This window comes from Carya illinoinensis, chromosome 9 (genome assembly GCF_018687715.1).
Source record: "Carya illinoinensis cultivar Pawnee chromosome 9, C.illinoinensisPawnee_v1, whole genome shotgun sequence".
Classification (NCBI taxonomy): Eukaryota; Viridiplantae; Streptophyta; class Magnoliopsida; order Fagales; family Juglandaceae; genus Carya; species Carya illinoinensis.
This window is the reverse complement of record NC_056760.1, coordinates 43,620,694-43,692,782: the sequence shown is the minus strand read 5'-3', so window position 1 is coordinate 43,692,782 and position 72,089 is coordinate 43,620,694. Positions and strand designations below refer to the sequence as shown.

Here is a 72,089-nt window from a genome sequence, read left to right as displayed (position 1 = left end):
ATAGTTGTTGGAATTAAGTTATAAACCATTAACAAAAGGATAACCATTTATAAAGATTGAGAGAGTAAATCACTTCCAGGCCGCTATAGACTAACACACGGGCTATCAATCATTGAAGTTCAAAATGGGTAAAATGGAGGTGGGAGAAGTTTTTAATAAAGGGGGGTATTTTGAAAAAAGCTTGTGCTGATTTAGGCTGGGAAGTGGCACCTCTGGTGGGGGCCACAACACCATTAATGTGCAGAGTTGTACTGAAGAAGTTGACAGCTGGATCTGTGGTAGATATGAGAAGACCTCTGGTGACTATTGGGGTTAAACTACGCGTACAAGCAGCCTCAGTTCACTCCCATGCACAGATAGGTCCATTCGTATTTCCTTTGAAGGAGCTGAAAGGTCTGCTTCATCTTTTGGCATGAAATATAGAAGATGTAAGGTTATTTTCGAAGAACACTGGTTTCCTCTTCTTTTTGAAACCACTCACGGATGATCAAAGGTTTGCTTCATCTACTCTTCACCTCTGCTGACCAACCCAGAGCGACAAGTAGGTACACCACGTCTATTTCCATCGTGTGTTATGTGATTCTCCCCCTGATAACCAAGCATCTTAAGCAGTCTGAGGCACCAATCTAGAGGGTGAATATATGCTGCATTAATGGGTAGGTCTAATACAACCTGATGGGTTTTTCACACAAGAACACAAACGCTTGGTTAAGGCGCTTGGTTTAGGCAGCCTTAACCAAGATCCAAATTTTTGTATATCTAAGTGGAGGTTTTCAAATTAGGTGTAGAAATGTGCATGCTGGATGAGATTGTAACATCATGAAGTTAAATTTGGACTGTGTCTTGTTATCATATAATTTTTTGAATTGTATACTGAAAAATGACTGTTTAAGTTACATATGTTGTACTCACTCAAAACAGTCTGTTAAATGTTTGTTATGAACTCCTCCCTCTGCCATTGGTAAAGAACATATATATGTTTGGTTAGAGATAAACACCCTTAGGAAATGGTTGTGAAATCCGTTAATTTGGACAGCAGTTAGTATGCATTGTTTGAATCTTTTCAGGGGTAGTGAACTGGTTCATCGGCCTAAAGTATTTCAAGGTAACATAATGCTAAGTCTAACGGCAAACTCCCTAAGATGTGTTATTTTAAATCCATGGGATATTTATTTGCTAGATTTTTGATATTGGCTAGTTTGAATTAGGGAAAGCCCTACGTGATGGGGTTAAAAATAGGACAATAAGGTCCAAGGTTCTGATGTGATTTATCTGGCCAGAAATCACATAGGTGTAAATTATAATGTCACCAGTATTGATTTTTGTCAACCTGGCTCTACCAGGAACATGCTTGAGAGAGGTAAAAATAAGGTCAATTTTGTTTCACATTCCAATGATATAATTTCCTGTTTGCGGGTAGAAGAAGCAGTAGGAATTCCCAGCCACCAACACAGCCAAAGATGAGGAGATCAATAAAGTTTCGCCGGGGGGGGGGGGGGGGGCGAGTCAGACATGGAAGGGCTGAGATATGCCGCAGCCAAGAGCGAGAACCAGAGGCACCAGATCCAAGAACCATGTTGCGGGACGAGCCGTTACCAGATGATTCAACTGAGGATGTAGGAGGGGCGGGGATAGAAGGGGCATTGGTTGCTCCAGAAGTTGAAGAGGTTGTTGTCCCTAACACAGGTAAGGCACACAAATATCTATGTTATGTGCTTGAGCAGAATAACGTATTGGATACTACAATCAGCATGTGTAGATACAAGGTTGTTAGTGTGCACTTGGGCAGCAATAATTGAGTTCATATTTTTTTTTTTGATTGAATTTACACTCAAATTGATGTCTTCATGTAGAAACCACCTACTAAGAAAAGAGGTAGAGGGCCAGCAAAGGGCACGCTATTTGAAAGAATGAGGAAAGTGGGTAAGATACCTCTGGTTATACAACATGGTCATCAGGGGCCATTATGTGAGAATGCATGCTTATTCACTGGACGACTAACGGAGATAATTAAAGTACATGCCGACATGAGGCATGCTAGTTGGAGTCGTGTACCTGAAGACGAGAAGATAGAGCTGATAGACCATGTTAGGGTAGGCCTTTTTACCTAGTGATAACAAACTTAAAAAGCTGGTATATTTAGAAGGGTTGGCGTAAATACACTGTGTAGAGTTCTATATATAACGCAAGTCTATTTTTGTATATCTCGCATGCTGATTTTGTTCTTGACTGGAGTAGAGACAACCATCGTGAGATGGTTTCCAACCATTTGGCAGATAAGTACAATACTTATCATTATGTACTACATAAAATTTATTTAAAATATGCATCACATCAAGAGGCCCTACGTGGTGGGACGGACAAGGTGGAGAAGAACGTATGGGAAAAGCTATGTGAATACTGGGCAAGTGCAGTATTCAAGGTAGACCAGTTTGGGAATTTATAGAGATGCATTTATTGTCCTTAAAATGACTCTTAGTCAGATGAATGATCTTACATATATCCTGTTGACCATTAGGTTTGAACCCTAATGGTGTTTGCCTAATATTTGAATTTGAGTAAGGTAGTATTTATAAATTAAATACTAAGCCTTAATTGTTTCTCATGCAGGAGAAGTCCATGCGAAACAGCTCAAATAGATCTAAATTGAAGGTCAAGCATACTGGTGGCCGCAAATCCTTTATACGCATTTTAGAGGAGAAGGTTTGTAATTAAGCAAGGGGTATAAAATAATCAGTTAATGAGTCAAATATGTATCTAACTTTTGAGCTCAATTGTGTGTTTCAACGAGAGGCAACACTGAACATAGTTGCCTTCTATAGGCAAACACATTGGTCAACCCGGAAGGGTAAATGGATCAATGCAGCCACTGAATATAATTATGTAAGAGAGTTCCTAATTTCAGTTTATTTTTAAATGGTTTGGTGTGGGTGTTTAACCTGGGCAGTCATTTTCCCCTTGTGAATTTTCTAGAATCTTATGATGGAAAGGTTAGCTGAAAAGGAATTTGAGGAGGATATTGAAGAGGCAGCTAAGAGTGTGTTCAAAGAGGTATTGGGAAACAGGCCTGGATATGCAGTAGGGAGGGGTCACATGGTGATTCCAGACCCATCTCCTTCAATGAAGAATAGTAGGGCATATATTCGTCTGTCGGAGGAGAATACACGGAACAAGATTGAGGCAGAAATGTACAAGGCAAAACTAGACTCCATGCTGGGTGATATTGCAGAGTTGAGAAGGAATTTCTCAGAGCATGAGAAGCTCTTAATGAGCTATCGGAACACAGACTTACCCGATGGTAGTGAGGCTCATAGAGAGACTTAGAGAGATGATTAGTTTTCTAAGTGACATTGAGAACTTTTTTGGTGGATGGCTAACATTTGGGAATTTTGATTTTTGTGGAGGGCCAGTTTGACATGGCCATTTTTGGGTGGAATGTATCTAAATGACTTAGCTTGTAGATATGTGTTGGCCATGGACTTATGTCATTACTTTTTTTTTATTTTGGTAACGTATGCAACTCTAGTTAGGGTAGATATGAGTTAATGACTGCAGCAGGAAAAGTAAAATGATGGCCTATTTTTTTGATGGGTTGTTACCAAGAGAATGGAGGGTAAGTATTGAAATAGATTCGAGTTATGATGGATGATGTTTAGTTTCGGATTATGTGTGTAAGTATGCAAATACTTAATCATAAATGCTGATTAAACTCATTTGAAAAATACAGGTTAGCAGAATGAGAAGACTGAAATCAGTGCACATGGATGGAGGATGTTGGTTGCAGTGAACACGATTTCATGATAAAGCAGCTTACCAGGGAAATAGGTACTTTCTAGGGATGTATTTCTTCAATAGTAAGTTCAATAAATAAAAGTAGTGAAAAAATCTAAATTTGCAACAAAACTACCAGATTAATATCCACAAGTCAATATGCATACTCACACACACCCTCAATTGCCTAAACCTCTGATTCAGGTTTTAATAAACTAAACAGAGGGTATTTGTTAAGGTTCATTGTAGGAATTCACACTAAGACTAGTTAGAAGATAAGGAACTTCACATGTTATTTTATATGTTAAGTAAGAAACCGGGGCTCTCTAACTCTAATGCACTTAGGTCAGGACACTCGTCTGAGTATGTACTTGGAATATATCACAGCTATATGTTCTGCTTAGTGCTTCCTAAATGTGTCTAACCTTTTTAGGAAATAGTTGTGTAACACAAATATAGTATCCATGCTTTAGATGTGGTAACGATAGTTAATAACGATTGGATAATCAGCAGTCATAAGTATTGATACATGTAAATAATTAGATATAAAGGCCCAATTGGACAGTGGGTCAATGATAGGAAAAAAATATTGGGTTCCCCGGTAGTATGAGTGTTTATACTAGCCCCAAATATAATTGGTATGGTAGATGGTAAGTCCTAGTATAGAGCTCTCTGAGGGTTTTTATTGGATGCATATTGGATGTGGCAGATTTTGATTGGGCTCCTCCTTTTGGGAATTGGTTCACGAATTACAATCTAAAGGCTTTAGATTGTAATTCAACTATAGCAAACACTATAAACACAGCAGCCAACCTCCTACACGATTTGCAATAGCATGGACTACAGAAAGTTAGGTATATAGTAATAATTCCATGTGAATACAGAAATACAACATGATGGCATTTTCCTTCCAAGCCTACCAACGTATAGATATTTATTTTAAAATGTATAATAGACAATATGCTCTTGGTCTAATTAATTATGTACAAGATTGCTGGTACCAATTAGTATAGAAGCAAGCTACCATTTAATGAAATTCATACCAAGGTCAAGAATTCTGTTATTTGCTGACATAGTTTTTATTGTCTAATTATCAGGTCATCATTTACCAACATGCTGTGTGGAATCAGGGACTGGAATCAAACACCTGTCAAACAGAGATCTTCAGCAAGAAGCCCTTTTATTTTTTTAGTAAACTGTCATATATGGACCTCTTGGTTATCATTGATGCTGAAGAATTTGCGAATATGTGTTTCATCATGTCTTTATGTAAGGGTATTTGATTTGCAAACATATATACGGTTCATGGCCTTTAACTATTATTTTTGATATAGTGTGTTGGAAGATGCATTATATATATAATGCTGAATCATTGAGTGTCCAAGGATTATATAATCGTTTTCACCGGATGTCATTGGCGGGAGACAATTGTTGTATAGTACGCCTCATGAAAACTAGTAGCGTTGGTGAGGAAACCGGAGGGGATTGCATTACAATTTAGTTTAATGCAGTACATGCATGGTGGCAAACGTAGATTTCCCGTAAATAAAATGGCCATGTTCTGTGGGTAAAATGCATCTTCCCACCACGTCAATGATGGTGAGAAATCGGATTGGAAATCAGGATATTTTAAGTAATGGCCACCAAACAGAATCATGCTATATCTTCGATTTCTCACATCGACTTCTGGTAGCTAAACTTGTTTATATGTGTTGAGGTACCATGATAATGCCGCGTGAAGTTGTGGTCGCAAATTTCGATTTCCCCACAAAAAAATCCTTCTGGTGGCAATTTATATCTATACCCATCGATTATATGCCACCACGGTGTCACCAACAAAAATGATGGCAAAACGTGTATTGTCACAAGACGAGAACTATTTGTGGGAATTAGTTCCCATGGATATTATACAAATTGCCACCAGACGGTATAAAGGTAAAACCAATTTTTGTCACATCTACGACAACTGCCTAATAAATTTTGCAACAACATTGGATCATCTCTAATACTTAGTTCCAACCATGACATCCGGTGGCGTATAACTTATTACGACAAGTATTGAGGTTGATAAAATTAAATAACTAACCAGATCCGGTCATCCCAAAAATTATGAAGTCACGACACTTAGAGTGGGTAATGACTTTATACGACTAACCCTGCCACCAGATGGCTAATGGCTAATAAATATTGCGGACTATTAGTGTGGTGACAAATGAGGTATCTTTTAGCATTTCTGCTAAGTTGTTCATCGAGTTTGCCACGGAGGGCTGAGATTTTTGACACCACCTGATACGGTGACTAAAATGGATTTTTCCCACCAACTAATTGTATTGGTGGATAAAGTAGTATTATCCATGAATTATATGCCACCAACATGTCACCAGAAAAAATGGTGACAAAAATGTTGTTCCCACATAACATCTGGTTTTAGTCACGAAAGTGCTTCACAGAAAAAGCCAGTATTTGTTGTAGTGCGTTGGCAATTTAATTAACAGATCTCATGGACTTCAACGAGTAATTTCAAAACAACTAGCTAGCTTTGTTATATTAGTTTGTCTTGATGAACAAATCAAGCTATATATGTACAAATTGATTAGCTTTCCACGATCATGAGTCGAAATTCTGATCATCACGAGCCAAGCTTCTAAGCCAAATTAATTACATGCATGATCTTGATCTATACCCACTCAAACATATATAACGTCTAGCAAGGAAACGTGATTTGCCTAATTTTTGGGGGGCCAAAAGTACCCCTTCCTCATGTATATTGATTTAGCGCATGAAAGTTTAAACATTTTGGAAGACAAATACGTACGTACATCATGACTAGTACTGATCAGATCGTTTAAATTAACTAGGCTTCATTTCGTTGATCTTCTTCTTGCTGAATATACATATATATGTATGTGTATATATATATATATATATATATATATATAATTGGTCAAGCATAAATTTTTATCACAAATTTTGGTTTTTGTCGCATGCAATATGAATATAGTTTTTTCAACAAAACTACGTACGACGCGCGGCGAACAACATTTGTCACAAAAAAACAGCGTTGAACATGCACGCGACTAAAAACTTTCCAAGTTAACTCTTTACGTACGTACGACAAAAACGGTGAGGATTTGGGGCTTAGCTAGCTTGATGCCAATATTAATTAGTTCCAGTGGCTTTTCCATAAACCAATTAAAGGACCGTCTTTATAATTTCGAAAACCTTGTAAGAGACGCAGACTCCAAATGTAAATACACTAAAAAAAAATGACATTTTATGACTAATTTATAGTAACGAAAAGATTATTAACAACTAAAATTGATTCTTAATAGTCTTTTCGTTACTATAAATTGGTCGTAAAATACTATTTTTCTTGTAGCGACATATATTACTCAGTGAAATTAATTAGTACTGTTCATGCGAGGAGTGGGTATATTACTCCCTAGCAGCTAGAGATCGCTATTCTAGAATGGACTAGATAAAAAGTGACGCGTGCACTGAAAAAAGAAGTAACTTGCATTTTCAACGTCGATCTTAGAGTACTCGTACTGGGCCGGTACGTAAAATTCTCATCAAGAGAATGCCACAAATTAAGATTATCCATGTATGTTGAAGCAGTAGACTAGTAGTACTACTATCTATTTAGGACGGTGACACAAATCATTGTTAGTGGTATTAGAGCATATAAAGATATCGAACCTGTAAGAATGAAAACGTAATTTTCTAGGTGGCCAAAGGATTTTGCCTTATGAAAGGGTTCAAATCATTGTTAGTTTACTTGATTGAACAAGAAGAAAATCCATCACTATCAGAGTTGGCCACTGTACAAATTTTCCTATTGGAATTTATCATACCGATGCCATCAAACTTGAGTGGTATTGCAGATATATAGAGGGGCGTACAAGCTAGCATCACCTTCAATTCCATGGTAAATACATTGTACATGTGAGGTTGGGAATGGAAAAGGTTGCTGGGACTGCAGTAGAAAGAGCAGCAGAGGGAGGAAGCATATGCTGAAGGTTAGGAGGGCCTAAAGAAATCTCCATGGTCATGTGAGGAGAGAGAGAGAGAGAGAGAGAGAGAGAGAGAGAGAGAGAGAGAGAGAGAGAGAGAGAGAGAGATGCAACCAGTTAGTGTTATTGTCATTGCTGTTATAGTTAATATCATAATTTTCTAGGATTTAATCCTCTCTCAATGTACTAATTTTCCCACTAAGTAGAGATTTTGGGCAAGTTTCTTTCGCGGGGAGGCAACTCAATCATTGGGAAAGAAATAAACTAATCATACTATCATGTATATACTTCTTGGCCTCCGTGTTGAAATTGGGTCTTTTGTTTGTTACCTTCAGCATTGATTGGTATATATCTAAGCACTCATCTAAACACTCGCAAATGGAATTATGCTCTCTCTTTATGAAAAGATTTCTAAAGAGAACACGTCAATTTCCTTTAAACTACTTGCTCAAAAAAAAGTTCCTTCAAACAAAACGAAAGGAACGAGTTGTAGAAAGCAATGCTGGGCATCCTTTATGCAAGAAATACTAAAACATGCTGGGTAATTAGATGAGTGCTTAGATGGCTTAGGAATTTCCAATCACTACAGCAAAAATCGATTCTTTTCGTTTTTGTTTTTTTAAAATTGAGTTTTGTTGGCCTGGGAGTTCCTAACAAGACTCGGCATTTCTTGATAAGTGCAAGGAACTCAGTTTTTGTCAAGAAATACAAAGCCGAGTGCAAGGTACTCAGCTTTTGTTGTTGGCTTAAAACTCAAAGAAAAACTCGTCTGAGTGCTGGCTTAGGAAATTCTTTGTGGCAAGAAATACTTAAAAAGCAACCAATGTTGGGTATTGATCTACACTCAAAAGTGTAATCTTCACACACTGGTTATCATATTCAAACTAAACCTATGGGTTTAGTTGGAATATGATAAGTATGATATCACGATAAGTATAATATCACACACTGGTTATCATATTCACACACTGGCCACCACCATTAATGTCTCATCGTAAATATCATGATAAGTATAATATATGTTACCATGGGGTCCCATGACTTTAGAACCTCCACTACAACCATATTTATCAAGTCCAACACTACCCAATGACCAAAAACCCCCTAATCACTCCTCAAACTTACACACGCTTGCCCATTAAGCTTGGCTTTCCTTCTTCATATATATGAAACAAAGAAATTCAAATAAGAATTTAAGAAAAATAAATGGCCATCACTGTAAACCACAATAATCTTCCATTTTCAAAAATAAAAACAAAAAAATGAAAACACTAGCACTGAATAAAAATAAAAATAAATAAGATCATTAGATCAGATTGAACGAGAACACAATCAATCGAAAAGAATTTGATCTTTCACAATAAGCCTTCTGTCTCTCCATCTGTCCCTCTCTCTCTCTCTCTCTCTCTCTCTCTCTCTCTCTCTCTCTAAGGTCGAGAGAAATTCCCCATCTCTGTGAGATATCAAACAACATTAAATTCTAACATCTTGTAACCAATACCCAAATTACTTGCCCCATCCTAACATACCGATTCTAAAAATAAAAACAACTCCAATTTTTATATTTTTCGCTAAACAAATGATCACCACAAAATAAACGACACCACCACCACCACCACCACCAACAACAATAGAAATAAAGGAGCACAACAGAAATAATCTATTTTAAACTAAAATCTAAAATGAAAATCCGAGGCCAGAAATATGCGGGACCCAATCCAACCCAATTGTGAAAATTCAAAAATGAAAATCAAACAACATCAAAAAATGGAAATTAATTATCTAACATAGGCTCTCCGAAGTAAATAGAATCAGAAATTAAGAAAAAAGAACGAAAGTGTGTACCAGCAACTAGAACAAAGAAGAACAACTGAGAAACACTGTGAACGAGAGAAATGTTTTCTTGGCACCCCATTCTAAAATCTCTGTGATCGATGCTAAAGAGCCACGACAGAGGACTTTGTCCTCCACCCCTCCCATCAACCGGCCAAAACATCCACTCAATTGACAACGTCACACAACGAAACTATAGAACCAACCAGATGCATGGAAACCAACGAACAAGAACACAATTCGGCACCCAAACAACCAAATAAAAAATGGAAGCAAAGGAGGAACATAAAAAAAACAGATTCATATTCGGTCAAGCAAGGATGAGACTACACTATAGGTACAAAAAAAGAACAAAACATGACTCGGTCACAGAGGGCGTAAACGTAAGAGATAAGACAACTTGGTCAGGCAACACATGGTAGGGACCAAACAAAGAACATAAGACTCAAGGGCACAACTATAATAAGAGTCGATCACATAGGGGCATCAACAAAACAAAAAGTGTCAAAACAAAAATACCATTCATTCCTGTTCATATGTCGATAGCGGCTTTTATGGTATAAGAGATATATACACATAAACATATACACACACGAGATGTTGCAACTAAATTAGGTTTCTAGCTACTCATGTCATCATGATAGATAGGGTTGTGCATACGGATAGGGATCCAAGAATACGTACTCAGATTTTTATAACCGGATGGATATCCGGTTGGATAAAACTGGTTAATTACAACTTGGATAAGTATATAGTTTTACAACCGGATACCCGGATTGTAATTGGTATCCATTTTTAACTCAAACCTTTTTTTAACTCTAGTTTTTGTACATACAAAACGACATTGTTTTGCATGTACATGTCATTTTGTATGTACAAAAGCGACATCATTTTGAAACTTAAAAACTCCCGGTAATGAATAATTGGTTAAATAACTAGATTCAGGCGTGTCCAATCCGAGCAATTATTTCCAAATTTCGGACTGGATTGGAAAAAAATCGGATTTGGATGCACAACCCTAATGATAGAGACCGTGTGAAATAATATGATTATTTTTTATTTAAAAAAATTAATTTTGTTTTTTGCCAACTTGCAGTGAAATCGGATAATCATTGTATTTCTGTTAATGATAGTACTATATATATAACGTGGGAAAATGAATTCTAATCCCACTTCAAGTACGTTGATCGAAGCCGTCAGCGTCCCAATTAAGAGTAGTCCTTGCAAAGAGTACTTGGCAAAAGATGAGGCTGATGATGTTGATCGGAAAGCAAAAAACGTTAAAGTTCGGAAAGGTCACGTAATGTTGTACGTGGGCAAAGAGAAGAGGAGGTATGAGGTTCCATTGAAATGCCTGTCGCTTCCATCTTTCAGGCCAAAAAATGATGTTCCAGTCACTAACTATTGATCTTGATATTAACATCGACGGGCCAATCCTGCTTTCATGCGGTACCGACGTGTTCGATCGGTTTCTGAGCATGGCCAAGGCCTCCACTCATCCAAGTCCTGCATGTCGATTTGTAAATTTGGGTTTTTGATTTCTTTTGTTTCTTCTGGATTTTCAAGATCCTTTCATGATTTAATTAATGTTAGTTTCGATTCTTAGCTAGCATTGATTAATTTTGTTCTTTTATTTGTATAAACTTATCGCTTTTTCCAAAAGTTTTTTAAACTAAGGAGAAGATACAGATACAATTATTTGTATTATATTTAAAACAGATTAATTCAGTTGTTAATTATTTGGGGGTCTCGACAGGGGTCCTATATATATATATATACATATATGTAACTTATAATCGAATTCCAGTTCAGAGAAGTAGCGTACGTTATTTGATTTCAATTTGTGTATGAGATAATGGAAGGTACTTGATTCTGTACGTAGTTTATTCTGTCGTTGTTGGGAAGTTTCAATTTTGTTCTTTTCGTTTTCCCTCTCCTATGCTTGACCATTTTTCCTTTTTCCTGGCTGATCACGACAATGTCAGAGAACAAGCGCTAATTTACATATATTGATTCTGTCATTGTTTGAGAGGGAAAATTCAATTGTAAGGAGTAATTAGCATGGAAATAGGATAATTAAATTAAAATGAGAGACTCTCGAGGAAATATGTTCTCTGCCTTCTAAAATTACTTTGATCACCCCTCGACATAAACTATCATACTCAGATTGAAATCTAAAAAAAAACAAAAGCAACTGCTGCGTGCTTTTAAAAAACCCTTGACTTGAGATCTGTGAAAAGAGTACGAAGCGAATACAATCACCTAGGCCAGTTTAAAATTAGTTGTACAAAAAGTTAATCTCACTGCTTAATTTGTAACTACTTACCAACCATTGGGGGACTTCAATTTCGCTCACCAGCTTTGATGGATTAGATTGATCCTCGAGGAGAAAGATATACTATGCATGGAAATAAGTGTACTTGTGCTTGCTGGCTATATCTTCCTCAATAAATCCCTCTTTACTTCTTTAAGATGATTAATTTGAACTTATGGATGCTGCATCGGCACTTTTAGGGTTTGCATTATTCAACCTTTGCCACTTCTCCTCCGGGTATGCTGCTTTCTGCAACAGTTTCCCTTACAAACCTGGAAAGAATAGAAAATCCCATTCTTAAGAAGACTGAAAATAACAATAATCACATTGACACTACAATGCTAATACAACGTCTTTATAGGATAGCCCAAATTTAAGTCCTTATGTTCATATTTGATAAATAGGTGAGTGACTTAAGGTTTGCCATGGTAAGTAGAGCAAAAGGAATACCTTGCTAGTTTGTCCCGTGATGATTGCAAGATGTAGATTGACAGAATAAACGACAGCACAAGCCCTGGTTTATGCATTTGGATTTTTATTAGCAATTCTGAGAATAAAGTGCATACATTTTTACAACTTGCCAACTCATGAAGATTGTGCTGTTTGAAAGTTGGTCCAAATTTCTAATTGAGTTAAATCCCTCAACCAGAAATCATATATACTGGCATTTATTTTAGGGTTTGATCGCATGCAGGCTTGTATACTAAAGAATCTGGAAAGACAAGCTTGTAGACCACCAAAAACATCTAATCATATCAAATAGAATCTGGAGAGGCAAGCTTGTAGACCACCAAAAACATCTAATCATATCAAATAACCAGTGTATAGAAAAAGAAAAACATATTAGTAGCAATGCATCGCACACTCTAAACAACTGATCTAGTTCCTAATTCAAAATAAATTTTACCTGACCCAAGCAAAGCATAGAATCCAGAAGTAACATCTATATCTGATTCCTCCTTCCTGTAATATGTCAGAATAAAGACTTAAGAGAAACCTTTTATAATCTGCAGGAAACTGACAGCTAGACTTCCAAGATGTTCATCATTTTTTTTTTTTTTTCAGTAAATAAGAGCTTTATTAAAAATAGGCATAGCCAAGTACACGGAATATATACAAGAGCAACACCTATACATGAGTTTCTAAAGATACAAGGAAATCATGTACGTTCATGCCATTAAAGTCTATTGCAATCAACCAAAGGAATAAAGTCTATTACAATCGGCCAAGATCTTCATCATACACTGGCTTCAATCGTGAACAAGCAATTATATGCCCTTTTGTTTCAGAAAAGAAGAAAATACAATTTGACCAAGCCTTGAAACATATTGCACAGCTCCAATAATTTGTGAATATGGCAAATACAAAGTCTCAAAATTTTTAAATATAACACTCATATATAAGTAACACTGGCTAAAGCAGATTCGACCAAGATTACTAAGATCTTATCCAACAATTTTTTCTTTCAGATAGCAGCACTTTATACACTAACATTTTCAAAAACAGCATTTACGCTGATTTGAGTAATTCACCACTACCAAAAAGAAAAGAAAAGAAAAAACAGAACAACTCGCCAAAAGAAAATGCCATGAGTGATTCAGCTCAGTTCTCCCACAATTGGCGGGGATTCATGACCAATACCAACTCATTGGAAAGATCCACTAAACACAAGAAATAATATATGGTACATTTTACCCAAATGCTCAACTTAAGTCCAGAGAAACTGAGGAAAGCAAACAATTCCAAGTTTAATGGCACAAGAGCCAAAAACATCGCAAACCTAGTGACCAATAAATAAAACGGTAATACATGTAATGTTGGTATACTAACCATGTGTATCTAACAAGCACATGCTTTGGCCAATGTTGAGGATCCCAGAACTGTTTAGGAATGTGTGGATGGGTTTCAACATCTGTTAAAGACACAGATATTTAAACCCAATATTAAACTCCACAAAGATGAGCAAAATGAACCCTTAGGATGTACTCAAACACAGCATGATATTCTTGCGTCAGGCAGGATAATTTTATATTAGAATTCACAAGTTTGAGGACGCTACAGTACACAATTAAGTATTTGAAAATCAATCTTTTGGCAGCATTTCTTCTACCTCATATGATGCATATCCTTTGCTAATTCTTAAGACTTGACCTAAATGTTATAAGTTCGAGATTCTCTCTTACCCATTAAAGCATAAAAGAATAGAAAAGGGCAATAACAAACATGGGAGACAGTGATCCAAAATAGTACCAGACAATGTTTCATGGATCACATTTGGGAGTACTCATACAAAATTATTCAACATAAAAATGGTCATCTTGAAGACAGGGTCACTAGAATTTCATCCCAACATAATTCTAAGGCAAATCAAAAGGTACAAGACAACTTTCAGCAAGATATAACAAATCAAAGTGTACTTTGAAATTTAAATAAGAAACATTCAAAATTATTAGCAGAAAGATGTCCAAAAACTGCTCTCTTTTTCAGTCTAGGTAGTTTTTGACTTAACCTGGGCCCTAAAGGCACAGCAGAATAGTGAATCATAATGCCAAGTAAAAAATATTCACCCAAAGCTTGTATTGGGTACCAAGCTCTATAAAAAAAACCAACAATAACGTCTTGTTATTTTCAAAGCACTGACTTATTTATAAGACAATAGCCACCACTGGCCCACCAGACTTATTCAACCTCAGAAATCATAAAGACATAATCAAAAAAGATAGTCAGGCTATAGAACACAACACTTTGAGAAACAACTAATTATATGCACATTTTTAATAGAAACAATCAAAATTATTAGGATTCAATCATAAATGAGAAATAAAAATTTTTTCACGAGTTTTTGTTAGTTAGCAAACTTAAATAGAGGAAGACACAATAACTAGGGACATCTCATTTGTTTTTATAAGTAATATATAACGAAATCTCATGATAAGTAACTATGCCTAAATCCATACAATGGTGAGGCATATCCACAACTTTGGCCGTGATGCCATGCAAATCGCTTCCTGAGTACCTCTGCATTAGATACAAGTTGATAAGTAGCAGGAATTTGTTAGAGTTCGTACAAATCCTAAACATTAAGTTTTATAAAACGGTTTAAATTCTTCTATATCAGCATACAACTTCTTGAGGTACAATGAAATATTCTCTAAACCAGTAAATAGCTAGAATGGAAAAACCTGATCTATTTTATTAAATTTTGATTAGTGATGTCTCAGAATTCTACCTTAAAGTTATCGATAAAAACAAAAAACAATTCTACCGTAAAGTTGTCATGAAAAATCTAGAGGATCTTGATCTTATTTCCATTACAGCTTCTTAAACAGTCACCATCTATAAGATGCTCAAAAAGACGTCATAGTAAAAAAGTGCTGATTTAACTAGAGTAAATTCTCACCAGATGCACATCGATCATAGGAACCTCAGAACTCTTACGATTTACCACAAGAAGCCATGGAATCAGAAACTTTTCTCTTCCAACTTGAAATGATCTGCACGCGAAATTATACTTTTATGAACGTAAATTCCCGCATCGGTTAAGAATAACAAAAACCAAAAAATAAAAACCCAGAAAGCCTATTAATTTTCTCACATTTTGTACGGATCAGCTCCAGTGTAACCAACCGGCTTCTGTAACGGAATCAAAACCTACGCAGCATACAAGACAACGTAACATTTCAAAATACCGAATTATGAGTCCAACAATAAAATAGGAAACCCTAAATGAAAAAAATTCGAACGGTACCTCACGATTAACAGCGAAGGTTGGGCAATGTCGACCAATCACATCTTGCCACACGGTCCTCGACTGAAATCAGAAATACGTGGATGCATTGAGCATTAAATTGGATAAAAAAACCATATATAACATATATATGATCATAAGGATGTATTGATGGGGTGGGGGGCTAAGAGTACTTACAGAGTGGTATTGACCCATCTTGTTCATGGGAACGATGTCTCCGGGCCTGTACGCAACGGAGATCGATGACAGTGACAGTGAAAGTAACAAAAACAACGACAATACCAGTGCTTTTCGTCCATTTCCGGCCATTCTGCAACTTCTCCACTAACACCTACCGAGGTTCCCCACTCGATTTTCTCGAATTGTCTTGCAAACGTAGCCTACTAGTTTTGGGTCGCGTGACCCGTGGACAGTCTCGGGATCTAATAGTCTTCCTATCCAAGCGGGCCAGCCCAGACCTTGCTCATCACTTCTCAGCCCTAAAACTTCCCATTTTCCTAATCTCTTCTTTTTATTTTATTTTTTAGGAAGTGAATTTATTTGGTTGGTCCTTTTATGTATGGCTACTCATTGTCCCTTTTAAAATTATCTCCTTATCATTTTATAATATAATATTAAATGATTAAAAATTATTTATCATATTTCATTTATGAGTCTACTATTTAATATCACATCAGGAGTTATTGAGATGATAATAAATAGATTTTCCGACTCAAAATCACCTACATGAGTTATAGGTTCTTGAGATATTATATATATATATATATATAATATAAACTCATTTATGATAAGATTTATAAAACCAAATTAATCTATTATGGTGTCTACATCTTGAATATTGTTACCGAAGGAAAATGAGGAACTCATCCTTATACTTAAAAAAAACTCTTTCATTCTGGCATTATTTCTTGATACTATGATTACATTTATACTTGGGTCAAATTCATGTTACTCCAAACCTCAGAGATGACACACTCTTGGTTTTTTCATTTTGACAAGAAATTCAAGACTAGTTTCCCTCTTTAAAATGGATTTGATTGCTTTATATAATGAATATACTTCTATTAAAAATCATGATAAAAAAAAAAAAAAAATCCTATCATACTACTTTTTCTGATTAAAAAAATTATGTGTTAAATGAAAATAGAAAGACAAAATGTATGCCTTACAAAAGCTTATATTATTCTTTGACTTCTTTGAAAATTATTATGTTTCAAAAAATAGTTTGAATGTTGTTAAAATAAATTTTGTCAAATAAAAATGAGAAACAGTGGTAAGATCTAGTCACCCCCTTTAGAGACAATTATTATTTTCCATGAAGGAGTAGATAACTGAAATTAATAAAAGCATGACCAGATAACTGGAATCTAATGGAAATAATGATAAATGAAAGATGAATGCAAGTAGATATTATAGTCGTTTATTCAAAATAACTTACAAAATATTATCAGGAAGGTTGGACAAGAAACAAGTGGTATCATTAAGAGATGAGAGAAGAAAGTGTTTGTTTCAAAATCCCTTCTACGCTTGTTAAAAATATGATTGATAAAACCATATTAGGAATTCATTTTATTTCTTCTTTACATCCATTCCTTTTAGAAAAGGATGGTATCATTACTATCTATTTTGGTTAGAAAGTAAAGTTTAAATTTGCTTCAAAATTTGATATTGATGCAAATGATTATTTGAAATCTTTGGTTTCTATTAAAATAAAACATTTGAATTTGCTATAACAGAAAATCAAAATTAAAAATAATTTCTAAACAATTATATGGTAAATTGTTATAGTAAAAAATTAGTGATTTCAATAGAAGACTGGTTGATGATGTTTGTTTTGATTTTCCAAATACATTTTGGCATAGAAAGAAGCATGTTATTACTTTACCTTATATTAAAGATTTTTTTGAGAAACTTTAGAAATTTGTAAAATAAATATTTAAGATCTGCTTGCCAATAAGATTATTAAGCATAGTAGGTCTCATTGGTCTTCTGCTGCTTTTTATATCTAGAAAAATGCTGAGATTGAGAGAGAAACACATTGCCTAGTTATTAATTTCAAACCATTGAATAAAGTCTTAGAGTAGATTAAATACCCTATCCCCAATAAGAATGACTTGATTCATAGGCTTAGTGATTTAGTAGTATTCTCCAAGTTTGACATAAAGTCAAAATTTTAACAAATCCAGGTCAGTGAGTCAAATAGATATAAGACTGTTTTTACTACCCTAGTGTGTTTCAAAACATTATAAATGATAGTTCCAATTCATTCACTCATTTTACCATTGTTTATATTGATGATGTTCTCATTTACTCTAAACCTATTGATGAACATTGGAAGCATTTACATTCGTTTCTCGACATCATCAGACGCAATGGTCTTGTTGTTTATGCTAAAAAAAAAAAAATTATTCCAAACCAATATTAGATTCATTGGTTATGATATTTCTGAAGGCAAAAATCGACCAATCAGTCGTGCTATTGAATTTGATGATAAGTTCCTTTATGTCATTTTTGATAAAACTCAGTTGCAAAGATTCCTCAGTTCTCTCAACCAACTGCTGAATTCTACAAGGACATGAAAAAACAATGTCGCCCACTCTTTGAGCGACTAAATTCCAACCCTCCTTGAACTGAAATTCATACGACTCTTATTAAGCCAATCAAGATACATGTTAAAACTCTACCTTGTCTTGGAATTTCTACTACTATTTCTTTCAAAAAATTTGGCATTCTAAAACAGATTATTTCACCAGGCTCGTATGAACAAATTGTTTGCTTCTATTCTAGAGTTTAGAATATTGAACAAATTAATTATAGTACTATTAAGAAATAAATTTTATCTATAGTACTATGTATTTCAAAGCTGCAAAGTGACTTATTAAATAAAAAAATCTTATTACGTATTGATTGTAAAAGTGCTAAATATGTTTTAGAAAAAGGTGTTGAAAACATTGGTTCTAAACACATTTTTGCTAGATGACAACCTATTTTAAGTGTATTTGATTTTGATATTGAATATTAAAGGATCTCAAAATTCTATTCTTGATTTTCTTACTCGTGAACTCTTGCAACAACCATGAGTGAGAAAAAAGACAATAGGAAGAAGATTGTCACTCTTCCCCCAATTCCTGATATTAAACTTATTAAAAATGAGCTTGTTGTTCCATTAGATATTGCTAATAGGTTTACTACTCTTGTTAGTATTCCTACTATTAAACCTGCTTCATTTTTATATGCTTTTAGCACACTTTATAATTCTTATGCTAAGGCTATTACCTCTACCCAATATTACCATGCATCAAGAACTGAATATATTAAAAAACTTTATGCCCAGAATCTATTTTACGTTGAACCAAATAGGTCTATCTATACAGATCCTTTCAAAACTGCTTCTAGTTATTTTCCCCTAGGTTTTTACTAGATTCCTGAGAATCCTGCTAAAAACCCTCAATACTACTCTGCTATTTTGTTCCAAATAGAATCTCTTATTATTAAACCTATTTCTGATAAGATTGATAAAACCAAATTGATTTATCATAATGCCTACATCTTGAATATTGTTACTGAAGAAAAATGGGTAACCTATCCCTATACTTCAAAAAAACTCTCTCATTCTGATATTGTTTACTGTTACTATGATTAAATCAATAAGAAATTCATGCTATTCCAAACCCTAGAGATGACACACTCTTGATTTCTTAATTTTGATAAAAAATTCAAGATTGATTTCCCTCTTTGGTTCCTGAGATTGTAGCATCAATTTGGCTTTATTTCTGAAGTCTTTTTTGATAAACTTTAAAAGGACATTAAGTGTTTGGCTATTGTTTTAAAAATGGATCGACATAATCAGAAATTTCCATACTTCCTCCATTTTTGAAAAGAAATACAAAGTTCCTTAAATCTTTAAATGGAGTTATGAATGAAATGGAGATATATTGGTTCATTATTGATGCATCAAGTGGTGGGACATATATCCCCAAACAGATGATGTCATTGATAATGTTGCCAGAGATTTTCCTCAAACTGTTTCAGATCTCAAAAGCATTGAGGAATTCTCTACAGTTAAACAATTAACCTTGCCTAAATACCCAATTACTCAGGCCACTGCCTCTACTAAACAGATTGCTAAATCTACTACTTCCTCTACTAGATCTGATAAATTAAGTAAATCTTCTAAGTCCAAGAAGAAGTCTGTTCTCCAAGGACTCAAGAAAAAATATTTGATTTTTTTTATTGAAGAAGTCCATCTAGGACGACAATGGTAATTCTAAAGATGAGTCTAAGACATCCTCTGAAGCCTCTATTGATAATATTGATCCTCACGATAACATATTTGGGCATGATCTAGAAACCATCCTAAGGCTATCCAGTGATTGATCTCCCATCCAGAAATGATAAAATTATTGATGTTGGTACAAGCCAACAAAAAATGCTGAAAACCTCTGATAAAGACCCATTGATTCTCACTACTGGTTCTTGTAAAGACAGAGGCTCCTTCTGATTGGACTCTTGGTTTTTAGTAACTTTCCAATTGTCAAATGAATAGTAAAAAAAGTCAAATTTATTATTCACTATTGTTCATTGTATTTGTATTTACTATTCACTACTATTGAAATAATTGTAAATGCGCCTCCTTGATCTATAAAAGGAGAACCTGGCTTCAGAAGCAACAACACTTTCTTCTCTCATATCTTCTTGATACTACATTTTTCTTGTCCAACCTTTCTAATAATATTTTGTAAGTTATTTTGAATAAACAACTATAATTTCTACTTGCATTCATCTTTCATTTATCATTATTTCTATTATTTTCTTTTGATTCAAGTTATCTGGTCATGTTTTCATTAATTCTAGTTATTTGGTCCTGCTTTCCTTATTATTATTATTAGTCCAAATTTTATTTTCTTGCACTGTCACTCTAGTTATCTGCTACATTCAAGTTAACTCTAGTCATCCGGTCTCTTTACTATTAGATCTAATTCATCTATTAGTTCTAGATCTATTATACCTCATGATATTATCAATGAAGAAGGCTTTTCTATTGAAGAAACTGATAATATTGATTTCAATAAATGGAGAATTCCAAAAATTGATGTTAAACCTATTTACAAAACTACTTAGACTCAAATTGTTTTCAAAATTGAGTTCAATATTAAAACTGGTTAACAAACCTATGCTATTTCAAAATCCTATGAAAAATGTTACTTATTTAACAGAAAATCTATTCAATAATTTCGGGTAAAATGTTACAAATTTTTGCATATTGGTTTTGTTCAAGTTACTATTAAATCTCTCACTAGGAAAGGCATTAATGCTTCGGTACTTCTTTTCTTGAGTGATGCTAGATTCAAAAAATTTGATATTAGTATACTTGATATGATTCAATCATATCTATTTGGTGGTCGTTTTCATTTTGATTGTTTATATGATTTAACTCTTGCTTTAAATGATCCTAATATCATTAAAACTTTAACTTTAAATATTCTAACATCTAGTTATGATATGGAAGAATGCAGTAAGCCTTTTGCCATAGTTTACTGTATTTATTATTGTGTGTTAAAATTTAAATTCTAAGTCTGTTTTGAAAACTTCAGGAAATGAAACTTTATTAATCCAAAATTCTACTCTTGATGCTAATATTTAGGATTTGAAAACAAAAACCAAAAGAAATTTCTACTAATAATTTACAACGAGAAATCGTTTCCATTAAAAAAGAGACTATTGATCTCAAGACTGAGATAAATAATATCAAATATGAAAATAACTCTTTTAAACAATAAATATTTTGTTTAAAAATTGATAAACAGTTTGATTAGGATACTCATTCTGATGATGATGAGCAAGAAAAATGACGATTCCCCATTGGTCTTGTGCTGTTTTTTATGTCTAGAAGGATACTAACATTGAGAGAGAGACTCATCACCTAGTTATTAATTACAAAGCATTGAATAAGATCTTAGAGTGGATTAGATACCATATCCCCAATAAGAAAGACTTGATTTATAGGGTTAGTGATTCAGTAGCTTTCTCCAAGTTTGACATGAAGTTAGGATTTTGGCAAAACCAAATTAGTGAGTCAGATAGGTATAAGATTGCTTTACTACCTCCTTGGTTATTATGAATAGATTGTTATGCCTTTTGGATTCAAGAATGCCCCTAGTGAGTTTCAAAGCATTATGAATGATATTTTCAATTCATTTACTCATTTCACCATTATTTATATTGATGATGTTCTCATTTACTCATTATTTATATTGATGATGTTCTCATTTACTCTAAGTCTATTGATGAACATTGGAAACATTTACATTCATTTCTCGAAGTCATTAGACACAATGGTCTTGTTGTTTATGCTAAAAAAAATAAAATTATTCCAAACCAAGATTAGATTATTTGGTTATGATATTTTTGAAGGCAAAACTCGACCTATTAGTCGTGCTATCGAGTTTTCTGATAAGTTCCTTGTTGTCATTCTTGATAAAGCCTTCAAAAGTTTTAATTTACCATCAAGGATACCATTTCCTATGATTTGATAAAAAAAATAGACATGTTGTCTTCATCATGTTTGATAACATTCCTAATGATTTCTCTTACTTCTTCTGACAGATGTTTATCCCACCAATGTCGAAGCATTTCAGAGAATCCGATATTTAATAAATCAACTGTCTCAGTTTGACTGAGATTGTTGTTATCAATATACATATTTGCAACTATGAACGTATATATACACACACACACATGCACATAGAATTCTTCTACGTGGAGTTCTTGCAGTTGCCAACTCATAACATATTTTTTTTTTCTTTTGTAACCTAAATGGTGTGTTTTGGAAAGGATAGAAGCAATTATTCATTTGAAATTAGCCCCCCCCCCCCAAAAAAAAAAGTCGTTTGCCCACTCCTCCCTTTCCTCAAAATCTCCCCCGACGACAAAGTTTGTGGCATTCTCCAGATCTTTGTGGGTTGACAAAGATATTAACATTTATACATTTTTTTTAATATTAGGTTGATGGATATGCGGCTTCTTCAAAATGGTCTGAAATGATGTTTACCATTTTATAAAGATTGTATAACTACTTCTACTTAGTTCTTAATGGTATGACTATGTTCGATTGTAAACCGGGTATAAGGACTTTAGCTTCATAAAACATTATGGTTTGAATCAAAGGAAATTTTTGTTTGTTAATAAACCCCAAGCAAATTAAATAGATAATAAACAGTAGCATTTTCAATTAACCATGCCAAGTTATAGGCTCTAAATTAGCAATGTTTTGTTGCATGCTCTCTAATCTACCCATGATTTTGCAAAGTCTTTCCATTTCCATCTTTACTATATGACATCTGCCTCCAGCCAAGACATTGATCCTCTTCCTCTCCTTAGCCCTTGCTTCCAGAAGTTTCTTCAAACTCGCATCGTCGATGAGCTAGCTCCACCATATCTTGAATGAGAAGAGAGCCAGACAGGACAGAGTGGGATGTCTATGAGAGGGAGAAGAGAGAACTATTACGTGGATCCCAGATAGGGTTTAACATGTAATGGTGTGTGGTGTGTCATGGGACAACCGCCTTCCAAGTTGCTTTTTCCATATACATAAAGGAGTAAGGCTAGATATAATCATGGGTTGTGCAAGCGCTACACACTCATTTTGAAAAATAGTGAGGTCCATTATTAAAAGATTAATTTTGTTCATATAAATCCTATATTTACTCTTTTTTTTAAATGAGTGCGCGGCACTTGCTCATTCCATGACCGCAAATATCATTTCTTATTAGAAAAAATAGTGATCCATGAAAATAGAGATTTAACCTAACTACAATAAGTAGCTAATGATAATTATATTCCTAAATTTCTGATTGATCAATTTCAACTATGATTCAAAGGCTAAAAAAAGACACAAATCCCAAGTGAAGGTGAATGATACACATGAAATGAGGCAATGCTTGAGCAGAGTGTAGGGTTCGGGTAGGAAAATGCTAAACCTTAGAGACTATAAAGCTTTCCGTTTTTATTTTCTTTCATTTCCTTTTATTTTATTTTATCTTTACATAGTGAATTTATTTGGTTACTTTGTATATGCCACTATTTGTTTTATTTTTATTTTTTGGTAAAGAAACAAAGCTATGAGACATACATGAGCCAAGTGCAAAGAATCACTAGAAGGGGGGAAAAAAAGAGAGAAGAGAATGACCCTAGTAGATCAAGGGAGGAGAAATAACTAAAGCGGGAGGAGAGGATTCTAGTGAGAGAAGGAGAGAGTTTAGAAATGAGGGGTAAAAAGAAGTGATTTGAGGGACGCTGAATAGATCTCTTGTAATCTTTTTGCATGAATAGGAATTCTACGTGATATAGTTACTTGACGTATATTGTGCCACTATCCAAATGTTAGAATGTGTTTTTCTTGATCATCTCTATTTACACTTTTGTTAGAAAGTCTTTCATTTTCTACAAATAAAAATTGACTCATTTCCATTTATATATGCTTATTAGCCTTTTTACAAAATTCTTATATCTATTAAAAATGACAAGTTTTATCAACAAGTCACCACGACAAGGGTATCTCTCTCCTCACACATTTCAATCCACAAAATGAGCTGATTTGAGTTTGGAGAGGAGTTTCAGATCCACTCTCCCCCTCCCCCTCCCCCCTCTTCCTTTTCCATTGACTTATAAATCAAGGCTATAAAGTTTTTATATATTTTGTTTTTCCTTTAGGACAAAAAATGGTTGATCTATTGCCATTCAGCCAGCTCTAAGCTACAACCATTGTACCATTGAATTCTCAAGCTATTGATCTACAAGGAGTAAGAAACCAATGTGCAAGTTCGCCTCACACACCACCCAAAGTGGCATGTGAGCCCATACGCCACCTACATCGGGAGCTCAAATGTCACACACACTACTCCATTTGATTCTTAGGGATTTGAATGTCCACTTCTCTCCACAGCCAGTGCATGGACCTACCGTGTTGGTACAGTTCTGTGTGCTTCTTGAATGACTGTGAAGCTGCGTTAGAACTAATTCTATGTTCCCACCTATCTTACTGCTTTCTTAAAACACATAATTGATGTATTCTTTTATCCAAGTTTGTGGAGTAGGAGACAAAGACTTCTTCAATTGCAACAATTAATTTAGAATTGTTGCAACCCCATCTACAACAAACTTTCATTACTTCTATAGAAATTTTGGACAAACCTCTTCGAAAACTGACTAAAACATTACGTTCATAGTTGGTCTACTCCTGAACCATAGCAACTTATTGGCCAAAAGAGCATGAGACCTAAGCTACTCCATTAATCCCAATTACCACTCCCCATATTTTCTTTTTACACTTCTTTGACTATTTAGCATATAGGTTTAGAAATTTTAGAGTGATTGTCGGGTCCTAAATCCACCCATTATAGTTTGAATTATTATCACAAAGAAATAATTTATTTATATAAAAAAAAAAGAGTCAACTATTTTCGTTTTTTTACTTCCATATTTTTAAAGTGCAATTAAAAGGATTATGAAATCCCCCTATAGTACTACCCGTTACCTTTTCCAACTTTGGCCTAAATATAATATCTTTCATTTTCTATTTCATTGAACGTAATGACTTTTTTGTGGTTGATGTAAATGGGATGACCTATACACTATGTTTTTTTTTTTTTTTGGATTGGCTATGTATATTTACTTTTTCTTTTTTTATTTGCTAGCTAACTATACTGATATTTCATGTCTTACTTTCGTCGACCATATTAGAGTGAAATTATAAGAGTTTATTGTCTAAATTATAAGAGTTTATTGTCTTACTTTTACAAGTACAACTATAACCTTTTTATAACTATTTTATTATTCACTTCAAATCAGCTAATATAAATGTGCCACTTCATTAAAAAATATTTTAAATTGGACAATATTAAATATAATTTTAGAGTGTGTAATTCTCGCGTATTTATTTTGAAAAAAAAAAAGAGGTTTACTATTAAAAAATTATTTTTTCATGTGGGTCCCTGATTTGTCCAATTTGTTTTCAAAGGAGTACATGTTGCTTGAACATACTAAGACTGTAAATATTATTTCTTTTAAATAATAGACCCACAAGTACATTATAATAAATACTTTCTAATTATTTTGATATCATATCATGAAATAATGAGAGGATGATGAGCAGTATTACTCATATATATATTGTATAGCAAAAATGCTAGATATACTTAAAAAAAAGTTACAAAAAACTTATTTCTTTACATGTCAGTTAATGATATGCTGAAGATTATGAAATTTGAAATTCAAAATTTGAACTTGAAAGAAAACTAACAAAATAAATATTGTAAGTAAAAATATAAGTACATATAGCACTACTATATTATATGATAAGGAGGTTGAAGGAGGTATTTGAGTTGGATTCCTGAACATCTCTCATAAGAGATAAGGTAAATACTATTAGTTGCAGGATCATTGATTATAAATTTATATAATGAGAAATGATATTTGCAGTTATAGAATGCGCAAGTATCACATACTCATTTTGAAAAAAGTGAGTAAATATGAGACCCGCATGGAAAAATTAAATTTTTAATGAAAATTCTACTCTTTTTCAAAAAGAGTGTGCAGCGTTTGTACAACCCATGACTATATCTAGCAGTAGTAATCATTTAATATCACATCAAGGGATAATGATAAAAAGAATGATAAATATATTTTTCCTAATATTAACTCAATAGTAAGAGGGTTTTCTTCGAGGGTTTTATATGTGCGTCAACAAAAAAAGTTCAATAATTTGATATCAACCTTTAGCATTCTATTTTGATAAAAAATAATAATAACCTACAAGAGGGGATCACTATATATATATAACCAATTTCTTGATCTAGTGGACATATATATATATATATATATATATATATATAGGAGGGGCCGAATTGAGTTGGAGCCAATTTCTATTTTCTAAACTTTGTATTATATGATAGGATGTGATCATATTGGTTATGTCAACTATTTTATTTTCTCTTATCTAAAAAACTAAATGATTTGTCTTATTTTTGTTACAATATTATAATTTGTAAGATGCAATTAAGACTTGACTATCCCAACTTGGGCTTAATGACATTTTCTTCCACCTTTTTCTTATTAACTTAATGACATTTTTTCATTTTATTTTACTTTCCTAGATATTATTGATTTTAATTTCTTCTTTTTCGCTGGTTTGTCCTTACAACCAAGGACTTTTCTTTTATCATATTAAAGGAAATTAAAGAAGATTTTGATGATCTCTATTGATGTAACTTCTAATTATGTTTGAGGTATACCCTAACGATTTGAGACCAAAAAGGAAAAAACTCAAGAAACCTAGTGGGAAATGCCTCCGATACTTAAGTTAACAAGGTGTTAAACTTTTCTAATGACTAATAAAACTATGAATCAATAGTACCTATATGCTAGGTTATTTATAAAAATTAAGGTGACCTAGTGTGGCAAAACCTCTCCATGGACACAATCTCAATGTCCAGTTTGGTGTGTTATATTTTTTAGAACGATTCAATTGTTGATGGAACTCATCCGGTGTGAATATCTTGCTTAGGGCTATCTTCATAGATCTGTATCTCTTTGGGATAGGGTTAGTTAGGTTTCCACATTGGTAACGCTTTTCTAGGTTTATCTTTATGGATTAATCCTAATATTAGAGAAATATGGATAGTTGACTTTATCACTAAACCCATACAATGCATTTAATGCAGCGTAATCCTTTAATCACCCTTTGTCATGTGAGTCTCATGTGACCATGGCCATTAGTTGGCTACAGGTATTTTCTCACCTGCTAAGTACTTGGTTGTGACTACAGTGAGAAATATAGCTTGTAAGTTATAGGTATAAGACTTATAACTTATAGCTTAAGGGCTTATTTGAGGTTGTGTTAGGAGTCTTAAAAAGTGATTAAATAGTTTTAAAATATCTTTAATGGAAAAATTAGATTGTTTGGGTATTAAATATTAAAATATTTTTTTAATCTCAAATAAGTTAAAAAGTACGTTTGAGGAAAAACATAACAAACATGCTTTTTCGAATAATGCAGAATGTAAGTCCAATTTTAAAAAGATTGTGAATGGGCTAAAATATCCAAACAATTTCTAGATAATTATAACTTTCAAGGATAGAGTCATAATCTTTAAAAAAAAAAAAAATCAAATGATAGCATTTGTAGCTCAGAAAATATTTTTATAATTTGTTTCAAATAAATGTAATATGTTTGAAAGTACTTTAAACACATAATTACCCAACAGTAAGTAGCTTTTTAATAGCAGAACTTATTACATAAATTATAAGATATAAGTCATAAAGCTATTATAAGCCACATTTCTTACCACAATCCCAAACATGTACTTAATAAGTTCTATTATTAAAAAGTTACTTACTCGTTGGTAACCATATATTTCAATCACTTTCAAGCATATTACATTTCTTTTGAAAAAAATTAAAAAAGTGATTTTTGAGACAGAAATGACGATCATTTGATTTTTTAAATATTATGATCATATCCAAGTTTGAAAGTTTTATAGGTATTTTCATTCGTTAACAGTCTATCCTTAAACGTAATTTTTATCTTATTTGAAATTAAAAAATACTTTAATATGTACTATCCAAACAACCTAATTTTTTATTAAAGGTCTTTTAAGGTTATTTAAGCAGTTTTTAATAATTCTAACACAACCCCAAATAGGCCCCAAACATATTTATTTCCAACAGTTACCCTACAAATTCTTGTCGCCTGTGTGTTGGTGAGAATTTCATTTTTTCATTTTATCTTTTCTTTCCATATCATTCATTTCAAATTTGATCATTTTCTTTTGGACATGTGTCATTCCCTTGTAGCGCATGCAATTCATGCATTCCTTCTGGTTGACAGACTAATAATTCACCTATCACCCCACAATTCACCTCATCGTGCAGCATGAAATCCATTGACTCTTTTGACACCTATCTCCTCTTGCAGTGTAGAATACAAGATTTGATCGGCATGTCATTTCTACTTTTGACACACGGCGCTCTTCATATAGCTTCAACCACTATGCCCTTTGTTGTTCCACCTTCGTGTAAGTGTCATCACCTCTCCTTTTCAACCTCTTTTGTTCTCTTTTCTTGTTCTAAGTGTTTGCTTAACTTTATATTTTCCTCTGCTTCCACGCTTTGTGTTTGCTTTCGTTTCTCTCTCCTATCGTCGAATCTTCACCTTCCATTGCTCAAATGGCTCCAAAAAATGCTTCCTGCTACGCTCCTTCATCTTTTCATCCACTTCAATCCTAGATGGGTCCCGGCTAACTCTTCACAACCTGTTGCCTACGTGGGAAGCTATTGGATAGCCACCACTACTCAAAAGAAGTTAGATTATGTGAGGGACCAGTATGGTATGCATGAGTCGGGAGTATGACACTCCCTACTTCTCATAGTGGCATTGTCAAAAACTGGGACATGAAGTTCTTTTTCATCTATGAAGTTGGTTGGGAGTTTCCAGTTGGTGAGATTGGCTACCGCTAGTCTTCGTAAGGGCCTTTTGGCATTTCATTCCTGACAGTCATGATTCAGAAGTTACTCATATCAAGGGAGAGAAAGAGCGTTTGAATCTTGTTTACTCATGGCTAGAGAAAATTCAAACTCTATTAATTCTGACATGGTCCTCACTTGAAGAACATTGATTGCTTTTTGGTGACACCAGATTGATCACGAGATGTAGACCGTCAAATTCCTGATTTGGTGGATCCAAAACCCTCCCGTGCATGGAAGATGTATGCTCTTGCTAGAGCTCTTTACAATGGGATATGGTGTTTAAGGTGGGTCATGCGTCTGTCGTGACCCCACTTGCCTAGAGGGGGACATGGGAAGTCCTTAGCAACCAACTGCTCATTCGTCTAATAGCAGTAAAAAAACTCAGCATTCCCCTTCATTACTGCATCTCGATCACCGTGTGGATTTGATTAATCAAGAGCCTAGGACTTAAATTCATTGTTGGATTCTATGTTTTTCAACTCGATTTTCAATGTCTTCTTGGGCTCCTTTCCCAAGGATTTGCATGAAATATTTGAGTCGTTTTCCTCCTCTTTGATGACCAATGAATCCATTGAAGTGTTGGAGGTTGGCGAGGAGAGGCCTACTCTTGCCTCGAGATTGTGGTCATTGGTATTGAAGTTGCTGTTGACTCTTGAAAGATGGCAGGGGCATTGGTAAGCCCAAATGGCATTACCAAGAACTCATAGTAGCCCTCATGAGTTCTAAATATTGTTTTAGGTATGTCATCTTTTCTCACCCTTAATTTGATGATAACCTAACCTTAAATTAAGCTTGGAAAAGTATTTTGCTCCATACAACTCATCAAGAAGTTCATCAACGACAGGAATTGAAAATTTGTCCTTGATGGTTTCTTGATTAAGAGCTCTATAATCCATACATATTCTTCATGTTCCATCAGCTTTCTTAACAAGAAGAACAAGTGAGGAGAATGGACTTTAACTCGGTCTACTCACTCTATTCTTTAGTAAGTCTTGCACAATCTTTTCAATCTCTGATTTTTTATAATGAGGATATCTATAAGGCCTCACTGACACTAGAGTAGAACCATTCTTCAATACAATCTAGTGGTCAAAAACTCTAGGTGGAGGTAAGCCAACTGGTTTTTCAAAAACAATCTTCAACTGTTGCAAAATCCTCTCTACTTCTGGTTGTAACTCCCTTTTCTCTTCCTCCCCTTGGACTGCCACTAATTGCAAAAGCCATCCCTGCTTCCTCACAAAGGAGGACTTTAACAGATTCCCTCCACTTACCCCCTCAACATTGCCAGAAACAAGGCTTTGTAGTAACAACTTCTTATCCCCTACCATAAATTTCATAGACATGTTGGTAAAGTCTCATTGAATGGGGCCTAATGTCTTAAGCCATTGGACTCCAACAACATGTCACATCCTCTCAATGTTAAGACATGAAATGGAACTAGGAACTTGGACCCCTGAATATCACCAACCTCTACACATCTACCCTGACTAACAATCTTTGCTCCATTTGCAACTTTGACTTGCAATCCCATATCCTTCTCCACCTTCAAATTAGCTACATCCACCACCAATGGATCTAGAAAGTTATGAGTGCTTCTTGAATCCACTAGAATTTTTACATCAAAAGAACCAATTCTACCCAATAGCTTCATTGCATTGCTAATGATACCACCCAAGATGGCATGTATGGACACCTCAAGAACTTCAGAACTTTGCCCCACCATTTATTTACAACCTGGTAAGGGTTGTGCAACAACTTCTTCCACGCTGTCAACTTCTTCATCACCATTTTCCCCGTGCAAGAAATACACACGAGGGTTCTTACAAATATGACTTGGATTCCACTTTTCCTCACAATAAAAACATAATCATTATTTCCTCTTTTCATCCATTTGAGAAGGTATTCTAACATCATCTTTCAATCCACTAACATAGCAACTAAGCTTATGCCTTTCAAACAACCCTTTCAGCCTATTTGCCAAAGCCTCAAATTGTGATGTATACAAACTAATAAAACTAGTCTATTTCAATTTGGTCAAAGCTCCTATTGGGTCATCAAATGTAGGTGGCCCAAACCTTACTTGCATTGCTACCACTAAAGATTCCCAAGAATTGAACAGCCTCGAGTCCAAGCCATTTTGGTACCACACTAATGCCTCTGTTTCCATGGTGCAAGGCCATCATCAACTTCTAATGGAAAGGTATTTGGAAACAATCAAAATATTGATTGGCTTTAAAAATCCAACCAGAAGGATCAGTGCCACTAAAATGTGGAAAATCTGATCGAAAACTCATTTGAAAAACACCAATCTCCTCATCAGTTCTTGGTTCATTAGACACATCTCTATCCTTATCTCCATCTCTATGAAAAATGACATTTACAATTTCAATCTTTCTGAGAATAAGAACATACCCAACCAATATGAGCCTGTCCGAGACTTGCCATTCCCATGGAATAAAGTTTCCCTGCATATTGATTCCATGTAACATGTCATAGACATGATCTAACCTTTTAGTCACCCCAGTAATGGCTTGATGATGATGGTCCAATTGCTTTTGGACCAAGTCTTGCTACGGTTGGGGCCTTTCTTGCTGATTCTTCAGCATTGCACGAGTACCTTTTGCCATCATAGACCCCCACAATCAACTTCATTAATAGCACTTGTAACATTCTTGATGATCAAGATACACCAAGAACACTTACTACCTTATTCAGCTTACCAGTAGCAACCCAGATCACTAATAACAGAAATTCACACAGAGAAATATGCAACACAAGGAATGATCAAACTTCATATTCCATGATGAACTTGAACAGGGATTTTTTGAAGAATTCCCAACCTCCAAGACTTCAAGATACTCATTCATCCAAAAGTCAATACATGTATGAACTCTGCTGCTCTTATACTCGCAGACTGAGTTTAATGAACCAAAATGCAACTATTACAACATAAAACACATCGTAAATTCTAACTAACAAAACTCACCGTTTCACTAAACCTAAACACATCATTTTACTAAACACCAACACAAGTCATTTCATACACTGCAAAACCACAAAACGCACGGTATCAATAAGTTCTACACTTCCTAATGTTAATCTAGTTACATTCCTTCTCACACCTCATCTCCTCTCCTTCTGCAAAATAACAACCCCTCTTCAAGGCCATTGCCCCCAGTACACTCGTGACACATAGCCGTTGTCCAACTGGTTACGTTGCGAATTGGTTACAATTGCGATAATTAAGTCCATTCTTGCTTCAAATAAGAGAGATGTAAATATAAAATAGGTGGTCAGAGTGCTATCTAACTTATGCAGCCCTCACTTAGACTCAACGGATCAGGTAGCTTGGGCTAGTAGGCAGCTGTAGGGTCATCATCATTTCCTACAATTTCAAAACCCAAGTTTAAACTACTTTTCAAGTTCCAAAAAAACCATAACAATGGAACGATAAATGATTGTGAGTTTGTGTTTACATGCTAGAATCTAGGAGTATAAATTAGCTAATTTTGAGCTAGTACTAGTTGGTCAAGTAACATTCATTTAAAGTCAATGTGACTAGGAAACCTCAACGCTATGAAACCTTATCTAAGTTTTGTATTAAATAATCCTTGTGGAAGCCCCAATGAATTATTTAAATTCTTTTTAGTTTTATTTGTTTACTAAGTTAAGTTTTATAAATCCTTGTTATCAGATAGGGACATCACCACAAACTTCCACACAAAAAATAAATTTAAAAATAGACCTCAAGTTTATAGCTTAGGATTCTCATAATATATATCTATTTTGCACTAATACAGAGGATCCTATTATTATTAATGGAGAATTAAGTTTCACAAGATGACGAGACATATCTCAAAAATTGAAAGAGATTGTTGGGCATAAATATGTTTAGTAGGCGAGGAAAGAGCTGTAGGCGACTAAAGGCCACGATCACATGACATTCATGTGACAAAGAGCGATTAAAGGAGTTGCATCAAGCACCATCGTATGAGTTAAGTGATAAAGTCAACTACCCATATCCCTATAATATTGGAAATGGTGCATAAAGATAAACCCTAGAAAAGTTTTATCAATGCAAAAACCTAACAAGTTGTATCCCAACAAGATATAGATCTATGAAGGTAAGCCCAAGTGAGATTCCATGGTGGATGGACTCTATCAACGGGTGAATTGTGCTCCAAAAGATAACACACTAAACTAAGCATTGAGAATCATGTCTATGGAGAGGTTTTGTCATAGTAGGCCACCTTGACCTTTATAAGTAGCCTACTAGGTACATACCATTAATTCATAGTTTCATTAGTCATTAGAAAAGCTCGACGCCTTGCTAACTTAAGCATTGCATCCCCTGCTGGGTTTCTTGAGTTTTTTCTTTTTGGTTGCAGTTCGTTAGGGCATGTCGCAGGCATACCTGGAAATTATATCAACAGTTTGGCATCATCTGTGGGATCGTTGATTTATTTGTGAAGTGTTTTCCGGATGCTTGCAACTAAGCGCTCTCATATGATTAGCGGTCATGAAACAACCGCAATGGAAGAACATGCGAGTGATAGGATGGAGAGAACGTTCATAGAGATGGAGGAGAATCTAAAGAAGATGACTCTAGAGATGGAGGATTGCAAATGGAGAACGAGGCCTTAAAGAGAAGAGACGTGGGATCTAAAGGGTGCATAAGCCAAGGTCGTAGCAAACACGGCAAAGAGTCTCAAAGCAAAGGAGGGCTAACTTGAGCAACTAGGAAGAAAAAAAAAATGATGAATGATAGCCTACGCAATCTCTTAGACAAGTATAAGGAGATGGTAAAGCAAGTGAAAATGTCATCATCAATCGATAACTTGCTTAACAATACCAATCTGTCATAAAATGCAAAGATCATACCAACGCTCATCTCCTCAAAGTTTAAAGTCCCACAGATTGACCTTTATGATGGGTCTATGGATCTAGTTGAGCATTTGGAAACTTTTAATGCCTACATGACCTTGCATTGGTTTCTAGGAGAGATTGCATGTTGGGAATTCCCATTAACCCTCAAAGGCATGGCAAGAAGGTAGTTTAGAAATTTACAACCAGGCTTTATTACTAGTTTTAAGGAGCTCAGTAAACTATTCTTAATGTAGTTCATGACTAGTAGGCAGCAGTGATGGCCTGCCGCATACCTCCTCATAGTGAAATAGCATGAGGACAATAGCCTGAAGGTGTACCTTACTCAGTTTAACAAGGAGCACTTGATGGCAAACAACCAAGATGAGAAAATAACACTGGCGGTGCTCCTAGGTGGAGTTTGGCCTAGAAGTCCTTTCATGGCAACATTGGTGAGGAAGAAGCAAATGACGTTTCAAGAGTTTATGGATAAGGGGTTAATTGATCTGCGAAGAGCCAAAGTAAAGGACACACTTAGGGCGTTGACTAATTTGTGAAGAGCCGAAGTAGAAGAGGCAGAAAAAAAAGGCAAAGGAGGCAAGCAAGTGTAGCAAAGGCAAGGAGAAGGAAGATAGGGCAAGAAATAGCCATTATGAGCAAAGAAATGACATAGGCTCCCACTCCTGCAGTCAAGGTTCTAGGAAAGCTCATTTGAGCATGAATGTGCAAGGGAACGAGGAGGCACGAATGTGATAGAACTACATCCAGAACTCAAATTGTCAAAGAACTAATCACTACTAAGCCTACCATAGAATGAGGGCACAACTGCAACCTCAAACATTGGATAGAAGTTATGCAGGAGAATGGGTAATTAGAGTGACTCATTGAACAAGAGCCGCCACTAAGATAACAAGCCAGAAAAATAAAGAGAGAGATTGGTAGAGGAACATAAGAGTGAGAGCCTGAGGAGGAGCAAGAACACAAAGAGGGAACACTTCCTTTGCCTCAGCACTGCCAGGCCGAATCAGCCTCTAAGCGAGATTAGAACCATACTTTGATAACTTTCGATGATGAATACTACGAGGGCGTGTTGTACCCACACACATGAGATTGGGGTTAGCCTTCACCCAAACAACGGCCAAATCAACCAACAGGATAAAAACAAAGTTGGCGATGAAAGGAACAAATGCCACAACAATTATCAAGATTCAAATGAATATGTACATAACTTGAAAAGCATCTTACAAGATAAGTACATAACATGGTAAGTCTCTTACAAGTTACAAACTCATCAATATAAATTCAAAATGAAATATTATAAATTACAATACAAAACAAAACAAAGCACAAAGGAAAGGGAGGAACAAGTCCCAATCCTAAAGGGTCCAGATACTATTAGGAGGAGAGGGAGGCAATTAGGCCAAGAAGGCATCTGACATCACATCAACTCCAAGGGAATCCAAGAAGGCTAAGGTTGCCGGGTCAGGGAGGACAATCCACAACTCCAAAGCCCTCAAATCGGCCTTAGGGTGAGTTAGCAGAAACTTCTCTAATGTCTTGAGCTTGAGGTTGTATCCAACCCTCCATGCTCGATGTTAAGCCCGAGGACCCATAGAGAGTTGAGGGAAAAGGCAAAAAAAACTTATCCTAAGAAGGCCAGAGTTCAGTGTCCAACTCATTAACACATTGCTTAGACTTGGTGAGTTTCTACCACAAAGTCTATGTTATGCCTTGTAGCCTAAGATAATGTATGTCGGCCTTGCTAACCTCATTTCTATTAGCTCGGTGGTTAGCGTGGCTTGGACCAACTCTCACTAGACCATATCGAAGTCTAAGTAAAATCGTCAACAAGCATCCTCAGCCTTTACGGCTCCTTTTGAGTAAGCGTCGCAATGCTCCCTTGCTTTGCCCTAGCAATAGACTTCACCGCCTCCTCGAATTTCTCATTAGAGTGATGCTCTACCTCTAATATGTCCTCCAAAAGTGTTGGGGCATGGCCGGCCTCCCACTCACATTCCAAGACCCAATCCATGTCAGTCTACACCCTCTCCAGAGAAGACCTCTCCGAAGCTAAGGCGTGATGGAGTCCATATATCGCAACCATTAGCATGGCAATCCCCTCCTCTTGGACACACAAGGGAGAACCCGATCGAGAGTATACAACCTCTACAACCTCCCATTGTTTCCTCTCAGTTACTGCCTCAAAGATGACTTGTTTTTTTTTTAAAAAAAAAAAAACAAATTAAAAGAATATTTTATGAGGTATAAATGACATAAATATAATTTAATTTTTTAAAAATTATAACCATATTCTTAAAAGTTTAAAATTTGTAAATACCTTAAAGTTGTATTTATATTTTTCCCTATTAAAAATCTTTTTAAAATTAGAAATACATTCATATTATCATTATCATTATTATAGTCATTATCATGTATCACAACCAATTAGACGAAAATTATAATTGAGGTAAATGGAAGTAAGATGCTAGATTTATTTTATGATAAAAATAATTTTAAATTCTAATGTAATTCATTTTATATATAAATCAAGCATTTTTTTAAAAAAAGATAGCCCCAGTTTAAAAATCATATAGGATAGCGTTGGACATGAATGGAGTCGTGTCTCCCTAAACCCCAATTGCTAAAAGTAAACAACAAAAAAAAAAACAAGAAAAAAATTGCTTCACCTAAAGAAAATCTACAATAATCATACATAATAAAGAGAACATACCTGAAGAATATGGCCAGGAGCTTAATGGCCTAATGACACATAATTTGATTCTCCAAAATTTGGGAAACCTCCCCCCTATTTTTATAAAAAATAAATAAATAAATAAGGAGAACTTACTAACTAACTCATAAGTTCAAAACATATATTAAAATTTAAAAAAAAAAAAACAGAAACATATATAAAAACATAAATAAAAACATAAATCTTTATGCATACACAAAAACATAAATATATGTTTACATATATAAATATAAATATATTTATATTTTACAAATTATGTATATATAAATATATATTACAATTTGTTAGACTTGTTCATAAAGAATGCACTTGTAAATTTAAAAAGTATATAGTTTAAAAACTATAACTTACATAAAATACGCACTAGCAAATTTAAGAATTATATAGTTTAAAAACTACTACGTTACAACTTACACAAAATATGCACTAGCAAAATTTAAAAACTACATAATTTTTAAATTATGGTCATATTTACAATTTATATCAAAGATATATTTTTTATCGTACTTTTGGTGTGAGGACCCAGATTTATTTAGATGTGTGCTTATTTAGTGGGCTCTTTATGTTTGTTATGAGGTTAATTTTTGGTGTGAAAGAAGTATAGTTTTCCAGCCCAGCCCATGTGTTTAAGGCCCAACCCCTTCCCCACCAAAAATAGGGCACCATTTTAGCTGTTTAAGTGGGAAACCCTAAGGATTATAATCTTTTTCTCTCCTACCTCTCTGTCCAAAAGTCTCACCACTGTCGAGACTAAGCCCATTTCCAAACATCAAGAAACCCATCACCAAGCCTCTCCTCTCCTCAATCTCATCCTCAACCCCGGATCTCTCTTCCCCCCCCCCCCCCCCGATTTTCCATCTCGTGTGAATTAGGGAATTTTTTTGCCTAGGGTTCCGCCATGCCCCACCATAGCGTCTCTGTCAACCACCCACTAGCACCCCAGATTTGGTATTCCCTTCGCGAAAACCCTACCAAAAGTCTCGTCTTGCCCAAATTCGCCGCTGCCACCTTGTAGCACCGTTGCACCGCCACATTGGACATCACCTTGGTGAGCCAATATGCTCATGTTGGTTAAATTAATTTCCGTTTGCATTTTATTAATTTGCTAACATTTTGATGTCATCTACATAGTGACGGGCGCTTGTCTAATCATGGGACCCATAGACCTACGCCTATTCGATCTTCTAGAATTTCCTGTACGCGTTGTAAGTAACTCTTTGATGTGACCCTTGAGATTATGACATGATTTATTCACTAATACTGTTTTGAAGTCTAGTTGTGAGAATGGCCTTGGGCCCAACAAAGTGTTGGGATTGGAATTGTAGTAGTTGTTTGGGAATTGGGCCAGGGGCCAAATTTGAGGATGGGATTACACGTATAGTTGGTTAGTGAAACCGTGCCCTTGTGTGTTGTTGTGCTATTGTTTGATGTGTGTTATGCCATGTTATCTAATATACCGCCTGTCATGCATATGCATATTTACCACTATTATTATGTGCCTTGATTATGTTATTGTGTTGTGTTATACCATATTGTGTGAGATTGTGAAACCAAGCTTCCATGTACTGGTGATAACATGTGGTTATGTGCGTATCACGATCACAAGTTGAGATTGTGCATTATCACGATGGAGCTCCTCTGGTCACTCAGGAGTGTACAAAACTAAGTGACGCATTTTGGGTTATCACAGGATCAGACGAGATGGTAACGTTTTCGTATCGACTCCGTAGCCCCTTTGCTGGCAGGGGGCTAGAGGATGCCGACTCCGTGTCCCCTAGAGTATTCGATTAGGTTGTAGAATTTAAATTTCTAATACTTAGCTTTGACTACCTTTTATTTCCCGTTGTGGTAATTTGTATTGCACATATATTGCATGCTTACATGCACTTACACTCTGCGTTGGGGTGTGTGACACAAGCGGCCATCACCTCAGTGTTGCAACTCCAAACAAATCACACGTGGGGTCGAGGGTGCCACATTTGGATCTAGAAATAACTTTTAAAACTTGTGGAATGTAGTTTGTATTTGAAGTAGACATGAGGTGGGACGGATTGAGAATCCTTGAGTCTTGGTGGATGTTTCAATCTAAAGAGCTTTCAAAGGGGACTCCAATTGAGATCTCTTGGATTCCTTGATCTTAGTGATTGCTCAAGCCTTCAAAACTTTCATCAAATCGAATGTGAAATGAAACATTTAGATCAAGTCTACTTAACGGGTACCGCAATAGAAGAATTATCTTCATCCACTGGCTACCTCACTGGGCTTATAAATTTGCACCTAAGTTACTCTGTAAACCTTAAGTGTCTACCAAGTAGCATTCATCAGTTGAGATCTCTACAGTTGATTGATCTCGACGATTGTCCAAATATTATAGGTTTTGGGATGGAGGAGGAGGATGTGCATAATGGATAACCCAGAACTCCACATTTATTGTCTACAAGCTGGGAAAATGAAGTTTCATTGGATGCAGAATTATTCCCATTGCAGCCTCCAACAAGTTCAACCACTTCTCTTAAGAGCACTCACAATGGACTTTGTAAAATACAAATTTCTATAAAATATAAAGAAAGATGGCCAAAAATCTATTCCATTGGATCATCTATTCTATTTATATTTTACATTCAATTACAATAAATACACTACATGTAGAGATTACTATTCATTCATCTAAACATTTTTTTTATTATTTCTCTCTAATTGATATTATTAATAATAAAGGTAAGTATTTTTTTAGAATATTTTCAAGAATTATCGAGAATGGATATTCTTTTAATATACTTTGACAATATTTTTATTATATAATCTATTTCTTTTATTTTTTGAATTAATTTATATTTTGGTTTAACCTATAAATTTGGATTAATTTAAAATAAAACATAATTATATATTGTATATGGGGAGATGTTGCAAATATCAAAAAATATGAGGATATTATTGGTAATTAAAGAAAATATTTGAAATGAATAAAAAAGGTTAAAAAGTATAATATTTAAATTATATGAAGAAAAAAAAAAGATAAGCTAATGTATGGTACATTGTAAAAGTTAGTATGTAAAATAGAAAAATTGAGTTTTGGTGAGTATTTTAAAGGATAGGATACATAAACCATTGTGAGTGTAATATAAAAAAGGAATATATATTCATATATATATATATATAATATGAATATATATAAAGTTGTACCTTGGAGGGGATATATAATGGTTATTGCACTCTTTGCATAATGGTTTATGAGTGCCATTTTAAGCCGATGGATTTCAACATTAACCACCATTTGTCAGTTTTAGTAAGCATCCTACATTAAAATCTTCAATCTTTACAAAAACTGATTGAAGGGTCAAGGTTTGTGCTAATCATTTTAGCAAAAGTTTTTACAGCATCATATTTGTTGATACGTTAATTTGCACAACAAACTGGAAGGGAGAAAAGAATGATCCTCGGCTCACGATAATAATTTAGGCGTTGATACAATATTCTTCTTGTTTACCCAAGAAATAAATAACAAATAAGCAAATAATAATAAATAAATAAAGACACAAAGATTTATAAGGTTTGGCATAATGCTTAAGTCCACAGACTGTTTGGGAGCAAAATTTATTATGATACGTGATTTTATAATTTCTCATGGCCTCAAACATCTCATAATATAATGGAGGATTTTAGTCCAAGTGTAGAGAAGTTATATTGGAGTTTGGCATAGGGAGCTTTTGTGGAGAGTCCGTGGAAAAGTCTCAGATTTGTGTGGATCTCTATCTTATTATATGGAGTAGGGGTGTAACCAGTCCGGTTTTAGACAAAATTTAGAACTGAATAGGTATGCACCGGTTTTACATTTTTCAAAATCGATTACGCACCAGTTATCCTCCTAAACCGTTACTCCAGTTTTATTGGTTTCCGGTCTGGTTCAGTCATGTTTTTCGATTTTAATATACTGTATTATATACTATATAATATATATAATATTATAGTGATAGTATATTGCAGTATATTATAATATATATTGATATAGTATTAGTATAACTATTAATATGTACTATATAATATTAGTATAACTATTAATACAATAAATAAAATGATATAAGATTTTAAACTTTAATATTATATTAATTAGTAATTTATCATATAATATAAAACTATTTTATATATAATTAGATATTATATATAAAAATTATAAACAATAGAAAAAGTAAAAATATATATATATGAACTAGTCCAGTCTGGTCTGATTTTAGAAAAAAAAAAATTAGAATCGGACCGATTTTGACCGGTTTTAAAAAATAAAATAAAATCGGTACCAGACCGAACCAAACTCAGGACTAAACAATCCCACCAGTTTGGTCCGGTTTATCGGTTTTTTTTTTTTTTTTACACCTCTAATATTCTATTTTCTTGGAGTAATTGAGTCCAATTTGCCTTGTGAAACTTTTTCCTTTTAAAAGCCCGAGTTAACTCGTCTTATCTATTTTTGACTTTATCTTTTAGTTCAATTTTCGGGCTTAGCTCGAGACTAAATTATAGATAGCTTATTTGACACTTATAGATGCCTGCGATTCTTAAAGGCGATTTGCTAGAACAGAAGGCCTATTTTTTTAATAAAGTCAATCTTATCAATTTATTTTTTAAATATGATGAATTAAGTGAATTTTAACAAGAATTATTTTATTACATCCATATTTTTTTTAATCATTAATTCGACATTCTAACTTAATATGGTATATCTAAATCTATTAGAATTAACTTCAAAATATATTTTCAGAAATTATAAATATTTTATATGTTGGCCTAAATGAGGTGAGTGTTAAGTACTAACTAAACCATTAAATTCATCATTTTTCGTAGGGCTGAACAAAAAAACCTGAAGACCCGATCCGACCCATTTTTTTTTGAAATTGCCCAACCCAAAAACCTAGCCCATTTGCGGTTAAAATCGGAAACGGGTATTACCTGTTACCTGATTTAAGCATCTTCTCTATGTCAATATGGCGCTACCAGCATCGATCTGGTGCTAGATCTCTCACTCTCAGTGTCGTTGCATTATGAACCGGACTTTCTCGTCTAAGATCCTAAAAAACCTTGTCTGGCACTGGCAGCAGTGAAGAACGAAGAGAGCAATCGAAGGAAGAAGAAGTAGAGTCCCTCGTGACATCCATTGCAGGATCTCAATTCCATTTCCAGTTGTAGCAGTAGCAATTGCAGTGAAGCTTCTTCCGTGTCTATGGAAGGTCCTAGATGCTGTCTCAGGTTCTCTCTCTCTCTCTCTCTCTCACCACCCTTCGTCCTCAAGTTCTTCTTCTAATTCAAAGTTGAAAACCCCTTTTCGAAGGCCCAAAACTCTCTCTAAAACTCCCAAATCAACCCCAAATGTAAGGGTCTCAAAGTTGTCCAAATCTAAGCCCTCAAAAGAGAACACTATCAAAATCATCTACCCAAGAAAAACTCAGATAGACCCATACCAAAAAGAGGGCAGAAATTGAATAATAACACTCTATCAAAATCTTCTATTTGTAGTTTTTCTCCCTATTTTCTCTTTTCAAAACTAGAAATTGGTAAATGTATAATGTAAAGTCAAACGCCGGCTCAGATGGGGGAAGGAGCGGGGGAGCAGCGCAAGGTAAGGTGGAGATGGTGGCAATCAAACCCTAACCCACTTGAAAGAGAACTCCTGACAGAAGGTGGAAGTTGAGAAGTGGGTGATCTGTGTGAAGGTTTGTTTCAATTTCTTTTACTTGCTTGGATCGAATTCTTGAAAATCAAATGAGTACTAGGCAGTGGTCTTAGAGAGGGCCCAAAGTTTAGCCAGCCAAGTCGATGCTTCCAACAAGAAGAAGAAGAAGGATTCGGGTAATTGGTTAACGGGTAATAGTCTAATCGTATGAAACATCTTCGGGTCAGGTCGGAAATTGGTGTTTCCGAGTTGGGTTGAACTCCCATGATTTTTCATTAGGGGCAAGCTTTGAAAGAAAAAATAAAAATCTACTTGCAAGTTAATAATTATTTATTAACACACCTAGCATACCATAAATATAAAAGAATTATTAATATTTAAAATTAAATTATTTTAAAAACTGAAAAAATGCCACGGAAGGTAACTCTTTTGCTGTAATAGCGTTAAGACATTAATAACAATAAACGCCAAAGACCCTACCCAACAATTTCATCTAGGTAACGTTTTCTTTATGGTTTATAAAAGAATAATGCTACTTCTTCCAATATTGGTCCCGATATGGATCTCGACATAATTGTTTCTTATTTAACGATTAAGAAATTATTTTTTAATAATATTATAAATTTTTTATTTTTTTAAATGTTTAAAGATATAAAAAATATATATATAACAAAAAAAAATATTTAACTTTTTTGAGATAATTTGTCGGACGGTATGCTGAAAGTGAAAAAGAAACAATTAAAAAGTTGGATTGCAAGGTTTTTGTTTTTCAGAAATGATAAAATGACAACCTCTTAATTAATAATTTTTACACAATTTATTCATAAAAATTATTAATAATTTTAAAAATTTTAATAATTTTTCTTTAATTTTAAAGTGTCTGAATTTTAAAAATAATAATATTTTATCATGTAAGAGTATTAATACATGCGCATTTGTCATTGTTCCACTATTTTGCTTTTGCTTGAAGTACTCATGAAGGCATTGTGTGAAAATGGCATCTCTTAAAAGTTTGAAGAGGTTGTAAGGAATTTGCCAAGAAGTTATTGAACATCTTTCTTTTAATAATTTAACGCGGTATTCACTCAATGACTTCACAGTCCTCAAGAAAGTTGTCATGAAGATACCTTAAACGCGTATAATATAGAAAGAAGAATGGACTTGTCCTTTTCAGAAAAATCGATTCAGTTCAACTTGTTTTTCGAAATTTATTTTCGGAGCCTGTATTATTTTATTTCTTTTTTACTTTATCTCTTAATTGAGATTTAGTTTGATAGTAAAAAATTTTAAGAAAAGAATTTTAAGTTTTAAAATAAAATATTTTAATATTACTATTATTTTGAAATTTAAAAAATTTAAGAAAAATTTAAATTATTTATTATATTTTATATAGAGATTTGAAAAAAAATATAATGATGAGATGAGAATTTTAAGCTTGATATGAGAATTTTTCTGTGCCAAACCGAACCTCAATTTTTGATTTTATCTCAAAACTAAATTATAAATTGATGATTTGACCCTACTGATACCCACCAACTTAAGGGCAATTTGTTTGACAAGAATGCTTTTTTTTTTTCAACAAAGTCAATCTTAACAATTTATTTTTTTTAAATATGATGTATTAAGTGAATTTTTAACAAGAATTATTTGATTACATCCATATATATTCTTTTTTTTTTAATTATTAATTCGACGTTCTAACTTAATATGGTATTGACTCAATGACTTCACAGTTCTCAAGGAAGTTGTCATGAAGATACCTGAAACGCGGATGGTATAAAAAGAAGAATAGACTTGTCCTTTTCAGGAAAATCGATTCAGTTCAACTTGTTTTTTGAATTTTATTTTAGGAGCCCGTATTATTTTATCTCTTCTTTACTTAATCTCTTAACTGAGATTTACACACTGTTTGGGTGTTGAAGTCTCTTCAACACTTCTCAACACTTCTCACTACTATTCATTATTTTATTATTACTTTTCACCTACTTTTTTTACTATTCATTACTTTTTACCTACTTTTTATTACTATTCATTACTTTATTATTACTTTTCACCTACTTTTTTTACTATTCATTACTTTTTACCTACTTTTTATTACTATTCATTACTTTATTATTACTTTTCACCTACTTTTTATTACTATTCACAACTCTCCTCAACACTTCTCAACACCCAAACCCACCCTTAGTTTGATAGTAAAAAATTTTAGGATGAGAATTTTAATTTTTAAAATAAAATATTTTAATATTACTATTATTTTGGAATTTAAAAAGTTACGAAAAATTTAAATTATTTATTATATTTTGTATAGAGATTTGAAAGAAATTATAATGATTAGATCAGAATTTTAAGCTTGATATGAGAATTTTTATGAGCCAACCTTAATTTTTGATTTTATCTCAATTTATCTCTTCCTAACTTTATCTTTTAACTTAATTTTTGATCTTATCTCAAAACTAAATTATAAATTAATGATTTCACCCTACTGATACCACCAACTTAAGGGCAATTTGTTGGACAAGAATGCTTATTTTTTTTCGAAAAAGTCAATCTTATCAATTTATTTTTTTTAAATATGATGTATTAAGTGAATTTTTAACAAGAATTATCCGATTACATCCATATATATTCTTTTTTTTTTAATTATTAATTCGACATTCTAACTTAATATGATATTAACTCAATAACTTCACAGTCCTCAAGGAAGTTGCCATGAAGATACCTGAAACGTGCATGGTATAAAAAGAAGAATAGAGTTGTCCTTTCCAGAAAAATAGATTCAGTTCAACTTGTTTTTTGAAGTTTATTTTCAGAGTCCGTATTATTTTATTTCTTCTTTACTTTATCTCTTAACTGAGATTTAGTTTGATAGTAAAAAATTTTAAGAAAAGAATTTTAAGTTTTAAAATAAAATATTTTAATATTACTATTATTTTGAAATTTAAAAAAGTTAAGAAAAATTTAAATTATTTATTATATTTTGTATAGAGATTTGAAAGAAATTATAATGATGAGATGAGAATTTTAAGCTTAATATCAGAATTTTTATGTGCCAAACTGAACCATAATTTTTCATTTTATCTCAATTTATCTCTTCTTAACTTTATCTTTTAACTTAATTTTTTATCTTAGCGCAAAACTAAATTATAAATTGATGATTTGACCTTACAGATACCCAGTAACTTAAGGGTAATTTGTTGGACAAGAATGCTTTTTTTTTTTTTTTTTTTTCAAAAAAGTCAATCTTATCAATTTATTTTTTTTAAATATGATGTATTAAGTGAATTTTTAACAAGAATATTTGATTACATCTATATATATTCTCTCCTTTTTTTTTTAATTATTAATTCGATGTTCTAACTTAATATGATATTGACTCAATGACTTCACAGTCTTCAAGGAAGTTGCCATGAAGATACCTGAAACGCGCATGGTATAGAAAGAATAATGGACTTGTCCTTTTCAAGAAAATCGATTCAATTCAACTTGTTTTTTGAAGTTTATTTTAGGAGCCCGTATTATTTTATCTCTTCTTTATTTTATCTCTTAATTGAGATTTAGTTTGATAGTAAAAAGTTTTAAGATGAGAATTTGAAGTTTTAAAATAAACTTTTAAAATAAAATATTTTAATATTACTTTTATCTTAAAATTTAAAAAAGTTAAGAAAAATTTAAATTATTTATTATATTTTGTATAGAGATTTTATCTCAATTTATCTCTTCATAACTTTATCTTTTAACTTAATTTTTGATCTTATCTCAAAACTAAATTATAAATTGATGATTTGACCCTACTGATATCCACCAACTTAAGGGCAATTTGTTGGACAAGAATGCTTATTTTTTTTTTTTTCAAAAAAGTCAATCTTATCAATTTATTTTTTTTAAATATGATGTATTAAGTGAATTTTTAACAAGAATTATTTGATTACATCCGAATATATTCTCTCTTTTTTTTAATTATTAATTCGACGTTCTAACTTAATATGATATTGACTCAATGACTTCACAGTCTTTAAAGAAATTGCCATGAAAATACCTGAAATGCGCATGGTATAGAAAGAAGAATGGACTTGTCCTTTTCAGAAAAATCGACTCAGTTCAACTTGTTTTTTGAAATTTATTTTAGGAGCCGGTATTATTTTATCTCTTCTTTACTTTATCTCTTAATTGAAATTTAATTTGAAAGTAAAAAATTTTAAGATGAGAATTTGAAGTTTTAAAATAAAATTTTTTCATATTACTATTATTTTGAACTTTAAAAAAGTTAAGAAAAATTTAAATTATTTATTATATTTTGTATAGAGATTTGAAAGAAATTATAATGATGAGATTGAAATTTTAGGCTTGATATGAGAATTTTTATGTGCCAAACCGAACCTTAATTTTTGATTTTATCTCAATTTATCTCTTCATAACTTTATCTTTTAACTTAATTTTTGATCCTATCTCAAAACTTAATTAAAAATTGATGATTTGACCCACTGATACCCACCAACTTAAGGGCAATTTGTTGGACAAGAATGCTTATTTTATTTCCAAAAAGCCAATCTTATCAATTTATTTTTTTTAAATATGATGTATTAAGTGAATTTTTAACAAGAATTATTTGATTACATCATATATATTCTCTTTTTTTTTTAATTATTAATTCGACGTTCTAGCTTAATATGGTATTGACTCAATGACTTCACATTCCTCAAGGAAGTTGCCATGAAGATACCTTAAACACGCATAGTATAGAAAGAAGAATGGACTTATCCTTTTCAAGAAAATCGATTCAGTTCAACTTATTTTTTGAAATTTATTTTCGGAGCCCGTATTATTTTATCTCTTCTTTACTTTATCTTTTAACTGGGATTTAGTTTGATAGTAAAAAAGTTTAAGATTAGAATTTTAAGTTTTAAAATAAAATATTTTAATATTACTATTATTTTGAAATTCAAAAGAGTTAAGAAAAATTTAAATTATTTATTATATTTTGTATAGAGATTTGAAAAGAATTATAATGATGAGATGAGAATTTTAAACTTAAATGAGAAATTTTATGTGCCAAACCGAACCTTAATTTTTGATTTTATCTCAATTTATCTCTTCTTAACTTTATCTTTTAACTTAATTTTTGATTTTATCTCAAAACTAAATTATAAATTGATGATATGACCCTATTGATACCCACCAACTTAAGGGCAATTTGTTGGACAAGAATGCTTCTTTTTTTTCAAAAAAGTCAATCTTATCAATTTTTGTTTTTTTAAATATGATGTATTAATTGAATTTTTAACAAGAATTATTTGATTACATCCATATATATTCTCTTTTTTTTTTAATTATTAATTCGACGTTCTAACTTAATATGATATTGACTCAATGACTTCACAGTCCTCAAGGAAGTTGCCATGAAGATACCTGAAACGCGCATGGTATAGAAAGAAGAATGGACTTATCATTTTCAAGAAAGTCGATTCAGTTCAACTTGTTCTTTGAAATTTATTTTAGGAGCCCGTATTATTTTATCTCTTCTTTACTTTATCTCTTAACTGAGATTTAGTTTGATAGTAAAACATTTTAAGATGAGAATTTGAAGTTTTAAAATAAAATATTTTAATGTTACTATTATTTTGAAATTTAAAAAAGTTAAGAAAATTTTAAATTATTTATTATATTTTGTATAGAGATTTGAAAGAAATTATAATGATAAGATAAAAATTTTAAGCTTAGTATGATAATTTTTATGTGCGAAACCGAACCTTAATTTTTGATTTTATCTCAATTTATCTCTTCTTAACTTTATCTTTTAACTTAATTTTTGATCTTATCTCAAAACTAAATTACAAATTGATGATTTGACCCTACTGATACCCACCAACTTAATGGCAATTTGTTGGACAAGAATGTTTATTTTTTTTCAAAAAGTCAATCTTATCGATTTATTTTTCTTAAATATGATGTATTAAGTGAATTTTTAACAGGAATTATTTGATTACATCCATATATATATATATATATATTTTTAATTATTAATTCGACGTTCTTAGTTGATATGGTATTGACTCAATGACTTCACAGTCTTCAAAGAAGTTGCGATGAAGATACCTTAAACGCGCATGGTATAGAAAGAAGAATGAACTTGTCATTTTTAGAAAAATCGATTCATTTCAACTTGTTTTTTGAAGTTTATTTTCGGAGTCCGTATTATTTTATCTCTTCTTTACTTTATCTGTTAACTGAGATTTAGTTTGATAGTAAAAAATTTTAAGATGAGAATTTTATGTTTTAAAATAAAATATTTTACTATTACTATTATTTTGAAATTTAAAAAAGTTAAGAAAATTTTAAATTTTTTATTATATTTTGTATAGAGATTTGAAAAAAATTATAATGATGAGATGAGAATTTTAAGTTTGATATGAGAATTTTTATGTGCGAAACCGAACCTTAGTTTTTGATTTTATTTCAATTTATCTCTTCTTAACTTTATCTTTTAACTAAATTTTTGATCTTATCTCAAAACTAAATTATTAATTGATGATTTCACCCTACTTATACCCACCAACTTAAGGGCAATTTGTTGGACAAGAATGCTTCTTTTTTATAAAAAAAGTCAATCTTATCAATTTTTTTTTTTAAATATGATGTATTAAGTGAATTTTTAACAAGAATTATTTGATTATATCCATATATATATATATTTTTTTTAATTATTAATTCGACGTTCTAACTTAATGTGATGACCCGCTTTTGCGTGTATTTTCACTGAAGGGTTGTTTTTAATTTAATTAATATATTAGTTTATTTATTTTAAATTAATGTGTTTTAAATTGGTTTTTAATTTATTTGATGTTGTGTTTATTTTATTTAGTCGTTTTACGATTTTTAAAATTGTTTTTGGCGGATCAGGTTTGGTTTCCGGAGTGAGGACTGGACCTCATTTCTTTTCCCTCATCTTTTCTTTTTCTTTTTTCTTTTTCCTTTTTCTTTTTCCTTTTCCTTCTTTTTCTTTCTTTTTCTTTCTTTTCTTCTTCTTTCTTCTTCCTCCTCTCCCGCGTACGCTCATCAGCCCCTTTTCTCTCCTTTCGTCGCCGCCCCTTTGACCGGCCGGTTCTCCGCCGTCCGGCCACCGTTTGGTGCACCGTCACCACCGTTCTCTTCCCCTTCCACCATAAATCATCTCCACCAATTTTCAGAGCCATCGGACCAGCCGTTAGCTTTCGAGAGCCGCCGGAAGTCGCTGCACCTGCTCTGTTTTTGCCCCTGTTGCTGGAATCTTCTTCAGCCCAGACCGCCGCCGTCCGGCCACCGTTTGGCTCGCCGCCGGTCTCGTTCGAACCCCCTCCCTCCGGCGCACCTTTCCACCAAATATCTCCCCCATTCGGCCGGCCGTTTGGCCGGAAAAGCCATTTGAAGCCCCACGGTTTTTGGCTCGATCCGCCGCCGTCGCTCCACCTCCGGCCACCATTTCTTCACCACTTCATCACCGGTCCCTTGCCGTCCTAACCCACCCATTTCCGGCCCCCAACGACCACCGGAACAGCTCCTACGAGCTTGCTTTCCGATTTGAGTTTTCCGGCCTATTTCCGGCGTTTTCGCCGCCACCCACGGCCAACCACCACTTCCAATAGCTTCATAATCATCCTTAGGCCATTCCCTATCAATCCTAAGCCCTGGTTTGTCCCCGTTCAAAAATGGGTAATTTATTACCCACGGACACAGTGTAAATTACACTGTTACGTTGCTTTTCCTCCGCCGTTTGCAACGCCGCGAGCTTTCTAAAAATACCGTATAGCGCTGTAAGTATTTTCCAAACCCTATTTTCAGATTTTAATATCTATTGCTCATTCAATTATTTATTATTGTTGGTTGTTGATTCCGGACTGAGTCCGTGGAGTTTCGGGGGTCGGATGGATGGAGGACGGAGTTGCCTGTTTATTTGATTTATGATTGTTGGATTATTTTATTATGCATTGTTATGGCATTACATGGTGCATGCACGTGTGTTTGTGGATTTATGTGAAAAGCCTGTGTATTGGCGTAAGTGTATTGCGGGTGCGTGTGTATCACGAGCCCAAGCCGGGATGGGTTATTATCTCGGTGGAGCTCCTCTGGTCACTCGGGAGCGGAATAAACTGAGTGATGTCCCTTGAGTTGTCGAGAGCGATGACGGGAGCGGGGCTAGGGGATGCTTGGCTACGAACGCGCCGGGCGCGGAACCGGGCATCGCCCTACTCACCGACTCCGTGGCCCTTCGCTGACGAGGGCTAGAGGATGCTTGGCTACGAACGCGCGGGGCGCGGAACTGGGCATCGCTCGTTAGGTGTCACATGCGTGGTGGTACTCTACGGCGTGACACTGGAGCCAGGGTGTGCGGATGACCCCTAGGGGAGGTCATGGTGCATACGGTTAAAATTGGATAATGGTTTGTGAGGCCAAATGGGACTTTTGGCGTGGGCCAGATGGACTTCTGGCGAGATATTGGGCCAGATGGACTTCTGGCGAGATATTGGGCCAAATGGACTTTTGGCGGCCAAATGTGACTTTTGGCGTGTTTTTCGGAAAGGATATGTTTTTGGGCCAAATGGGATTTTTGGCGTGTGTGGAAAAAATTATGTTTTATGGGCTTTGTGCATTGGGCATGTTTCATGCATATTGTTTGAGTCCTATGTGTTTTTATCTGGTAGCGTTTGGGTTTACTTACCTACGGAACCATTTGTGGTTCCGTAGCTTTTGGTGCAGGTGATGAGGATGAGGAGGAGGAGGCTGAGCCCGAGGATACGGCTCCGCCGGGTTGCTGATGTTATGCTTTTCTTTATGGTTTTAAATCTGTATTTGTGTTTTTATAATATTTTATTTACGTATGTTTTAAACAGCTTGTATTACATTAAGAAAAAAATTCTGGTACTTAGTTATATCACTTTCGTTATCCGCTGCGTTTTTCTTGTGCACACTTGTTGCCTTTGCACACACTTGGCACCCGTCGATGGGATGGTGACCCGGGTTGTCACCATCCGGACGTCTCGATTTCCCCGTGTTCGGGCGTGGGGAATTGGGGGCGTCACACTTAATATGATATTGACTCAATGACTTCACAGTCCTCAAGGAAGTTGCCATGAAGATACCTGAAACGTGCATGGTATAGAAAGAAGAATGGATTTGTCCTTTTCAAAAAAATCGATTCAGTTTAACTTGTTTTTTGAAGTTTATTTTAGGAGTTCGTATTATTTTATCTCTTCTTTACTTTATCTCTTAACTAAGATTTAGTTTGATAGTAAAAAAGTTTAAGATGAGAATTTGAGGTTTTAAAATAAAATATTACAATAAAATATTTTAATATTACAATTATTTTGAAATTTAAAAAAGTTAAGAAAAATTTAAATTATTTATTATATTTTGTATAGAGATTTGAAAAAAATTATAATAATGAGATGAGAATTTTAAGCTTGATATGAGAATTTTTATGTGCCAAACCGAACCTTAATTTTTTATTTTATCTCAGTTTATCTCTTCTTAACTTCATCTTTTAACTTAATTTTTGATCTTATCTCAAAACTAAATTATAAATTGATGATTTGACCCTACTGATACTCACCAACTTAAGGCCAATTTGTTGGATAAGAATGCTTATTTTTTTTTCAAAAAAGTCCATCTTATCAATTTATTTTTTAAAAAAATATGATGTATTAAGTGAATTTTTAACAAGAATATTTGATTACATCCATATATATTCTTTTTTCTTTTAGTTATTAATTCGACATTCTAACTTATTATGGTATTGACTCAATGACTTCACAGTTTTCAAGGAAGTTACCATGAAGATACCTGAAACGTGCATGGTGTAGAAAGAAGAATGGACTTGTCATTTTCAGGAAAATCGATTCAGTTCAACTTGTTTTATAAAGAGCCTGTGTCATTTGATCTCTTCGTGATTTTATCTTTTAATTTAATTTTTAATCTAATCTCAAAACTAAATTATAGATTGATGATTTGACCCTACAAATACCCACCAACTTAAGGACAATTTGTTGGACAAGAAGGCCTATTTTTTCAAAAAAGCCAATCTTATCAATTTATTTATTTTGAATATGATGTATTAAGTGAATTTTTAACGAGAATTATTTGATTACATCCATTTATATATATATATATTTAATTATTAATTCGACGTTCTAATTTAATATGGTATATCTAGATCTATTAGAATTAACTTCAAAATATGTTTAGAAATTATAAATATTTTATATGTTGGCCTAAATGAGGTGAGTAGTGTTAAATTAAGTATTAACTAAACCATTAAATTCATCATTTTTCATTAGCGGCAAGCTTTGAAAAAAATATATATAAATATAAAAGAATTATTAATATTTAAAATTAAATTAGTTTAATAACTGAAAAAATGCCACGGAATGTAAATCTTTTGCTGTAATAGAGTCAAGACATTGAGGACAAGAAACGCCAAAGTAAAACACCCAGCAATTTATCTTTGGAAAAATATAATTACAAGTATAATTATATATTAATTTGTGTATTAATATGATGTAATTGGTCAAAAAATAGATTTTATTGAAAATAATATTAATTTAAATTTTAATATAAATAAATCAATATTAATACATAGATTAGTACGCGACTGTACGTGTATGTAACAAAACTCTTTATTCTTATCTGTACCCTTTTCTTTATGGTTTTAAAGGGAATAATACTACTTCTTCCGATATAGATGGATTTTTAAATATTTAAATTTTTTACTTTTTTAAAAAATATTTTAAAATATATATAAATATATATAAAAAAAGACTTTTACCATTCTCGAGACAATTTTCATACCAACCCCATCCAGTGGGCGGTGGGAAATCAATGGATGCAATAATTAGTGTACTCTTGGCCAATACAATCCTGACCCCAATCATGGCGTACAGCTTGGAGGATACGCGAAAATTAAAAAATAAACAATTAAAAAGTTGGATTGCAAGGTCCCTTCCCCCTTTTTTTTTCTTTTTTTTTTTTTTTTTTTTTTTTTTTTTTTTTCAGAAATGATAAAATGACAACCTCTTAATTAACAAGTCTTACACAATTTATTCATAAATATTATTAATGTTTTTAAAAACTTTCAGAATTTTTCTTTAATTTTAAAGTTTCTGAATTTTTAAAAATAATATTATTTTACCATGTACGAGTATTAATGCAGTTGTCATTATGCCTCATCGTTTTGTTTTGTTCAAGAAGTACTTATGAGTGCATTTGTGTGAAGAAGTTGCATGGAAATTGCCAAGAAGTTACTAAACATCATTCTATTAATAATTTAAAGCGGCATTGACTCAATGACTTTACAAGGAAGTTGTCGGAACATACCATTTTTTCTAATTGAAACGCGGATATATGGTGTAGAAAGAAGTATAGACTTATCTTTTTAAGGAGAGACGATAATGTCCAACTCTCAACATTTAGAAGTACCAGATTGATTAGGCATTACATCTACACGTATGCTGACTAATTTCTTCCATGGTCTCTTTTTCATCCTCTTCTTTAGTCACCTCTCCATGGCTTTACGATGTCTTCTTAAGCTTTAGAGGAGAAGATACTCGTGAAATTTTTACTGCTCATCTTTACAATGCTTTGATTCAAAAGGAAATCTATACCTACATAGATGAGGATGAGGTTAGATGAGGTGATGAAATTTCACCTGCACTCTTCCAAACTATAGAAGTTTCAAGAATTTTTATTATTGTATTCTCAAAAAATTATGCATCATTAACATGGTGCTTGAACGAGCTATTAAAAATTCTTGAATAATATAAAAAATCAAAGCAATAAAAGGTGCTGCCTATATTTTACCATATAGATCTATCGGATGTACGCTATTAAAAAAAGAGTTTTGGAGAAGCATGGGCTAAACATGCTGAGAAATTGAACGTAGACACGAAGAAGTTGCAGCTGTGGAAGGAAGCCCTTCGAGAAGTTGCCAATTTGTCCGGATACCATCTGATCAGAAATGGGTAAATTTTCTAACCGCCCGCTTTTATGCCTTCCATTGATCAAGATTGCCTTTTTGCCCCCATTCTATGTATAAATCATCAGTGTGCATGATCTTATCCAATACGGAAGAAACTAATCACAACTTGATGATAAACATAAATATATAAGAAATAAAAATCTAAACTTTTGTTTGGCATCGCCAACTAAAATATAATACAAAATTAGATAGTATCACCTAATTAATTAAAGTAAATTCATCTTTATCATTTTTTTCTTGTTTATCAATTCTTAAGCATTAATTGATCAATTTTCAACAAAGCCAAATAATTTTAAAGTTAATTAGAAGACTGTATTTTGATGCATTTAATATGGTTCCAACATCTAATCTTTTGTCCAAATTAAGTTCATTTCCAGAACAATATAAAACTCACTGTGATAGTTGGAAGAAAAGAATTAAGAAAAACAATAAACAATAATTTATTTTTTGGCTTTGATTTGTTTCGAATACGAGATGAGATGGCTTGAAATAAAAGTTGAAAGTTAAATAAAATATTATTAAAATATATTTTTTTAATATTATTTTTATTTTAAGATTTAAAAATATTGAGTTGTTTATTTTATTTCATGTAGTAATCTGAAAAAATTATAATAATTAAATAGAATAAGATAAAAAAAAAATTTGTGAAAATAAAATGAGATGCGTGCACATTTTGATTTTTGAGTCAAACAAAAAGGAGAGAACTTGCCGTGAACTCGTGGCAACATATATTGCATGTACCTACAGCCTAACTACCGATTTCTTATTTTATTTTATTTTTTTGTCGTAAAAAGAAAATTAAATTATGTTGCTTGTATTGCATGTGAGGAGTACAAGTCACTAATTGTTTTTTTTTTCTTTTATATATGTGTCCACACAAACACAGGAATGAATCAAAATTCATTGAAAAAATCGTTCAAGATGTCTCAAGAATGGCAAATGATCATTTATATTTACATGTTGCTGAGCATCTCGTTGGATTAAAACCTCGTGTAGAAGATGTCAAATTGCGTTTAAGACTTGGAATGAAAGACACACGAATGATAGGAATTTTTGGAGTTGGGGGAATTGGTAAGACAACTCTAGCCAAAGCAATTTATAACTCGATTGCTTTTCAATTTGAAGTTAGTTTTTTTCTTCCAATTGATAGCGACGCTTGGAATCAAGTGAATCATTTGGTCCAACTGCAAAACAATCTTCTTTCTAAGATTTTAGGAGACTGTAGAAGTTTGAAGGTTGACAATATTGATGTGGGAATCTATATGATAAAGCGTAGGTTTCACTCTAAGAGAGTTCTTCTAATTCTTGATGGTGTAGACCACTTGGATCAATTAAAAACATTAGTAGGAGCACGTGATTGGTTTGGTAAAAGAAGTAGAATCATCATCACAACAAGAGATCAACACTTGTTGACTGCTCATGGAGTCGATTCAAAATATGAGATGACGGGATTGAATCAAGATGATGCTTTTCAACTATTTTGTTGGCATGCTTTCAGAAGTGAGAAACTGCTTGACGATTATGGAGAGTTTGTAGAACAGATCATAAATTTTGCTGGGAGCCTTCCACTAGTTTTAACAGTGCTTGGCTCGGATTTATATGGTCGAACTAAAAAAGAGTGGGAAAGTGCATTGGATCAGTACAGGAAAATCCCTCACCAAGATATTCAAAAAATACTTCAAACGAGTTATGATAGATTAAGTGAAAATGAAAAGAATGTTTTTCTTGACATAAAAACAATGGAGAATGGCTTTATAATGTCATTGAGATGCTAGATAGTTTTGGTTTTTACCCAAACTTTTCGATCCCAAGACTAAGGGAGAAGAGTCTTATTTCGGAATTTCACGGAATATTGCAAATTCATAACTTGTTACAAGATATGGGTAGAGAAGTTGTTCGACAAGAATCGCTCAAAAATCTAGCCACACGTAGCAGATTATTCTTTCATGAAGATGTTCACGAAGTACTGGAGAATGATATAGTAAGTCAGATCAAAATCTCTTTCAATTAAACATTATTTCTTTAGCACATGTGACATATACGTATGTGTATAAATATATGAATAAATGAATAATTTATTTTTTGATTTTGTTGGCTCACTTAAACATGCATTGTCTTCCTATACAAGGAACAAATAATCATGTTGAAGGAATTGTTATAGATTTTCCTGAAGGTGATGATATCATTCGCTTGAATCCCAAGGCCTTCGAGAATATGAAAAGACTCAGATTATTTAGATGCCGCAATGCACATTTTTCTGAAGAACTTAATTGTCTACCTAATTCAATAAGAGTGCTTGATTGGCCTGATTGTCCTTTACAATCTATGCCATCTAAATTTCGTGGAGACAAACTCTCTATTCTACTCATGCCTGGAAGTCGCATCTCGGAGATATCGTTGGAATTTAAGGTACAACTATTATTATTTTCAATATTTCTTTCTTTAAACTTAGTTTGATGTTCTTTTCTTTTAACAGAATCTCTCGGTTATGAATTTCGGTGGTTGTGATTTCTTAACGAAATTCCAGGATATTTCAAGTTGCCTAAATTTGACGGAAATAGATCTTCATTCTTGTAAAAATCTAGTTGAAGTTCATGATTCTGTTGGATTAATCCTTGATACGCTTGTTAACTTGAGACTTGCTGGATGTTTCAATCTAAAGAGCTTTCCAAGGAGACTCCAATTGAGATCTCTGGAACTCCTTGATCTTAGTGATTGCTCAAGCCTTCCAAACTTTTCTGAAATAGAATCTGAAATGGAACATTTACACTCTGTCAACTTAACGGGCACCGCAATAGAAGAATTGCCTTCATCCATTGGGTACCTCACTGGGCTTTCAAGGTTACACCTAAATGGCTCCGTAAACCTGAAGTGACTACCAACTAGCATTCATCAGTTGAGATTTCTATGTAAAATTTATCTCAGGAATTGTCCAAATATTATAAGTTTTGGGATGGAGGAGGTGCATAATGGACAACCCACGCCCTATGTAGTGTCTACAAGCTGGAAAAATAAAGCTTCATTGGGTGCAAAATTATTCCCATTGCCGCCTCCAACAAAATCAACCACTTCTCTTAACTTGAATCTTATGAACTCTGGCCTATCAAAATCGAATTTCTTTGGGCCATTTCATTTCTTTCCCAATTTGTATTTTTTAAATCTATCAGGAAGTGATATCGTAAGCATTCCTACAAGCATCAAAACATTTGTTAGATTGTGGTATCTTATATTGAATGATTGCAAGCAATTTCAAGAAATCAAAGAGTTTCCACCGAATCTAAAAGTGGTAAAAACTAGGGGATGCATATCATTGGAAAGTTTACCAAAAATATCAAAAGAATTCAATTTCCCACGGCTACAATGGATTGACCTGGCCAGATGCTATAAAGTGAATATGGGAAATTGGATATCAAATCCTGCATGGAATGGAGTAAGTCCCTATATATATTTCTCTTTTCCTTTTATACTCGTTTTGTGTGCCTAATTGGTTTATATATATGAATATAGTTGAAATTGTTGTAAAATAACATTGTAAAATTATATGACCACCTTGAGCTAGCCGTCAAATGCACAGTGCATAGTGCCAGCATAGTACTGCATAGTAACTGGCATAGTAAATGGCCGACATCGCACAGTGCGCATAGTGCCAGCATAGTACTGCATAGTAACTGGCATAGTAAATGGCCGACATCGCACAGTGCATAGTGCCAGCATAGTACTGCATAGTAACTGGCATAGTACATATGCACAGTACCAGCATAGTACTGCATAGTAACTGGCATAGTTCCCTTTGTACGCCTATATATATCGTTGAATTCTTTAAGAAATTCATAAGTTTCATAACTTCTCTGAGTTTTATCTCTCTCTCTCTCTCTCTCTCTCTCTCTCTCTCCTTTCGATAGTTTTATAACACGTTATCAGCACGAAAGTTCTGACGATCTTGAAGTTAATAGTCCTCTACTTCAAGTAAGTTTTTCAATATATTTTTATATTCTTGATTTATATATGTAAAAAATATCAAATCTTACAAAATTAGAATTCGTTGCTCTTGACATTTCTGGGAAAAATTATTTATCTTGGATCCTTGATGCTGAGATCCATCTGGATGCGATGAACCTTGGAGATACAATTAAAGAAGGAAATCAAGGGTCCCTGCAGGACCGTGCTAAGACAATGATTTTCTTTCGGCACCATCTTCATGAAGAATTAAAAACTGAGTATCTAACGGTGAAAGATCCACTTATTTTGTGGAATGATTTAAGGGAGAGATATGAACACCAGAAAACTGTAATCCTCCCAAAAGCTCGTCATGATTGGATGCACTTGAGGTTGCAAGACTTCAAGAGTGTTAGTGAGTATAACTCTACACTATTTAAAATTAGCTCGCTATTGAAATTATGTGGTGAAAAAGTCACTGATGATGACTTGTTAGAGAAGACATATACTACTTTTCATGCCTCGAATGTGCTCCTGCAGCAGCAGTATCGAGAGCGAAAGTTCAAGAAATATTCTGAACTTATATCTTGTCTTCTATTAGCTGAGCAAAATAATGAGCTTTTATTAAGAAATCACCAGTCACGTCCTACTGGTTCTATATCATTCCCTGAAGTGAATGGTACTAGATTTACATCATTCCCAGAAGCGAATGGTGCATCTTTTCAAAGAAAAAGAGGGCGTGGACGTGGTAAGAAAAACTATAGAAGTGGAGGTCTTAAAAGTGACCACACTAAAAGGGAAAATAATAGATATACACCGTACCACCAGAAGTGGTTCAACTCAGAAAAGGGCAAAGGTCCTCAAAATAAATTTGTAAAGAAATATGAAGATGAATGCCATAGATGTGGTATGACTGGACATTGGTCTCGTACCTGTCGTACAGCTAAACACTTGGTTGACTTATACCAATCTTCCATAAAAGAAAAAAACAAAGAAATTTGAAACAAATTTTGCTGAACCATCATATGCTTTAAATTCTATAGATGGAGAAGATATTACAAGTCTTGATGTTTCTGATTTCTTTGAGGATTCTAGTGGTAGAGTTGATCATGGAAGTGTTCCTTTTTAATTAATGTATTTCCTTTATATTATTGTAAAATATTTTTATTCTGTAATGTTTTTTTTAGTAATGAAAGTTTTATATATTTTTTAGAATCATGAGTTTTATTGATGAACTTTCTATCTCCGAGATGAATAATAAAGATGTATGTCTGGCTGACAGTGCTACAACTCACACAATTCTTAAGGATAAAAAATATTTTCAAAATCTAACATTGAGTAAAGCCTATGTTCATACCATCTCCGGTTCATCGAATCTAATTGAAGGCTCCGTAAGAGTTTATATTGTGTTGCCTAATGACACCAAATTTTGCATTAATGATGCTCTATTTTCTTCACAATCCAGAAGAAATTTATTAAGTTTTAAAGATATACGTCGTAATGGTTGTCATATTGAAACCATTAACGAAGACGATAAAGAGCATCTTCTCATTACTAAAATAATTTCGAGCCAGAAGCTCGTATTAGAAAAACTGCCTACCCTCTCATCTGGATTGTATTATACAAAAATGAGAACAATTGAATCACATGTTGTAATGCACCAGAAGTGCATTGATCCCAAAATATTTATGACTTGGTATGATCGCCTTGGACATCCTGGATCAATAATGATGAGACGAATAATTGATAATTCGTATGGGCATCCCCTAAAGAATCAGAAAATTATCTTACCCAATGAATATCCATGCTCTGCATGTTCTCAAGGTAAATTGATTATCAAACCATCTATCTCAAAGGTTGGTTTTGAATCTCCATCTTTTTTACAAAGGATTCATGGAGATATATGTGGGCCTATTCAACCATCAAGTGGACCGTTCAGATATTTTATGGTTTTAATTGATGCATCAAGTCGATGGTCACATGTTTGTTTACTTTCCACTAGAAATGCTGCATTTGCTAAACTTCTTGCACAAATAATTAAGCTACGAGCACAATTCCCTGACTATCCAATTAAAACTATTCGATTGGATAATGCAGGAGAATTTACATCTCAAGTTTTTGATAATTATTGCATGTCAATAGGAATAGATGTTGAACATCCAATTGCCCACACACATACTCAAAATGGTTTAGCTGAATCATTGATTAAAAGGCTTCAGCTAATCGCTAGACCTTTACTCATGAAATCAAATCTTCCTATTTCTGCTTGGGGACATGCTATAATTCATGCAGCATCATTAATTCGAGTTAGACCATCAGCATATCACAAATATTCACCATTACAGCTTGCATTTGGTCAGCAACCAAATATTTCTCATCTTCGTACTTTTGGATGTACTGTATATGTTCCAATTGCACCTCCACAACGTACAAAGATGGGCCCTCAACGTAGACTTGGGATATATGTTGGGTTTGATTCTCCATCTATTATCAGATACCTTGAGCCTCTTACAGGGGATATGTTTAAGGCACGTTTTGAGGATTGTCATTTTGACGAATCCATTTTTCCAACAATGGGTAATGAGAAGTCGGTGCCTGAAGCACGACAAACATTGTGTAATGAGAAGTCGGTGCCTGAAACACGACAAGAAATTACTTGGGAAAATAAAGCTCTTTCCCAATTTGACCCTCGTACAAAAGAATGTAATCTAGAGGTTCAAAAGATTATTCATTTGCAAAGTGTTGCAAACCAATTACTGGATGCATTTACTGACACTAAAGGTGTGGTAAAATCATATATTCCTGCTGTTAATGTTCTAGCAAGGATTGCAGTCCCTGAAGGACAAATTGCCAAAATAGCAATAGGCGAGTCTAAGATACGCCTGAAGCGTGGACGGCCTATTGGTGCTAAGGACAAAATTCCTCGGAAGAGGAAAATACAAAATGAATTTGGTACTCCTGAAGAGTCCATACCAACACAGGCCATAATAGTAATTGATGCTCATGAAAAGAGTAAATCTTCTGAGAAAGAACTTCCTGAAGAGGTATTTCATGAAATGTCTTTCCTTGAAGAGGGACAGGTACCTGAAAATAACGAGATCTCGATACATTTCATGAATATAGGAGAAATTTTGAATAGAAATAAAACTGTTGTCGACAACATATTTTCATATAAAATGGCTCTTGACATTACCAGAAGTAATGAAGAAATTAAGCCAAGAACTGTCGAAGAATGTCGACGTAGAGATGACTGGCCAAAATGGAAATCAGCTATTGAAGCTGAATTAAACTCGCTAGCAAAGCGAGAGGTCTTTGGACCAATTATACAAACACCAAAGGGTGTAATGCCCGTTGGATATAAATGGGTATTTATACGTAAACGTAATGAAAGTAATGAAATTGTGCGATATAAAGCACGACTTGTTGCACAAGGTTTCCTGCAGAAACCGGGGATTGATTATGAGGAAACATACTCTCCTGTTATGGATGCAATCACATTCAGATATTTGATTAGTTTGGCAGTTATAAAAAGATTGGATATGCAGTTGATGGATGTGGTCACCGCATATTTATATGGATCATTAGATCATGACATATATATGAAAATCCCTGAAGGATATAAAATGCCTAAAGCTTCTAATCTGAGTACATCTAGAAGTATGTATTCTATTAAGCTTCAAAGATTTTTATATGAGTTAAAACAATCCGGACGCATGTGGTATAAACGCCTTAGCGAATATCTATTGAAAGAAGGATTTGAGAATAATCCAATATGCCCATGTGTTTTTATTAAGAAATCAGACTCCGGATTTGTTATTATTGCGGTTTATGTTGATGATCTAAATCTTGTTGGAACTCCTGAAGAGATCAGAAGAACCGCTACATATTTAAAGAATGAATTTGAAATGAAAGATCTTGGCAAAACGAAATTTTGTCTCGGCCTGCAGCTCGAGCATTTGCCAAATGGAATTCTCATTCATCAGTCAAATTATACAGAGAAAGTCTTGAAACACTTTTACATGGACAAAGCTCATCCCCTGAGTACTCCAATGGTTGTTCGATCACTTGATGTGCAGAAGGATCCATTTCGTCCTTGTGAAGACAATGAAGAAATTCTTGGTTCTGAAATACCTTATCTCAGTGCAATTGGAGTCCTGATGTATCTTGCAAATTGCACTCGGCCTGATATTGCATTTTCAGTTAATTTACTTGCAAGATATAGTTCCGCACCAACTCGAAGACATTGGAATGACATTAAACATATCCTTCGATACCTTCGAGGTATGGTTGATATGGGATTATTTTATCAATATGGTTCAAGTCCACAATTAGTTGGATATGCAGATGCAGGTTATCTTTCAGATCCACACAGAGGTAGATCTCAGACTGGATATGTATTTACTTATGGAAATTCTGCTATATCATGGAGATCTGTCAAACAAACACTATCTGCTACATCTTCAAATCACTCAGAGATCATTGCAATTCATGAAACAAGTCGAGAATGCATTTGGCTAAGATCAATGATCCAACATATTCAAGAAAAGTGTGGTCTTCCAGTGATTAATGATAGTCAAACAACTTTATACGAAGATAATGCTACTTGTATTGCTCAAATTAGAGGAGGATATATCAAAGGTGATAGAACCAAACATATTTCACCTAAATTCTTTTATACTCATGAACTTCAAGAAAAAGGTGAAATTAAAGTCAAGCAGATACGATCAAGTGATAATCTGACAGATTTATTCACAAAAGCATTACCAACTGCAACATTTAAGAAGATTGTGCAGAACATTGGAATGCGGAGACTTGAAGACCTTTTATCATGCACTTTTCAGGGGGAGTAACGTCTTGAAGACTTATGCTGATTGTACTCTTTTTCCTTCGCTAAGGTTTTATCCCACTGGGTTTTCCTTCGCAAGGTTTTAATGAGGCAATCTTAAAGCATTTTACGGTACACATGAATATTATACTCTTTTTCCTTCGCCATTGGTTTTTTCCCACAGGGTTTTTCCTTGGCAAGGTTTTAACGAGGCATATTCATTATATGTGGTCATCCAAAGGGGGAGTGTTGTAAAATAACATTGTAAAATTGTATGACCACCTTGAGCTAGCCGTCAAATGCACAGTGCATAGTGCCAGCATAGTACTGTATAGTAACTGGCATAGTAAATGGTCGACATCGCACAGTGTGCATAGTGCCAGCATAGTACTGCATAGTAACTGGCATAGTAAATGGCCGACATCGCACAGTGCGCATAGTGCCAGCATAGTACTGCATAGTAACTGGCATAGTAAATGGCCGACATCGCACAGTGCATAGTGCCAGCATAGTACTGCATAGTAACTGGCATAGTACATATGCACAGTACCAGCATAGTACTGCATAGTAACTGGCATAGTTCCCTTTGTACGCCTATATATATCGTTGAATTCTTTAAGAAATTCATAAGTTTCATAACTTCTCTGAGTTTTATCTCTCTCTCTCTCTCTCTCTCTCTCTCTCTCTCTCCTTTCGATAGTTTTATAACAGAAATATATTTTATGATGTATTCATTCAAGAGGCTGAGATGATATTTCCGGGATATAAGATTCTAGATTGGTTCAGCCATTGCAAGGAGATCACTTCAAATAGTCATCGGTGTGAATTTGATATTAAAGTGGCCCCACTGCATAATTTGGATGACATCATAAGAATTGCTTTTTGTGCTATTATTGAACCCATTGTAGCTACTTTTTTGGATGTTCACATCTGGAGAACATTGGGACTAGTTCCCTACGCCAGTCGTTATTGCGACACACATGCAACCTTTGTTGAAATTGATTCAGATCATGTATGGTTAAGGTACCTAACTACAGAAAATATTACGCGCCTACGAAATGTGAGTGTAGATCTGGCAGATGATCATCTGATGATTATATTTGAAAACTGTTTCCTAGATAATTCGTTGATCTTCAAACGTTGTGGAGTCCATTTGTTATACAAACAGCAAGATGAATAGAATGCAAAAAATCATGAAAATGTTGATGTCCATTTGGATGCACCCATTGAAGATATTGGAAATTTAGCAAATCCAATGGATCATGGAAGTCAACTTTCTAAGAGGCGTCGTGTTGATCTTGACGACGACGAAGATGATCACAACATTGAACCTAACTTGTACCCACAACAAAGGAAGCCTGCTTCAACCTTGGAAATCAAACTTCTTTTGCATGCTAGACGTAGTGATGGTTGACTTCAAATTTGTTTCAAGTGTAAAGTAGTTAGTTTTATTTGGCATTTTAACTTAATTAAGCTTTGTATATATGAATGAAAACATTATTATATATAGCCTGGAATTGCCAATACAATTCGCTTGTGATCATTCATTCATCCATGCCAATTCCAGTAGTGTGACGCCCCCAAATCCCCACGCCCGAACACGGGGAAATTGAGACGTCCGGATGGTGACAACCCGGGTCACCATCCCATCGACGGGTGCCGAGTGTGTGCAAGGCAACAGATGTGTACAGATAAACACGCAGCGGATAAAGAAAGTCATAACTAAGTACCAGAATTTTTCTTAACGTAATACAAGCTGTTTAAAACATACATAGATAAATATTACAAAACACGACTACAGATTTAAACAAATATAAAGATAGCATCAGCAACCCGGCGGAGCCGCATCCTCGGGCTCAGCCTCCTCCTCTTCGTCCTCTAACTCTGCACCAAAAGCTACGGAACCACGAATGGTACCGCAGGTAAGTAAAACCCAAACACTACCAGATAAAAACACATAAAACTCATACAAGATGCATGAAACATGCCCAATGCACAAAGCCCACAAAAACCCAAGTTTTCCACACACGCCAAAAAAACCCTTTTTGGCCCACAAACACATCCTTTCCGAAAAACACGCCAAAAGTCACATTTGGCCGCCAAAAGTCCATTTGGCCCAATATCTCGCCGGAAGTCCATCCGGCCCAATATCTCGCCATAAGTCCATCTGGCCCACGCCAAAAGTCCCATTTGGCCCCATAAACCATTATCCAATTTTAACCGTATACGCCATGACCTCCCCTAGGGGTCATCCGCACACCCTGGCTCCAGTGTCACACCGTAGAGTACCACCACGCATGTGACACCTAACGAGCGATGCCCAGTTCCGCGCCTCCCGCGCGTGCGTAGCCAAGCATCCTCTAGCCCTCGCCAGCGAAGGGCCACGGAGTCGGTGAGTAGGGCGATGCCCGGTTCCATGCCCGGCACGTTCGTAGCCAAGCATCCCCTAGCCCCGCTCCCGTCATCTCTCTCGACGACTCAGGGGACATCACTCAGTTTATTCCGCTCCCGAGTGACCAGAGGAGCTCCACCGAGATAATAACCCATCCCGGCTTGGGCTCGTGATACACACGCACCCGTAAAACCAGTCACGCCAATACACAGGCTTTTCACACAAATCCACAAACACACGTGCATGCACCATGAAATGCCAAATCAATGCATAATAAAATAACCAACCAACATAAATCAATAAAACAGACAACTCCGTCCTCCATCCATCCGACCCCCGAAACTCCTCGGACTCAGTCCGGAATCAACAACCAGCAACAGTTAAATATTGAATGAGCAATATATATTTAAATCTAAAAGTAGGGTTTGGAAAAATACTTACAGCGCTATATGGCAATTTTAGAAAACAAGCGGCGTTGCAAACGGCGGAAAAACAGCAACGTCACAGTGAAAATTCACTGTGGCCGTGGGTCTGAAAAACCCACTTTTGAACGGGGACAAACTAGGACACGGGATTGATAGGGAATGGTCTAGAGGTGGTTGTGAAGCTATTGGAAGTGACGGACGGCCGTGGGTGGCGGCGGAATGGCCGGAAATGGCCGAAAATGGCAAATCGGAAAACAAGCTCGTGGGAGCTGCTCCGGTGGTCGTTGGAGGCCGGAAATGGGTGGGTTAGGACGGCAAGAGGCCGGTGATGAAGTGGTGAAGAAATGGTGGCCGGAGGTGGAGCGACGGCGGCGGATCGGAGTGAAATCCGTGCGCCCTTTGGAAGCTTTTTCCAGCCAAATGGCCGGCCGGTTGGGGGTGGGTTTTGGAGGGGTGGTGCACCGGAGGGAGAGGAAGAGAATGGGACCGGTGGGAGGCCGAACGGTGGCCGGACGGCGGCGGTAGGGGCTGGGGAAGGTGACGCCGGCGTGAGGGAGAGGGAGGAGAGAGAGAGAGCACGGGGGGGGTCCGAATCGGGGAGAGAGAAGAGAGAAAAAGAAAAGGAAAAAAAAGAAAAAAAAGAAAAAAGAAGGAAAAAGGAAAAGAAGGGAAAAAGAAAAAGGAAAAAGAGAAAAAAAAAGGAAAAAGATGTGAAAAGAGATGAGGTCCAGTCCTCACTCCGGGAAAACGAAACAAACCGCCAAAAGATTAAAAACCACAAAACAACTAAATAAAACACAACATCAAATAAACTAAATTAAATTAAAACCCAATTTCTAAAACGCAATTAAATTAAAATAAAAACAATTATTTCAGCGAAAATACACTTAAAAGCGGGTCATCACATCCTCCCCTCCTTAAAAAACAATTTCGTCCTCGAAATTGCAAATCAACTACCAACTTAAAGCAAGCCACATAAACGCTCATAAACCAACTGAGATCAAAATTAAAATACATACCTTCATCATTCGAACAGATACGGGTACTGCTCCCTCATGTCCGCTGCTCGCTCCCAAGAGAAGTCTTGAGCTAACGGATCTCCCCAAGCCACTTTAACTAAAGGTATCGTTTTGGACCTCAACTGTTGCTCCTTCCAATCCATGATCTGCGACGGAACAACTTCATAAGTGAGATCCGGTTGTAACTGAATACTCGTTGGTTCGACGAAGCGTGGCTCTTGCTGTCCAAAGCTCTTCTTCAGGGATGATACGTGGAAGACATCATGAACATCCCCAAAATAATCTGGCAAAGCAACTCTGTAGGCGACGGACCCTACTCTCTCCAGAATCTGAAAAGGGCCGACGTACCTCGGATCTAGTTTCCTCTTCTTACCAAAACGCTTAACACCTCTCATGGGAGGGACTTTAAGATAAACCCAATCACCAACTTCAAATGACAATTCTCTCCTCCTGGTATCAGCGTAGCTTTTCTGAGCTGCCGCCATTTTATCTCTAATAATCCGGACTTGGCTTTGCATTTCCTGAATTATTTCGGGTCCAATTACCCTACTCTCCCCAACTTCATTCCAACACAAGGGCGACCTACACTTTCTCCCATAAAGAGCTTCATAGGGAGCCATCTGAATGGTCGCATGGTAGCTGTTATTGTAGGCAAACTCAATGAGCGGCAAATGATTTTCCCAACTCCCTTGGAATTCCAGGGCACATGCTCGCAACATGTCTTCCAAGGTCTGTATGGTGCGCTCTGACTGGCCGTCTGTCTGCGGGTGATAAGCAGTGCTGAACTTCAACTTAGTACCCAAAGCTGCCTGCAAACTCTTCCAGAACTGCGATGGGAACCTCGGGTCCCGATCCGACACTATACTCTTTGGTATGCCGTGTAGCCTCACTATCTCCTTAACATACAAACGGGTCAACTTACCCAAAGAGTCGGTGTTGTTAACAGGCAGAAAATGAGCACTCTTCGTTAACCGGTCCACAATCACCCAAACAGAATTCTTCCCACTAGGTGTTCTCGGCAAACCCACTACGAAGTCCATCGTGATGTCATCCCACTTCCACTCAGGTATAGGGAGGGGTTGGAGCATGCCTGCAGGTCTCTGATGCTCAGCCTTTACCTGACGACACGTGTGGCATTTCTCCACATATAAGGCAACGTCCTTCTTCATTCCATCCCACCAGTAATTTTTCTTCAAGTCTCGATACATCTTTGTACTGCCGGGATGAACTGAATACGGGGCCGCATGAGCTTCCGCCATGATTCGTTCTTTGAAATCTGAGTCCTTCGGGACCACTCTGCGATCTCGGAACCGAAGTACCCCATCACTATCCATGCTATAGTGCAACGGCCCTCGAGATTTTTGGACTCTTTTCCTGATGTTCAGCAGCTTCTGATCCTTTCTTTGGAGAGCTTTCAATTCTTCAAAATCTATTACCCGAATGTCCAGAACTGAAGACAAAATCTCTACTTGCTGCGAACTCTCTATAAGGAGCCTTCTCATCCCATAAAGTAACGAATCCATTTCTGACGGTTCGGCTTCATCCTCCAAATGAGACTTCCGGCTCAAAGCATCAGCAACTATGTTAGCCTTCCCCGGGTGGTACTTGATCTCACACTGATAGTCACTGATTAGCTCTAACCAACGCCTCTGCCTCATATTCAAATTTTTCTGGGAAAACAAATGCTTCAAGCTCTTATGATCAGTAAATACCTCACAAGCTTCCCCATACAAGAAATGCCGCCAGATCTTGAGTGCAAAAACAATCACAGCCAACTCTAGATCATGCGTCGGATAATTCTTCTCATGGTCCTTAAGCTGACGAGATGCATAGGCTACAACCCGTCCTTCCTGCATAAGGACACAACCCAAACCGAACTTAGACGCATCACTGAAGACTACAAACGGCTTATGCGGTTCTGGGAGTGCTAACACTGGTGCCGTCGTCAACCTGTTCTTCAATTCCTGGAAGCTTCTCTCACATTTCTCTGACCAAACAAATTCTGTATTCTTCCGAGTCAAAGCTGTGAGAGGTCCGGATAAGCGAGCAAAACCCTCTACAAACCTTCGGTAGTAACCGGCGAGCCCCAAGAAACTCCTGATCTCGCGTACTGTAGTTGGGCGTGGCCATGACAAAATGGCTTCTACCTTACTAGGATCAACTGCCACTCCACCCTGGGAGATTACATGCCCAAGAAATTTAACTTCTTCCAACCAGAACTCACACTTGCTGAGCTTGGCATACAACTGGTGCTCTCTCAATTTCTCAAGTACCAGACTAAGATGATACACATGCTCTTCAACATCTCGGGAATAAATCAGTATATCATCGATAAATACTACCACAAAGGAATCCAGGTAAGGTTGAAACACCCTATTCATCAAATCCATGAACGCTGCAGGGGCATTAGCCAACCCAAACGGCATCACCTTAAATTCATAATGCCCATACCTCGACCTGAAAGCAGTTTTAGGCACGTCCTGGTCTCTGATTCTCAGCTGGTAGTATCCCGACCTCAGATCAATCTTAGAGAACACGGCTGCTCCTTGAAGTTGGTCAAATAAATCATCTATCCGCGGGAGAGGATATTTATTTTTGATGGTCACCTTGTTCAACTCCCGATAGTCAATGCACATACGAAGGGTTCCATCTTTCTTTTTAACAAATAAAACTGGAGCACCCCACGGCGACGTACTAGGCTGAATAAACCCCTTCTCTACTAATTCTTGCAACTGGGTCTTCAACTCTTTCAATTCAGCCGGTGCCATGCGGTAAGGAGCCTTATGCACAGGAGCCGCTCCAGGTTCCAAGTCTATAACAAACTCCATCTCTCGCACGGGGGGTAGTCCGGGCAAGTCATCCACAAACACATCGGGGAACTCTTCCACAACTGGAATGTCTGCCAAGGACTTCTTCTCAGACGGCGTGGACACCATCTGAACCAAGAGTGCATCCGCTCCCCATGCAATCTCTCTTCTTGCCTGTATCGCCGATATAATCATCGGCTTTTCTTTTAATCTACTCCCCGCGAATTCCAGACAATCACCATCCGGAAGCTAAAAGCTAATTGTCCGACTTCTGCAATTAATAGTCGCAGAATATCGGTATAGCCAATCCATCCCGAGGATGATATCGAAACCCAACAGCTTGAATACCACCAGATCAGCATCCAAAAACCTTCCCTCAAAGTTTAACGGGCATCCCAAAGCAACCTTGGAACACCACACCATCTCGCCATCGGGTATCGCCACTACCATAGCCTTCGGCAACGGTTCCGTGACCAAGTTACACACCCGAGCAAACGTGGAAGACACAAACGATCGTGAAGCACCGGAATCAAACAAAGTACAAGCATAAAACTCATACAAACGGACTCTTCCTGAACCAAACACACAACCCATGAAATCCAAAAAAAAAAACAACGAAGAAACCAAATGCACCAAAAATAAATCCAACTTAAAAGATTAAATTAATCCATACCTGTAATTACTCCAGCATCATGGGTCGCTGGTGCCTCATTGTCCACCTCTCCGGGCGTGACAGCATAAACCCGGGCTTGCACTGCTTGTCTCGGGTTGGTTCTTCCACCGTGTCTACCACCACGGCTTCCTTGAGCTCTAACGGGGCAATCCCGAGCAATATGCCCCACTTGGCCGCACCGATAACACTGGGGTCCGCTACTCGTCCGACACTCGCCCTCATGAGCTCTATTACAAACTCCACAAACAGGCATACGTCCTCCCATGCGAACACTGGAGGATGCTTGAGATCGGGTTCCAGTTCGCTGAACAAACTTCTGAGGCGAACCCGAGCTGCTTCCTTCACCAGAAAAACTTCGCCTCTTTTGCCCTGAAGGGGAGCCCAAACTCAGATTATTTTCCCGCTCTACAAGGGTGGCCACATCCACTAACTCCTGAAAAGTGGATATCCGAAGGCTGACCACCATACGGCGTATATCAGGGCGTAGCCCTTCCTGAAAACGATCTGCTCGCATCTCCTCAGTGGCAACAAGATGAGGAGCAAATCGCTCAAGTTCTATAAACCTCCGGGCGTATTGTTCCACTGTTGCGCCCCCTTGGACCAGATTGGAGAACTCTCTTGCCTTTTGCTTCCTTACTGATGCAGGAAAGAAGCGGTCATTGAATTCCTTCTTAAAACGCTGCCAGGTCACCGCAGCGAAAGATCCCAGTTCAGATTCCAACATCACCCTCCTGGTATCCCACCAATCAGAAGCGATACCTTGCAAGAGATAGCTGGCGTAGAGTACTTGCTGTGCCTCAGTGCACCCACACACCTCAAAAGTCTTCTCCAGATCTTTGATCCATTTTCCAGCCTGAAGTGGATCCTCATTCCCAGTGAAGTGTGGGGTCCTATGCGCCAAGAAGCGCTCATAGGTGCATCCGGCTTGCACCATGCTACTGGACCCTCCTTGATACATCCAAGGCCCTCCCTGATATGGCCAGGGACCTCCTGGTTGTGGCCAATACCCTCCTTGTTGTGGACAAGGCTCTCCTGACGGTGGATAGGGCCCTCCTGATGGTGGACAAGGCCCTCCTGATGGTGGCCAAGGACCCCCTTGTGGTGGCCAAGGTCCTTGTGGTGGCCAAAGCCCTGCCTGTTGAGACCTCGCACTCTGTTGCATAAACTCCGTCATCTGCCGAATTGCTTCCGCTATGGAGTCATCCCTGGAGGTATTATCCTGTGGTTCCTGAGTATTTTTCCTTGGTCTCCCTGGTCTCCCCATAATCCTGTCACAACACTACTCTTGACCCTCCTTTAAGAAAACAAATAAAACCATCATAAAACCAACAAAACAAAAAACAGCGCTACTCAGCAAGAAACAAAAGAAACCAGCATGCAAAAACATAACCAAATAAACAAAACAGCAAACAAGTTCAAACAAATAAAACAAATAAAACAACTATACTTAACATAATTTTCAAAACACAACTTTAAAAACATTCTGGTACTACCTACGGGACATGTGGTTTTACCCAGAGCC

General features: G+C 35.2%; 2 protein-coding genes across 4 annotated transcripts; one reads left to right on the top strand and one right to left on the bottom strand.

The window, feature by feature from the left end:
• Positions 1 to 11,812: 11,812 nt before the first annotated feature.
• On the bottom strand, positions 11,813 to 16,089 carry LOC122277408. The gene is made up of 9 exons (XM_043087377.1): positions 15,857 to 16,089; positions 15,680 to 15,742; positions 15,527 to 15,582; positions 15,332 to 15,425; positions 14,889 to 14,949; positions 13,762 to 13,843; positions 12,839 to 12,894; positions 12,382 to 12,445; positions 11,813 to 12,203 (listed from the first exon to the last, which is right to left on the bottom strand). Exons 1-9 carry the CDS (start codon positions 15,986 to 15,988, stop codon positions 12,140 to 12,142), a joined length of 672 nt encoding a protein of 223 aa, XP_042943311.1. The 5' UTR covers positions 15,989 to 16,089; the 3' UTR covers positions 11,813 to 12,139.
• A 37,846-nt stretch (positions 16,090 to 53,935) lies between these two features.
• LOC122275588 (disease resistance protein RPV1-like) lies at positions 53,936 to 64,798 on the top strand. 3 transcript variants are annotated; one of them, XM_043084702.1, is made up of 4 exons: positions 53,936 to 54,473; positions 55,377 to 56,899; positions 56,967 to 57,920; positions 63,994 to 64,798. In XM_043084702.1, the coding sequence occupies exons 3-4, from the start codon at positions 57,444 to 57,446 to the stop codon at positions 64,429 to 64,431; spliced, it is 915 nt and encodes a 304-aa protein (XP_042940636.1). In that variant the 5' UTR covers positions 53,936 to 54,473; positions 55,377 to 56,899; positions 56,967 to 57,443; the 3' UTR covers positions 64,432 to 64,798. The 3 variants fall into 3 exon arrangements, with proteins under 3 accessions (XP_042940636.1, XP_042940635.1, XP_042940637.1); XM_043084701.1 differs by having other exon boundaries at positions 55,377 to 57,920; XM_043084703.1 differs by lacking the exon at positions 63,994 to 64,798 and having other exon boundaries at positions 55,377 to 57,634.
• The last annotated feature ends 7,291 nt before the right edge of the window (positions 64,799 to 72,089 follow it).

Bases quoted from the DNA above. Each gene is read 5' to 3' on its own strand.
- LOC122277408 (XM_043087377.1), bottom strand. From the start codon at position 15,988: ATGGCCGGAAATGGACGAAAAGCACTGGTATTGTCGTTGTTTTTGTTA. The intron at 15,743-15,856 runs GTAAGTACTCTT...TTCTGATTTCAG, and splicing joins AGATGGGTCAATACCACTCT to TCGAGGACCGTGTGGCAAGA. The intron at 12,446-12,838 runs GTAAAATTTATT...TGCATAAACCAG, and splicing joins CTATGCTTTGCTTGGGTCAG to GGCTTGTGCTGTCGTTTATT.
- LOC122275588 (XM_043084702.1), top strand. From the start codon at position 57,444: ATGGAGGAGGTGCATAATGGACAACCCACGCCCTATGTAGTGTCTACA. The intron at 57,921-63,993 runs GTAAGTCCCTAT...TTCATTCAAGAG, and splicing joins CAAATCCTGCATGGAATGGA to GCTGAGATGATATTTCCGGG.